Source organism: Hibiscus syriacus, unplaced genomic scaffold, assembly GCF_006381635.1.
Source record: "Hibiscus syriacus cultivar Baekdansim isolate YM2019G1 unplaced genomic scaffold, ASM638163v2 tig00110065_pilon, whole genome shotgun sequence".
NCBI classification, from domain to species: domain Eukaryota; kingdom Viridiplantae; phylum Streptophyta; class Magnoliopsida; order Malvales; family Malvaceae; genus Hibiscus; species Hibiscus syriacus.
In genome coordinates, this window is record NW_024062585.1 from 3,731,235 (window position 1) to 3,803,323 (window position 72,089).

Genomic DNA, 72,089 nt, shown 5'->3' on the forward strand with positions numbered 1-72,089 from the left:
ACACCAGTTCATGCTACAACATTATAGAGAGCGACAAGTTAGCTATCGAAATTGGAAGTATTAAAGGATTCAAGTTTCAAACAAACAATGAATATGATTTTTATGCTACTAGTAATGATTAAAACATGTTAATTACTTTAATCACTTTCATAAATCAAAGATCCAACATTTTAACAAGGCTAATATTAGGTTGCCTACTTTCAGTATGCACAATGCTACTCAACATCCACCATTCTATCAAAGTAGATGGCAAGTAAACAAATATATTTCTAGAAACAATTAAAATAACATTCATTGATTAAAATATTTATACTCATAATCTAATCATCCAAACTCATAGAAACATAATCATAGTGGCATAAAACCATAAATTCAAAATATCATCCAATACATATTTAAGTATATTCAAACACTCTCTTTTCTCAATGAAATGCTCGAACAGTGACCTACTAACGATCTATGCTACTCGATGAGCTCCCTTTCTACTGTAGAATCCCTGGCAAAGGGTTTAGGCTTACATCGGGTGAAGAAAACGGTGGCAGAGGTACTTGTGTATTTTTCTCTCAAAATTTGGTGTGTATTTGGTTAGTCCAAATGAGCAGGCAAGTTCCCTATTTATAGGTGAATAAGAAATCTAATCCTTCAATGGTTTGCTTCCATGTTTTGGATAGGACCTAGCCCTTTGACAACTGCCTAGGAAAGCTGTCTCATTTGAGAGAATTCCAAAGCTGTCATTTGAGTCATCAGATACTCCACAGCATTGGGATGCTCTATAGCATTGGAATGCCATAGTTTCATCAGCAGCTTCAATAAGATGCTACACAACATTTCCTACAAGGCTACAACGTCAGTGCATGTTTTCAGCATTAAAATTAGTTTTAACACTTAGCAAGCCACAAAATATAAACATTAAAAAACATAAAAACTAATTAAAACTAACCCTAAAATGCTCCTAAAAATGCTTAAGATCAAACTAAACTTAGGCTAAAAGTGCTCCTAAAGATAACTCTTTTAGAGAGTTATCATGATGCTAAATGATTATCGAGTTCCCCTTCATCATCTACCTAATTATTTTGTGAGACTAGGAGATCATTCATCGGCTTAGTGGGAATTTTACCAATGCTATGTAATTATCGTGTTCCCTCAGTTAACTTGTATCTGATAGCTATGTAAGACAAGATACTACCAGTGTCGTATTCAAATAATGCACAATAGTGTCAGTGTCATATTCAAATAATGCACAACAATGTCAATGTCACATTCAGATAATGCATAATAGTGTGCCACGCATCGTATTTATAGAATGCGTAACAGTTACAATCATTGTGGTTAGAGAGCCACTAGATGTGTACTCATGACAAGGCCCTTTGCAGAGGATTCAGGGAAGCATTAGACTCATACTTCAGCAGTAAAACAATTAAACCTTAAGTAGGTAGTACTTGATTAAGATCATGCATGTACCTACAACTTAGTACCATGCATTTAGTATGTTTGTCTTTATTATACTCATAATTCTGCTATAGATTAGCAATTATACTGTTGGGATTTGCAAGCTTAGTGTTCATAGGTTATTAGCTTGAGCCTTTTGAGGAGCATCGTCACAGCAGGGCTTCCAACACATCTTCCAGAGTATTGCACTATAGCTTTAGTGGGTATGTGTATTACTAGAACCCTTGTTGTTGTATTCAGATTTATAACTCTAAGATTGTATTATTTTGGTTTTAAACAATGTGTCACGGAGCTCCAATTTTATAAAAGTGTTTTTATAACTTTCGTATATGTTTATTTTGGTAACATTTAGTATGTTTTGAAATCAAAATGTACATGTTTTGAAAATCAAGAGTTGCCTCGGTAACCCAATGTGGCACTTTAGGCCCAATCGAGTCTAGGGTGTTATACATCCATTTATCCATCTTATGGATATTATACACCTTATATAGTGTATCCGATAATACATTTTGGATGTATTTTCAATATAGGAAGTCATATATTTTAAATAATAGTGAATATGGTAACAACGTTTACCTCATCCTCTATAATAATAGGAGGATCATATGATATTTGGCTAAATTTAATATGATCAAATAGAACAACATAATATATTGTCACTTCTTAAAATTTTATCCATAGAAATTTTACAAGTTTCTCATTGTGGATTATGACCACTAACAATCATGATTTTGTTTAACACACGAAATTAGAATTAATAATAATTCCAAAAATAAATTTTGGTTTATTATGCCAATAGAATTTAGTTAGAAATTAAATCCTTAACAAATTCGTTACTTTCAAACGATTTATATTATAAATAGTAATCAAATGTTTTGAAACAAAAATAGTAACCAAAGTTACTTTCACAATAATTTTTGTTAAACAAATTTGTCTACTTTGATATTTTAGTAAACTCGTTAAGACGACAGGATAAATAAAAAAACAAATTTATTTGGTATCTCGATTTTCTCAAAACTTTTGAATCATCTCGAATTAGGAAAGGTAGAAGAATGAGATAATACTCTGTCTTAAGATTGTTATGGAAAATAAAAATCTGAGATGAAATCAGACCTAAGAAAATAAAATAAAAGAAGTTAAAATTCTTAAAGATAAAATAAAAATATATAGAAGTAAAAATACTTCTTTTATTTTTATCTTTTGATCAAAAATAGTTTAGCATGTAGCTTTACAGTTTCTTTACCATTATACATGAAATTATGTGCTCTAGTAATTGTTGCTTGGTAGTCATATTATATACATACTATTGGCACATGTTTCGACCATTCTGGAATATCCTCAAGAAAGTTTCGAAGCCATTATGCTTCTTCTCCAATTTTGTCTAAAACTACAAACTCATATTCCACAGGGATCTAGTTATTAATCGTTTGTCTTAAGGATTTCCATGACACAGCTCCTTCTCTTAAAGTCAATACATATCCACTTGTACTTTGGTATCTTGAATATCAGATTTCAACCAGAATCGATGTATTATTCTAAGATGGCAGGATCTTTGAAATAATACAACCCATAATCTCGAGTATAGCTGAGATTTCTCAGTATCCTTATTATCGTTTTCCAGTGATTTTCACCTAGATTGTTCGTGAATATGCTTAGACAACAACTCATGAGATACATTAGGTTGCCTATGACCCTTGTATATTCCACCTGGTGAACACTTTCACCTTGATTTTTAGAAAAACATGAACAAGAGTCTATTAGAGTTATAACTATACAAGAATCATCCTTGTTAAATTTCTCAAAGATCTTATTCACATAGTGTGATTGTGTTAGTATAAGTCTTCAGATGACCTTTTAATTTGGATGCATAGAATTGTATCGACCAATCCCATATCTTCCAAGTCAAATATTGAATTTAACATGTCTTTGGTATGTTTTATCATCTCATTGTTACTTCCAACAATGAGTATGTCATCAACATACAAGCATAGAATCACACACTTGTCACACTCATTTATCTTGAAGTTTTTTTTTCATCATCACGCTATCAAACTTCTCAGACCATTGTTTTGGTGCTTGTTTAAGTCCATAAAAAGACTTCACCAACCTACCGACTTTTCTTTCTTGACCTAGAACCGCATGACCCTCAGGTTTTTCCATGTATATTTCTTCGTCGAGGACTCTATTTAGGAAATCTATTTTAACATCCATTTGATGTACTTCTAGATTTGTAAAGCTATAATTACGAGTATCATCCTTATGGATGTTATCTTTGTTACAGGAAAGTATGTATCAAAGTATTCAAGGCCTTTCTTTTGTCGGTATCCTTTTATTACAATCTAGTCTTGTACTTATCAATTGTTTCATCTGATTTCATTTTTCATGTGAAATCCATTTATAATTTAGTGGTTTAATCCCCGGAGGAAGATCCACTAATTATCACATATAGTTTTGCATGATGGAATCTATTTTGCTCTTAATGGCTTAATTTCATAAGGTGCTTTCAGAGGATCATATAACTTTACTATATATTTGAGGTTCAGCCCCTAACATAAAGGATGAAAGTTTGGACCAAAGGATTTTTCAACCCTTTCTTGTTAACTCTTTCTTGGCTCTTTTGCAGTTTCAGCCTCTTGTTGATCATCTAGACTATCATCATTGTTAGTCTCTAAAGTTCATTTTATTAAATTTTGATCAACTTCCCCAGATTTATAACGAAAAATATTTTCAAATAATGATGCATTCTTTGATTCTATTATCGTGTTCTTGTGAATCTCAAGATTCTTTGATTCATACACTAGAAATATATACACATTGTTATGTTCTGTATAGCCAATGAAGATACAATCCACATTTTTAGGACCTATTTTCATTTGCTTTAGTAATGGGGCCATTACTTTGGAAAGACACCCCATATTTTCAAATGTTTGTAGGAAGGTTTTCGACATTCTCATAATCTGTATGGTGTCTTTTATTTTTGTTGAGTTAATCAATTGACGAATATGGCAAAGAGGGGGGTGAATTGGCAATTAAAATCTTGATGGAAGCTTTTGCAGAAAATTGAAAGAAATTTGTACAGCGATTTAGAGTGGTTCGACTTTCTCAGCCAAAGTCTACGTCCACTACCTTAGCTATCCACACTAAGGATTTTCCACAAAATCACTAATTTGTCTTTCTTTTGAGGACAAAGAGTAACCTTACAAACCCTCAAGAATTATACCCCAAATTCTTGAAAACACTCTCTCCCAAAGAGAACAATACAAATTTGCAAACTTATAAGGAAATCCTCACAAGGTAGATTGTTTGCACAATTCTAGAACAAAGAAAAGAACACTCAAGAATGAATAAAATTGACCACAATAAGTGTTCTTGAAAGCAAAATGAATATTGAATGAAAAATAGGCTTGAAATGCTCAAACTTGAGGTTTTGATTCTTTCTCTTTGATTCTCTCTTGATTCTAGTTGCTTGATGTTTCTTGTTATTGATCAATGGCTTCTAAGCTTGCTTAAATACACCTTGAATCACTTCTGAACGTTGGGGATAATTAATGAAGTTTTTGGAGCCGTTTAAGTGTGAAAACAATTAATATTTCTGCTTGGAGCATGGGGGGAATCGGTACCCCTAATGGGGAATCGGTTCCCTAGGTGTAAAATTCAAATATTTCGACCGTTTAAAAAGTGGGGGAATCGGTACCCCCTGGGGGGAATCGGTTCCCCCCGAGCATACTGGAATTCTCGGAGCCAAACCATTCAGGGGGAATCGGTTCCCTCTGAGCAATCTGGAATTTTTGGCTTTGAAATGGTTCGAAATATTTTGTAAAATCGTTTTGAAATTATTTTAAGATTAAAAGTTAATTTTACACTTGAGTAAGGATTTAAGATGAACTTTGAAATACTTTGAGTAATATTTTGATATTCGATTTAATATATCGAATATGCTTAGAAAAAATCTTTTTCAAAATTTAAAATTCTTTTAATTTAATTTGTTATATCGAAACATCAAAATGTTTTCAACAATCTCCCCCTTTTTGATATAACAAACCATTTTAAGATTTTCTAATTTCAAAATGAATTTTGATTTTGAAAAATACTACTCCCCCTTACTTTAACACTACTCCTCTTCAAAAACTCCCCTTTTTTAATAACATTTCTCTCCCTTTTGTTAAATCAAAAAGATTTGTAAAAGACTTTAAACAAGGTTTTGAAATCATTTAGCCAATTGATTATATATATAGTTTAAGCTGCTAAGATCACAATCAAGAGTTTAAGCTGCAAAATTGGTCATATATCTAACATGATGTAAATGATGCAATAATGAAGAAATTTAACCACATCAAATATATAAGTTCATACATCTATAATCCATCAAATAAGTTCAAATATCCAACAACAAAAAGAAAACAATCCAAAAACATTCAAAATGTTTAAACAATAAGCTTTAAGTTCAAAGTACTAAAGCAAAACATAGAATCAAGCATCCGTAGGAGGATCGGAGGAGGAAAACGAGCTCGCATAGCGGCCATTTCATGAGTGAGTTCATTAATACGAGCGTTGGTTGCTTCATTGTTTGCACGCATCTCCCGAAGAATTTCCAATTGTTGATCTCCCATTGTGGATAAATGGGGCTCTATAGAAGAAAAGCGCGAATCTATGGTAGCATATCGGAAATCAAATGTCTCCATAAAAGATTGAAAATATGGAGGCATTTGATTAGTTTGTTATGCTTGCTCCTCGGGCTGCTTAGGATCATCTTCGGCTTCATCGATATCTCGAATTAATTGTTCAAGCTTGGGATCGTAGTCATCTGCTGGAGGAGCTTGAGAAGAGCTAGCTCCCGGAGTATTTTCAGAAGATCGAACCCATTCACCGGTGTCCTTATTCTTTATCCATCCCGCTCTCGTTAAGAAAAGAAGATTAATTTGTTTCTTGAGAGGAAAGATGACATCTAGACCTACTCTAAGCCCAACTTTAGAAAATAGATTACTTAGAATGCAACCATAAACTAGAGAGGAACAAAGTTCTTATTTGGCACTAAGTTTACGATTTCAACGATTTCAGCAAAAATAATCTCAGGAAGATTTATTTTAATATTGTTTTGGAAACAATGTAACCACAAAAGATCTAAAGCATGAAGAGTAACGACCTCCAGATGGTCGAAACCACCAAGAAATCATTAGATGAAGAAAACGACCATGAAGATCTAAGACACTCGCACTATCCCTTCTTTTGTACCGAGAACCTAAAAGTTGTTTTTCATTTGATATACCATCATTATCTAATCCTAATTCATTAGCTATGTAAGCCGAGTCAAGATGGATGAATTTTTCTAGGAGATAGGAACGAACTGCTATGGTTTTGGTTTGAGCTCGGTTTTTAACACACACACATTAGAATAGAATATGCGAACAAGTTTATGGTAAACTATAGGTTCAAGGTCATAAAGTTTATCAAATTTCCACTCTTGTAAAAGAGGAAGATATCTAAAATTGATATCTATCATAGCTTGACGAGAAGGGATAGTTCTTCTCTAATTTTGTAAGAGTCAAAATATTGATAATACCAAAAATATGATTTCTAGGACCAGGATGATTGAAGCACTAGTTTTGGATAGTCATATTAGGATCAATGGGATTAGGATTAGGAATTGGAATTTCAGGAATAAGAGAAGGATTTGGAGGTGGATTTGGTTGACGGTTTGAGCGACTAAATGATGACCTAGCACGTTTAGGATTGGACATTGTTTAGGAAATCGGAATAGAATGGATAACTTACAATTTAGAAAACACATGTATGCAATTCAATTAGTCCCAAAACTCAATTGAGTTCTCAATATTTCAAGGTTCTCTAAACCAATCCTAATGAGCAAAGTTTTTTGAAAACTATTGAAAAATAAGGTTTTGAAAATCAGTATATGTATAGTTTTCATAACAACAACATAATTCAATCAAAACACAATAATTTGAAAAACAATTTTTTTTTATGAAATTAGTTATAAAATCAAGTTTCTAATGACTAAACAATCAATGCTCGATCTCTATTTCTATCTAGAACTAATTGAAACTAGTCCTATGTTCAAAATCAATGAAATAGAGAGTTTAGAAAAATTTACCTTGAAAGATGAGATTGAGTGGACTTTGATGTTGTTTGCATGGATTTAATGATGCTAGCAGGTTTAGGATTTGAAATATGATGAAATTTCGACTAAAAATCGATGTTATGAAGCAAAGAGGAGATATGGAGAGAGAGAGAGAAAGAGAACGATGTGAATGAAGAAATATTGAGGGTTTGAGGAAAAATTAGGGTGTTATGCCCGTAAAAACCAGAACCCCAGGGGGTATCGATTCCCTTATGAGGGTATCGATTCCCTCTGCACCAAAATGCTAAAGTTAGATTTTAAACATACAAAATGCTAAATTAACTTTCTCTAGTGGTATTGGCAACTCATATATTGAAAATTAATCATGTTCAAACAATCGAATTAATATTTAAACTATATTTGAACATAAAGTTAATTTTCATCAAGAATCATAAACTCCCCCTAACTAATAGCAATGAATGCAATCAAAAATTACTATTCTAAGCATTTTTCATTTAGTCTTAAAAGTGCTAAAATTATTTTAAACACTAAATGAAGATAGGTTGGTCAAACCTAATTCTCTCCTAAGTGTCCAAAATCTTTCCATGTCTAAAGGTTTTGTAAAGATATCCGCTAATTGGTGCAAAGTATCAACAAATTCTAGAACTACATCTTCCTTAGCGACATGGTCTCTAATGAAGTGATGTCTTATTTCAATGTGCTTAGTTCTATAGTGTTGGATGGGATTTTTAGTGAGACAAATAGCACTAGTATTGTCACACTTGATAGGAATGGTACCTACTTCAATTCCATAATCAAAAAGTTGTTGTTTCATCCATAAAACTTGTGCACAACAACTACCAGCTGAAATGTATTCGGCTTCAGTGGTAGATAATACAACACAATTTTGTTTCTTTGAAAACCAAGAAATCAGCATATTTCCAAGGAATTGACAAGTACCGAAGGTGCTTTTCCTATCTAATTTACATCCTCCATAATCCGCATCAGAAAAGGCATGCAAGCTAAAGCTAGAGTCTCTAGGATACCAAAGTCCTAAACTAGGAGTGTCCTTAAGGTATCTAAAGATTCTCTTAATAGCTAGTAATGTGATTCCTTAGGGCATGATTGAAATCTAGCACATAAGCAAACACTAAACATAATGTCTGGTTTACTTGCAATTAGATAAAGTAGAGATCCAATCATTGAACTTTATAATTTAACATCTACACATTTACCTCTTCATCTAAGTCAAGCTTTGTAGAAGAGCTCATTGGAGTGTCATGAGGTTTCCCATTTTCCAATCCAAACTTCTTGAGAATATCTTTGACGTACTTAGCTTGATTGATGAAGATTCCATCTTTTCTTTGCTTGATTTGGAGTCCCAAGAAAAATGAGAGCTCCCCCATCATGCTCATTTCGAATTCGCTTTGCATTAGCTTAGAAATTCTTGGCAAAGAACATCATTAGTAGAACCAAATATTATATCATCAACATAAATTTGAACTACTAATAATCTTTACCTTTATGCTTTAAAAATAATGTAGTGTCAACCTTTCTTTTGAAAAACCTTTTTCAAAAAACTTGATAGTCTTTCATACCAAGCTCTAGGAGCTTGTTTTAAACCATAAAGTGCTTTTGTCAATTTAAGAACATGATCCGGAAATTTTGAATCTTCAAAACCTGGAGGTTGTTCCACATACACTTCTTCTTTATAAAACATTTAAAAATGCACTTTTAACATCCATTTGATATAGTTTAAATTCATGAAAACATGCAAATGCTAATAACATTCTAATTGCTTCCATCCTAGCTATGGGAGCTTATGTTTCATCATAGTCTATGCCCTCTTCTTAAGTATACCCTTGAGCAACAAGTCTAGCCTTGTTTCTCACTATATTACCACTCTCATCAAGCTTATTCCTAAATACCCATCTAGTACCTACAGTAGATTTATTACTAGGCCTTTCAACTAATGTCCATACTTTACTTCTCTCAAATTGATTTAATTCTTCTTGCATAGCCATAATCCAATGTTCATATTTTAATGCTTCTTTAATATTCTTAGGCTCTATGCATGAAATAAATGCAACATAATTACAAATATTTCTAAGAGAAGATCGAGTTGTTACCCCTTTAGATGGATCACCTATAATCTCACCATCCTTGACGTAATTGTACTCTCTTGGATAAGATACGTCCCTTTCTTCAATGGTTGGATTCTCAAGAGGATCATGAGTTACCTCATCTTTTGTTTCTTCCTTTGATGATGGTTCTTCAACGTCATGTCTAACTTCATTTGTATTTATAATACCTACATCATCATTCACACAATAATCATTCCTCGGAAGGGGATTATCATCGAAAACAACATGTATAGACTCTTCTACAACTAAAGTTATTTTATTAAATACTCGATAAGCTTTAGAATTTAAGGAATAACCCAGAAAAATTCCTTCATCACTTTTAGCATCAAATTTGCCATGGTTTTCTTTACCGTTGTTCAAAACAAAACATTTACATCCAAAAGATGAAAATAGCTAATGTTAGGCTTTTTATTTTGAAAATTTCATATGGAGTTTTCTTTAAAATTGGCCTAATCATTACTCGATTTACAACATAACAAGCGGTATTTGTGGCTTCCGCCCAAAAATAATTTGGCAAATTATTTTCACAAAGCATGGTTCTAGCCATTTCTTCTAAAGTTTGATTTTTCCTCTCAACAACTCCATTTTGTTGAGGGGTTCTAGGTGCTGAAAAATTATGGCTAATACCATTAGAATTACAAAACTCAATAAATCCAAGATTTTCAAATTCAGTGCCATGATCACTCTTAACACTAGTTATAGAGTAACCTTTTTTATTTTGGATTATTTTTGAAAATGTGATGAAATGTTCTAATGCTTCATCTTTAGTGCTTAAAAATAGAGCCCAAGTATATCTAGAATAGTCATCTACCAAGACAAATGCATATTCTAGTTGGCCCAAAAAGATCTATATGGATCAATCGTAATACTCTACTAGTTGATACGTCATTAATGGATTTAAAAGAAACTCGCTTTTGTTTTCCTTTAGCACAAGCATCACATATTTTATCATTATCAAATTTTAGTTTAGGCATCCCTCGAACCAATTCTCCTTGAACTAACCGTTGCAAAACACTCATGCTAGAATGTCCTAGTCTCCTATGCCATAACCAACTATCATGCTCATCCTTTGCAACTAGGCATAAATTAGTCATTTCTATAGAGTCTAAATGCACCATGTATATGTTTCCTATTCTATGACCAACAAGCATAATCCTATTAGATGCAATTTAAATGACTTTACAACCATTAGTTTCAAATATGACATTGAATCTCTTATCACATAATTGACTAATACTCAAGAGATTATGATTTAATCCATTCACATATAAAACATTCTTAATTTGTATGGAAGAGGTATTACCAATAGTACCAATACTTCAATGTGACCTTTTGAATCATCACCAAAAGTCACTTCTCCTCCATTTTTGATGTTAAGCTCAACGAACCGGCTTTTGTCTCCGGTCATGTGTCTTGAGCATCCACTATCAAGGTACCATGAATTTGGATTTATTTCCCGTGCCTTGTAGCAATGCTCCTTTTCCTACAAACATAGATTAATTTCTAATTTTTGGTACCCAAATTCTTTTGGGTCCATATCCATTAGTTTCCAAAATCCTAGTCCCCTTAGGTATCTATTTGTGTAGGATATCCTTATATTTAGTAGTAATGAGCTCTTTAGGAACCCATATACTTCTAATGATTTTTTCATTAGAGGTTCTTTAGGGACCTCTATGATTGTAGTTTCTAAAACTTTTTCTAACAAAGTTGGATTTTGAATTTTCTCCATTTTCAAAATGTTTTGTTCCAACTTTATCAAAAGAAGTTTTAAGATCACCAATTTTCTTTTGATGATCATCATTGACCTTTGAAACTAAATTTTGTAAATCCAAATTTTTCTTTTCAAACTCTTCTAGGTTGATTTGCAAATCTTTGATTTTACTTTCAAGATCGTTGTTGGTTTTGGATATTAGTTTATTTTCATTTTTCAATTTTGAAACATCATTTTTATATTTTAAAAACAATTTCTCATAATACGAAGCCAACCCATTATATTCCTCTAATAGCTCATCATAGGATATATCATCAAAATCAGATGAGTTAGAGGTTACCTTAGAATCTTCCCCGAATGCCATCAAACACAAGTTTGCTACTTCTTGTTCTTCTTCATCTCTCCATGTAGCCACATGAGCCTTGTGCTTATTCTTTGATTGACCCTTTCTCTTTAATTGTGGGAATCATATTTGACATGCCCCGGCTTTTTGCATTCATAGCAAATGATCGAGTCCTTCTCTTTTGGTTCATTTTTGAGGCCTTCATTTTGTTTGAATTTTCTCCCTCAGTAAGGTCTCATCATTTGTCTGAACCGTTTGGCAAACAATGCCATTTCCTCATCATCGTCATCTTCATCCGAATCACTCTCATCTTTTGTGGATTTGAGAGCAACTCCAATGTTTTTCTTCTTCTCCTTCTCCTTTGGTGTCTCTTCAATCTTATCAAGGTCTACCTCATCTTCAAGCAGCATTTCATGAGTGAGGAGTGAACCAATTAGCTCTTCAAGAGTTAAGGACGTTAGGTCCTTAGACTCGATGATTACCGTCTTCTTTGATTGCCATGATTTTGGATGGGAGTAGACTAACTTCCTCACAAGCTTTTCATTTGAAATGATCTCTCCATATGATTTAAGACCATTGACAATCGTTGAAAATCTATCCGTCATAGCTTTGATATCTTCATTTGGTTTCATCCTGAAATTTTCATTGATATGCGTTAGAATACTAATTTTAGATTTCTTTACCTCATCGGTACCTTCATGAGTGACTTGAAGTTTGTCCCATATTTCTTTGGCGGTTGAAGAAGATGAAACCCTTTCGTATTCATCTGGTCCAAGAGCACAAAATATGATATGGATGTCTTTGGAGTTGAGCTGGAACATTTTTGTCTCTCCTTCACTCCACAATCTTGGATGAGTGAGAGGCTTGATGTATCCTTCTTCTACGACATTTCATGCTCCCATTTCACTTGCTTGAATGAAGTACATCATCCTATTTTTACAATAGGCATAGTTAGCCCCATTGAAGAAATAAGGCTTGTTGACGGGCATCGAATCGAGATCGGAGTCGAAGTTTGAAGTAGAGTCCATTGATGACTTTGATTATCGATGTAACTCTTCCTGAATCGACTCAAGAGGCGATTAAACCTTCAAATGAGTTAGGCTCTGATAACAATTGTTGAGTTAATCGATTGACGAATATGGCCAAGAGGGGTGAATTGGCAATTAAAATTTTGATAGAAGCTTTTGCTGAAAATTAAAAGAAATTTGCACAGCGATTTAGAGTAGTTCGACTTTCTCAACCAAAGTCTACATCCACTACCTTAGCTATCCACACTAAGGATTTTCCACAAATTCACTAATTTGTCTTTCTTTTTAGGACAAAGAGTAACCTTACAAACCCTCAAGAATTATACCCCAAATTCTTGAGAACACTCTCTCCCAAAGAGAACAATACAAATTTACAAACTTACAAGGAAATCCTCACAAGGTAGATTGTTTGCACAATTCTATAACAAAGAAAAGAACACTCAAGAATGAATACAATTGAGCATAATAAGTGTTCTTGAAAGCAAAATGAATATTGAATGAAAAATAGGCTTGAAATGCTCAAACTTGATGTTTGATGCTTTCTCTTTGATTCTTTCTTGATTCTAGTTGCTTGATGTTTCTTGTTATTGATCAATGGCTTCTAAGCTTGCTTAAATACACCTTGAATCACTTCTGAACGTTGGGGATCATTAATGAAGTTTTTGGAGCCGTTTAAGTGTGAAAACAATTAATATTTTTGCTTGGAGCGTGGGGGGAATCGGTACCCCTAATGGGGAATCGGTTCCCTAGGTGTAAAATTCAAATATTTCGACCGTTTGAACAGTGGGGGGAATCGGTACCCCCTGGGGGGAATCGGTTCCCTCCGAGCATACTGGAATTCTCAAGCCAAACCATTCAGGGGGGAATCAGTTCCCTCTGAGTAATCTGGAATTTTTGGCTTTGATATGGTTCGAAATATTTTGTAAAATCGTTTTGAAATTATTTTAAGATTAAAACTTAATTTTACACTTGAGTAAGGATTTAAAATGAACTTTGAAATACTTTGAGTAATATTTTGATATTCGATTTAATATATCGAATATGCTTAGAAAAAATCTTTTTCAAAATTTAAAATTCTTTTAATTTAATTTGTTATATCAAAATATCAAAATGTTTTCAATAATTTTTCTATTCGGGGTACCTTATTTAAAAGGTAATTAGTTGAAATGACAGCTTCCCCATACATGTTTTGTGATAATCCATAACTGTCTGACAAGGCATTCATCATTTTTTTATAGTCGATTTTACCGCTCAAGTACTCCATTTTGATTGAGGAGAATATGGTGGTATTAATTCATGAATAATACCATGTTGTGAAAAAAATCTACCGAACGGTTCAACATATTCACCAACACAATCACTTCTTAGCATCTTAATCTTTTTATTAAGTTGGTTTTCAACTTCCTACTTATAGAGTATAAATTTCTCTATAGTTTCATCTTTTCTCTTAAGAAAATATACATAGTAATATTTTGTTCTATCGTCAATGAAGGTAATAAAATTTTATTCCCTCCTTTCGTTTGAACAAATTACAAGTCATATACATCACTATGAATTAAATCAATCGATTCAGTATTTTTTCAACGGTTTGAAAAGAAGACCTTATTAATTTTACCTCAATACATGTTTCACATTTATGATTATAATTAATATGAAACGAAGGAATGTGTTCTAAGTTAATTAATCTCCATAGAGCATCATAATTAACATGTCCAAGCCTACCATATTATCAATTAAATGACTCAAACATATAAATGGAAGAAGAAACTTTATTCGTATTCATGCTTTTGGCTTTTTCTAAGATAGCATTGAGTTTCCACATATCATTCAATACATATCCTTTACCCAAAAACATCACCTTTAGACAAAATCAACTTTTGGGATTCAAACATCATTCTAAAGCCATGAACACTAAGTAGTGTTCCAGAAACAAGGTTTTTCCGTATGTCAGGTACATACAACAAAAATATGTGGCTTGAGTTCATTTAGAGAAGTCATCTTCAGGACTATAGTACCCTTCGCTTAATTTCGAAAGTCACAGCTTTGCCCATGTAGTGTTTTTCCCCTTTGTTGCAAGGTGTCAATTCAAAGAAAGATTCCTTTTTGTAACAAATATGATGTGTAGATTTAGTATTGAGCCACCATTCTCTTATATTAGAGTCAACTATGTTGACTTGAGAAATCACAACACATAAATTTATATCCTTTACATAGTTAGTCATTCTTTCCACAACATTAGCCTCGTGAGCTTTGGCTTTCTTTAGATGTTTTCACTAAGAGGATTTGGGCTCCATCTTTCCATAGTTAAAGTACTTCCCTTATAATTTATTCTTCTTGGAAATTCCACCTTTAGTCTCAGATTTGGCCTATTTTTTGTTGTTTTCCCTTAATAAGTCCCTAACTTCCATCAAGTTTGCCTTAGTGTCTTCTTTGTTGAGCTTTTTGGCATTTACTATGTTGTCTTCTTCTATTCAAAGTCTGACAACAAGTTCTTCCACGGTCATTTCCTTTCTTTTTTTCTTTCTTTTTTGTGCTTCAGATAATTCTTCAAGTCAGTCAATCCAGGAGTTAATTTCTCAATAACGGTGGCTATCTAATTTCTCAATAACGGTGGCTATCTAAAAGAATTTACCTATGACCATTCTTTCGGCAAGAATTTTATTGATCAATAGTTGGAGTTCATTCACTTGTTTTACTACTGGTTTAAAGTCAACCATAGTAAAATTCAAGAAATTGGAAACTAAAAACTTTTTAGCTATAGCATCTTTAGCTTTGTATTTGTGGTCTAGTGCCTCCCATAATTTCTTCGTTGTTTCATAACCAGTATATATCGAATACAATGAATCTTGTAGACATTTCAGTATTTAATTTTGGCATATATAATCAGCATGCTTCTAAGCATCAATAATATTATAAGTGGTAATATTGTCTACCTCCCCTTCTAAAGATATAGGCAACTTCACTCAAGAAGGTATAGAGGTTCATCGTGGTCAGATAGACAAACATCTTTTGTTTCCACATCTTTAAATTCTCTCCGTAGAATTTCAACGAATTCTCGTTGTGATTAATTACCACTGCCGCTTGACTCGTATTCCAAACTGGAATCATCATTACAATCTCCAAGTTGGGTAAACCGATAAAGTCTATTGTCTCCATTTTCTTTAAAAGAAATGAAACAGGAATTAGAAATAATTCCAATAAATAGAAAATTAATTCTCATTTATTTTAGATTTTATTATTGGACAGAATCAATATTTAGAAACAAAAATTAGTAACCAAAGTTACTTTGATGATAATTTATGTTATACAGATTTGCCCACTTTGAGATTTTAGTAAATCTTTAAGACGGTAGGATAAATCCCAAAACAAATTTGTTTGTTATCTTGTTTTCCCATAATTCTGAATTATCTCGGATTAAGAAAGGTAGAAGAAGAAAAAAATGTCCTAAGATTGTTATCTTAAATAACAATCCAAGACGATATTCAAACTTGAGAAAAAAATAAAAAGAATAAATTAGTTTCTTTAAAAATAAAAGAAAATAAATGGAAAATAAAATAATCTTTGATTTTAATCTTAAGCTCGGAAGTAGTTGAGGTGTGTCACTACACGGTTTCCTTAAGACAGATTTTCGGCAACTCCTTGGTGCTTGAGATCTTTTGATCATCTGTATCCTAGGATACAATAACTAGATGATCAGCTGCAGTAGCACAATAGTAGGGATCAAGAATTATCCTTGCCTTCGACTATCACTGGAAAACTAAGAATGAAAGAAAATATAGAGAAAATATTTTTTAAAGAGAAGAAAAGTTCTTGAATTCTGAGATGTGAAAAACCTAATAGGTTTGCTCAGTATTTATAAGGAATTTTTAAGAGAAGTTTACTCCAACCATATATCTTTTAATATCTAAATTTAAATAGATAATAATATCTTTTAAATTTAAAATATTAAAAAGATATACATTCCTTTTATTATTCAAATCTAAATAAATATTATTTTAATTTCAAATATTTAAAGTATATAATTATCTTAAGTATTCAAAGTTAAAAAGTAATAAATACATTTTAAATTCAAATATTCAAAGAGTAATTATCATACTAATATTCAAATTAAATAATATATTTTATTTTACAATATTTAAAAGTACTCAAAATTTAATATAACTATGATGAGTGTTCAGAATCGTTAATATTTGCTCGTTATTTCTTCGATTTTGTGATTTATTGCTGCTGATTTGGTTGTGTTATGTCTATTTTCGTGTAGGTCCTTACTTTCCAGAATTAGTGATAAAACAGCGTATTCTGTATTTCTTTTATTATTTGGTCACGGCTTGAGACATGGGCATGACACTATCTGACGTGGCATTTTCTAAAAGGTCCAGTCAGTGGCGATTTCTAGAAGATTTTCTCAACATGCCTTCTGGAAGATGGAAGAGCATAGTTTCATTAGGAGTCTTGTTTAAAGTTTGAATTTAGAAGAAAAAAAAACAATTATCTTTAGGATTATTTTATTTTAATTTCTTTGTTTATCCTTAGGCTTTGAGAGGCTATAAATACCTTCTTGGGGTAAGCCTAAACACATTACTCAAACTACAATATTCTTTTCTCTCTAGTTTTATAAAATCTTTCTCTTTTTACTTTTCAAGTTTTTTTCATTTTTCTTTTATTTTCAAGTTTTGTTTTTAATATGCCAAGTTTAACTTTAGTCATGCTTAGCTAAATTTTCATAAGCGAGAGCTGACGCGATGATTCAATTCCAACGGGAGAATTGAAACAAACCCTTAATATCTTTGGAATATCTCTCTCAATCTTTGCGCTTATTTTTTCAAAATTAAAACGGTTTTCAAAATCAGAGATGGACTTTGGTCTAGATTGTTGTTGCAATTAAACGTGTGGGAGGAAGATTCGACTTATAGAAAGAACATTTGACTTCCTAGGAACACACTTGGCGAGATAGCTTCGCCAAGAGGGATTTGAGATTGGAATTGACGGTTATAGAAGCAACAATCAGAGTCATGCAACGAACTTAAATGGTAATTGATCTAAGACAATTGATGTTGATAGAATCAATTTCTGAAGCCAGAATCAAAGACTACTTTGATTATTCAGTATACAAAATAGAGTCACGTGGATAGCCCTTGTAGACAAAGTAACCGACATGAATCCCGAAGGGAAAATCTAATTCGATGATCTAAAGGAAATTGAGTCAAAGCAAAGATTGAGGCTATTTTTACCATATCATTTACAAATCCTTATTCTCTTTCTTTTCACTTTAATTAATTTTATTTAATCTCTTTATTACTCAGTCATTTTTCACCAAAACCCCATATTACTACATTCATGCATGGCTTAAACAAACCGAACATAAATTTATAATTTTCCAAGTCCTTGTGGATTCGACCCTTACTTCTCTATATTACAAATTTCCTTTATTTATCAATTAAGAAGAAGGATTTTTATTTGACATCGAAACGACAATTGTCAAATTGGCGTCGTTGCCGGGGACTTCGTCAAAGTTACTAATTTTTTGTTTGCTTTTGATTTATGACCAGGACTAATCCGGGCACATTATGGAGTACGACCCGGAGATCGAAGTCAAAGCTAGGAGACTTCACGCACAAACGCTTCGGGAAAGAAGAGACAACGATCAAATTCAGGTGAATCCGTTAACACAGAACCAATTCAGATGGTCGATCCTACTATCTGGACTTAGTCGTAGCACCTACTGAACAAGAGCCTTTGTGCATTGATTTTCCCCAAGGCAAAACTCCATACCAGTTAAAAACTGGCCTTATTCATCTCCTCCCTACATTCCGCGGATTGCCAAACGAGAGTTCACAAACATCTCACGGAATTTCACATGGTTTGTTCCAGCATGAGACCACGGGGAGTAACCGAGGACCAAATCAAACTTAGAGCTTTTCCATTTTCCTTAGTCGATTCAACTTAGGAGTGGTTATTTTATCTACCCCCTAATTCTATTCTACATGGGCTCAAATGACTCGTCATTTTCTTGACAGGTTTTTCCTTATGGCGAAAGTAAGTGAACTACAAAGAAGAATACTTGGAATAAAGCATCTTGATGGAGAGTCGCTTTATGACTACTAGGAGCGGTTTAGAAAGTTATGTTATAGTTGCCCACAACATGGGTTAACTGAACAAACACTCCTTCAATACTTTTATGAAGGATTGTCTCCCCTGGAAATAAAGAAGATTGTTGGGATTTATGGCAGCTCTAATTGATAATCGGAACGGTTTGCAAAGAGGGGTCGGAACGGTTTTTGTGTTTAAGGAGTAAGGAGATTGAAAGATAAAAACTTTGCACAGCGATTTATAGTGGTTCGACTTCTCAACTAAGTCTACATCCACTACCTTAGCTCCTCACTAAGGATTTTCAACATATTCACTAATTTGTTCTTTTTTTTTCAAGTACAAAGAGATAACCTTTACAACTCCCTAGTTTTTCACGGGATAAACTAGAACCTTTCCCTAGCTTTTATACGGGCTTAGCTAGAACCTTTCCCCTTTATAAAAGGATAAAATAAGTAAACGAATAAACCTCTCAAAGGTAGGTGTTTACAAGAATTAAGCTCACAAGAACAAATATTTACAAGAGAAAGGAAAATAAGAATAAAAAGCTCTTCTCTTGTGTTTGATTGCATGGATAGTTGTTCTCTTACTTCTTCAAGTGTCCTTAGCTTGTATTTATAGCTTGGAATGTGTTTGAAGTCGTATATAGCCGTTGGGGATGTTTTGGACCCGTTTGGGGATGATTTTTCTACTCAAAAAGGCTGCCCATAACAGGGTGCATCGGTACCCCTTCATTAAATTCAAATAAACCGTTGCAGACAGGGTGTATGGATGCACAGCAGGGTGCATTGATGCACTAATTGCATTCAGTGTTTGAGTGCATGGATGCACTACAAGGTGCATCGATGCACAGTACATGGATGCACTGCAGAGTGCATGGATACACTTTGACACCCTTTAGCATTTTTGCTCAAATCCGAATTTAATGGACTTTGAATTATTTTTGAAACATTTTTTAAAAAATCTTTGAATAAATTCAATTCAAGTCCAAAATCATTTTTCCTTTAAATTTGTTATATCGAAACATAATTCAAAAATCTCCCCCTTTTTGATATAACAAAACATTTGAAAATTTGTTTTTGGTAAAACTCCCCCTTAGTAAAATGTTTAATAAAAAAGATACCAATTGTTAACAAAATGATATCAATTGTTACCAATTGTTGGAAAATATATGAAAGTGTTAAGCTCTCCCTTTTTCATTAAGAAATTGAATTTTTCAAACAAAAACGTCTCCCTCTTTTTGTTATATCAAAAATAATTCAACCTTTAAAGTTCAAAATAACTTTAGAGAGTAAGTGATATATTTGACATTTAAAATTTATTTGAAAAATCAAAAGCTCCCCCTCAATAAGTGCATTCCAAACATAATTTAGCTTTAAAACTTGACACTCAAACAAAATTGAATTTTAACAAAGAATAACAACATGTTAGTAGCACATGAAATTCAATATATCAAAGTCTAAAATACTTTATGCAATATCAATTATTGAAATTAAGTGCATATGCATAAAGTCTTCCAAAAATGTTATGCATTTGAAAATTTTGATATCAATTGTTAGAGAGATATCATTTTCATTTAAACCACATGCATAAAAATTCAAATTTAGGTCAAAAATTTAAAATTTGTAAAATCAAAGTATTTGAAAAATTGATATCAATTGTTAGATAGATATCATTTGCATTAGAATCAATTTTGACTAAAATTTTATTATGATGAACTAAAAATTCTGAAAAATCATTAAAACTTTAAAATGTTCATCATAAAACCTTTTTAACATACATGAGATTAAAACAATAATACATAATCATTTAACACAAAAACTCATGCATGATTAAAATCAAATGAGCAACCAAATAAGAAAAATTAAAAGCATTAAGCTTAGAGGTTACCCATTCCTTTTCATGTGTGGCTAGAGCATCTTGAATATCATCACTTTCATCACTATTGCTCCCACACACCTACAAGAGACATTTAAGTGGATTTTAGTATCCAAATTGCTTTGGATCCTTGAACGTTAGTTTCAATGCCCCTTGTTCCTTTCGGAACCCGTACTTGCCTAATTTTAAAATGTTTTACTTTCTTCAAAGCACAAGTATGTTCCATATGACCATGATAATGGCAATGTGAGCATTTTTCCATATTTAAACATAATAGGTTGTTTTTAGAAATTAATTATTTTTCTTTTATTAAGCTTTCAAGCTTACCTCCTAACTCAAAATTTTCTTTTTCTAAATCATTTATTTTGATTTTGAAAGCTCTAAATTATTTTTCAAAATTTCATTTTGATTTTCAAAATCAACTTTTGCTTTCAAAATCAAATTATCTTTAATTTTGAGTTTTGAAATTAATTTCGTATATTTGGAATTTATGGTCTCAAATCCCAAATACAACCTATTATAAGCATCTTGTAATTCATCAAAAGTAAATGAATTAAATTCATTTGAGTTAAAAGATACCTCTAAATCATTATGAGTGGCCATTAGGCATAGGTTGACTACTTCATCATCATTGGAGTCATCTTCATCACTCCAAGCTGCCACTTATGTCTTCTTCTTGGAATATCCCTTCTTTCTTAGAAGGGGACAATCATACTTGACATGTCCCATTCTTTGATAATTAAAGCACACTGGGGGACTCTTCTTCTTGGTTGATTCATGCTTTACTTCCTTGGAAGTCATGAATCTCTTTAACTCTTTTAAGAGCTTGACCATATCATCTTCTTGTTCATCATCGTCTTCATCAACCTCATCACTTGAATCTTGATAGCTTTCATTGGTGGATTTGAAAGCAATACCTACCTCATTCTTATTCTTCTTTTTCTTGTTTTCATTCTCTTCCCTTTCTTCATCTTCCTTCACCATCATCTCATGAGTGAGAAGGGAACCAATTAGCTCGTCGAGAGTGAGAGACTTTAGGTTTCTTTTTTCGATAATGGTGTCTTCTTCGATTGCCACTCCTTTGGAAGAGATAGATAATCTTCCTCACAAGTTTCTCATTAGGGATTACTTCACCATATCCCTTGAGACCGTTGACAATCCCGGAAAATCTATCCGTCATAGCTTTAATGTCTTCATCGGGTTTCATCTTGAAGTTCTCGTAGCTATAGTTGAGAAGAATTTTCTTTGATTCCCTCACTTTTACGGTTCCTTCATGAGTGACTTTGAGCTTATCCCAAATCTCTTTGGCACTGGAACAAGATGAGATTCTTCCATATTCATTTGGGCCTAAAGCACATAAGAGAATATGTATAACCTTAGAATTAAGCTGAAACTTTTTCTGCTATTCTTTATTCCAATCATTGTACTTGCCGGGTGGAGAGGAGTAACCGTTCATGATTGAGTTCCAAGCTCCTATATCATAGGTTTGAATAAAGTACATCATCTTATTCTTCCAATGAGCATAATTTTCTCCATAGAAGAAGGGTGGCTTGTTGAGCGGTAGCGACTCCATAATAGGTATATCTTAAGGTAATAAACATCGGAGGTTGAAGCCATTTCTTTGTCGGTTGCGTCGAAATTGGTAGAGATTTGTCTAGGATCGTCTCAAGGTGTTAAACCTTCTAATGAGTTAGGCTCTAATACCAATTGTTTGGGATTTACGAAATCTCTAATAGATAATCGAAACGGTTTGCAAAGAGGGGTCGAAACGGTTTTTGTGTTTAGGGAGTAAGGAGATTGAAAGATAGAAAATTTGCACAACGATTTATAGTGGTTCGACTTCTCAACCAAGTCTACATCCACAACCTTAGCTCCTCACCAAGGATTTTCAACAAATTCAGTAATTTGTTCTTTTTTTTTCAAGGACAAAGAGATAACCTTTACAACTCCCTAGTTTTTCACGGGATAAACTAGAACCTTTTCCCTAGATTTTACATGGGCTTAGCTAGTACCTTTCCTCTTTACAAAAGGATAAAAACAAGTAAACAAATAAACCTCTTAAAGGTAGGTGTTTGCAAAGCTCACAAGAACAAATATTTACAAGAGAAAGGAAAATAAGAATAAAAAACTCTTATCTTGTGTTTGATTGCTTGGATAGTTGTTCTCTTACTTCTTCAAGTGCCCTTAGCTTGTATTTATAGCTTGGAATGTGTTTGAATTCGTATATAGCCGTTGGGGATGTTTTGAAGCCGTTTGGGGATGATTTTTCTACTAAAAAAGTCTACCCATAATAGGGTGCATCGGTACACCATTAAGTTGCATCGATACCCCTTCATTAAATTCAAATAAACTAGCCGTTGCAGCCATGGTGCATCGACGCACTAATTGCATTCGGTGTTTGAGTGCATGGATGCACTACAGGGTGCATCGATGCACAGTGCATGGATGCACTGGAGAGTGCATGGATACACTTTTCACCCTTTAGCATTTTTGCTCAAATCCAAATTTAATGGACTTTGAATTATTTTTGAAACCTTTTTTAAAAAAAACTTTGAATAAATTCAATTCATGTCCAAAAACATTTTGCCTTTAAATTTGTTATATCGAAACATAATTCAACAAAGATCGATGCTGCAAGCGGTGGAGCCTTGGTGAATATGACGCCTACTGAGGCTAGGGACCTAATTTCCACAATGGCCACAAATTCCCAACAGTTCCACACAAATAATGAACCTCCTCGAAGGGTTCATGAGATAAGTTCATCTTCTTTAGAAAATAAGATAGATAAGTTAACTAAAGTCGTCAACTCTCTTATTGCAGGAAATACAGGATCAAATAGATCATGTGGAATATGTGCATTACCTGATCATCCGACAGACGGTTTTCGACTGATTCAAGATGACGCAATAACTCAAGTCAATATAGTTGGAAACTTTCCAGGACCTCCCCAAAGAGCTTAAAATCCCTACGGCAATACTTACAACCCAGGATGGAGAAATCATTCGAATTTTAGTTCTGCTCAAAACTGAAGGCCGAATCAAGATTATCAAGCAAGATGCCTCCACCACCACAATAGCCGCAAAAAACATTATAGTCGATTGTCGAGAGGTTAGCACTTTCCCAGTTAAAATTCTTGACTCGTACTGAAGCCCACTTTCAAGAGACGGACAAACAGATAAGCCAACTGGCTCAAACCATAGGCTGCTTGGAATCACAAGGTAAACTTCCCTCTCAAACTGAGCCAAATCTAATAGAGAATGTTAGCGCCATCACCCTTCGAAGCGGTACAATTGTTGAACAACCAGACCCAAAGAACGTAAGTGCAAGATCCTAGAAGAAAGAAGAAAATTCGAACTCCCAGTGGGAAGAAGAAGCGGTTGACGTAGAATCCCGAGAAAATAATAAAGATGAATCAAAAACTAATTATGCGCCATCTCCCTATGCCATTCCACCTCTGTTTCCTGAAAGATTCATTAAAAGAGACAAACAATCAGAGAAGAAAGAAATCTTGAATGTATTACAGAAAGTGAAAATAAATATTCCGCTTCTTGAGGTAATCCGAAAAGTACTGAGGTATGCCATATACCTTAAAGATCTCTGCACTTATAAAAGAAGACTTACCGGAAACGAGAAGGTGAATTTAGGTGACAACATCTCAGCATTTTTTCAACGACTACTTCCACCGAAGTATAAGGACCAAGGTATGTTTTCGATACCTTGTAAAATTGGTGAGGTTAAAATCAAGCGATCTAGGTGCCTCTATCTATGTAATGCATCTCTCTGTCTATAATTTAATTTCCACCGAGCCTTTGACGGCCATTCTTTTCGACAAGATTTTTAATTTGGGAAATATCCGAAGAAATCTTTATGAGAATTTTTTAATTTCTCATAAGAAATTTCTTAGTTGGAAAAAGAAAATGAAGTGGAAGTGTTTTCCACGGAACCTGTAGTCTAAATCAGGTCATCGAGCTAACGACGTTAAACAAAAACACTTCATGGGAGGTAACCCATTATTTTTTATTCTGTTACATTTTTATTTTTTTTTTATTTTTTTTTCGATTAAGCATGTTTTATTTAATTTTGCAGGAATTTCAAACTTAAACGACGAGAAATTGCGAAATTATCTTTCAAACAGTGTCGAATTCGGACCGCAAGAGTAGTAGAAATAACGCATGGAAGTGGAACAAATTGCCCCAGCCCGTATGCACCGTTTCATTAAACGGAGCACGTTACCAAAACCCTTTGGAGGAGGCTGGCGCACGTTAGCAAAACCAAAAAAAAATTCCCCCCTTTTTTGTTATCTTTCTGCCGCCCCACTCCCAATCCTCTCTTCTCTTTTCTTTCCCTTTAATCGTGGACCCCACTATCCCTATCTCTCTCACCCTTTTTAATTTTTAAACTTCCTTTTACCCTAATAAAAAAAAGGAAAAAAGCAAAACCCAATTTACCTCCAACTCTAACACTTCCCATGGCAAAAAACAAAATCCCCAACCCTCTTTATCTTCTTCAAAACACTTCTTTCCTCCCCCAAACACACAATCGTTCCTTCTTCTTCTTACCGTCACCAACTTTATCGAACCCTTACGCCCTCGCTAACATGCTCAGTCCACGATGGTACGCACGAGGAACCAATAAAACAATAATGAATTCAGATCACATCATACTGTTCGGTGTTCACACCCACCGTCTTTCTCTATCTTGGATCTAGCACTATTCGTCATCATCTCCACCGTGCTCCCCATCACTATCCTTCTAGTCCATGCCAACCGTGGTCACTACTTTCTCTCGTCCACAACAGTCGACTTTTCCATCGCGTTCGATGCATTCGGCGACATCGGAAAAAACTCCGGAGGTAAATTCTGATCCTATTTCCATTCAACTATTACTAATGTACATCTGGTTTATGGTTTTACAGATGATTTCAAATTCAATTTTCCACCACGACACAACCTGACCATGCTTCTAGTTCACGGCATCAAACCTGAGCCCCCACTTCTTCGCCTCTCACCATGGTTGTGGTCAACACTAAATCCGGGGAGTACTCTATTCCTTTTCTTGCACTTTAATTTTACGTTTTGAGGCAAAACGCTTTAAGTGAGGGGGAGTAGAGTGTAAGTTGAATTTCCCTTTTTCTTATCTTTATGTTTTGATGCTAGTATGTGTTGGTTGAATTTGCGAAAATTTCATTGAATTTCTTTGTCTAGTTAAAAATCATTGGAATGTTATGCTTGTTTGGGAACACATGATTGTTTAGGTTAGGATGTTCTTGATAGCAAATAGCATGAATTGTGATCAAGTTAGTATTTTTGTGATATTACATGATTTTATCGGTTAAAATGTGATTAGCTCAATGCATGAAACAATTTGGTGAGATTTGAGCCTTTACGAGCATATCATTTTCGCTCTCATTTTGTTGGATCGAGTTTATCGAATTTGGCATTGGTATTCTAGAACCTACATGTTAAATACTATCGAGATTACACATGAACATGACACCTTAGGATTAACCATTCCGTTTCCCACTAAATTGCCTACCCATACATTTTACCCCTAGTTAACCACTTTTGAGCGTATTCCTGCTTCCTTGTTTTCACCATATTTATAAATTGAGCCTTTTATTTTATCTCTTTTCTACCATTTTCAGGGCAAGTGAATAGTTATCCGATATATGCTCCATGAAAAAAAGAAAAAAGAAGAAGAAACGACAGCAGTTCAAAAGAAAGAAGGAAAAAATAAAATAAAAAAGATGTTGTTCGAAGAAAAAGAGAGATAAAAGACATGAAAAAAATGGAAAACAAAACAACAAAAGTGTGAAAAAGAAAAAAATCAAATGCATTTTGAAAAGAATTTTTTTGTTTGACAATTTGTTTTGCTTAATGTTTTGATAAGTTGAACTTGTTATTTGTTAGTTCCTTGCCTTGAATATTTAGCCATATATTTAGCCTTTTCCCCACCTTTACCTAAGCCCCGTTACAACCAATAAAAGACCCTTTGATTTATGCATCTTGTTCTTATTAGTAGTGGAGATTTGATATACTTGCATGCATATGGTAATATCATGTCGATTCTGACATTGAGTGTTTCTTCACCCCAAACACATTGAGTGATTTGAGTGAATCCCGGTAAGGTGTTGAGTTATAAGCATTGAGATTAATGAATGAATTTATATTATAATTTCACTAGACTTGTTCCAATTGGTGATATTCAATTGATTGATGTCTTGACTTGAATATTTCTTGTGGTCTCTACCTTGCTTTCCTTGAATGTGAAACTTGACAAAGAACAATAAATGGAATTTTTGACAAATTTGATTTTATCATACTTGAGGACAAGCATGAGATAAGTGAGGGGGAATTTGATGAGTGTTCAGAATCTTAATAATTGCTCGTTATTTCTGTTATTTTGGATTTATTGCTGTGATTTGGTTGTGTTATGTATATTTTCTGCAGGTCCTTACTTTCTAAAATTAGTGATAAAAACGGGTGCATTTTGCATTTTTATTATTTCGACACGGCTGGAGACATGGGCACGACTCTGGACATGACGCGGTTTGACATGGTAATTTCTAAAAGGTCCAGTCAGCGGCAGTTTCTAGAAGATTTGCTCAGCACGCCTTCTGGAAGATGGACGAGTAGAGTTGCATTAGGAGTCTTGTTTAAAGTTTGAATTTAGAAAAAAATAATTATCTTTAGGATTATTTTATTTTAATTTCTTTGTTTATCCTTAGGCTTTGAGAGGCTATAAATACCCTCTTGGGGTAAACTTAAACACATCACTCAAACTACAATCTTCTTTTCTCTCTAGTTTTATAAAAGCTTTATTTTTTTAGTTTTCAAGTTTTTTCATTTTTCTTTTATTTTCAAGTTTTGTTTTTAATATGCTAAGTATGACTTTTTCATGCTTAGCTAAATTTTTCATAATTCAAGAGCTGACGCGCTGATTTAATTCTAACGGAAGAATTGAAATAGACCCTTAATATCTTCGGAATATCTCTCTCAATCTCTGCGCTTATTTTTCAAAATCAAAACGGTTTTCAAAATCAAAGATGGACTTTGGTCTAGATTATAGTTTCGATTAAATGTGTATGAGGAAGATTCGGCTTATAGAAAGCACATTCAACTTCCTGGGAACACACTTGACAAGATAGCTTCGCCAAGAGGGATTTGAGATCGAAATTGACGGTTATAGAAGCAACAATCCGAGACGATCGCCACGAACTTAAACGGTAATTGATCTACGACAATTGATGTTGATAGAATCAATTTCCAAAACCGGAATCAAAGATTGCCTTGGGTATTCGATATACAAAATGGAGTCACGAGTATAGCCCTTGTAGACAAAGTAACCGACGTGAAACCTGAAGGAAAAATCTAATTCGATGATCTAAAGGAAATTGAGTCAAAGCAAAGCTTGAGGCTATTTTTACCACAGCATTTACAAATCCTTATTCTCTTTCTTTTCACTTTAATTAATTTTTATTTAATCTCTTTATTACTCAGTCGTTTTTCATCAAAACCGCCCTATTACTACATTCACGCCTGGCTTAAACAAACAGAACATAAATTTATAATTTTTCAAGTCCCTGTGGATTCGACCCTTACTTCTCTATATTACGAATTTCCTTTATTTATCAATTAAGAAAAAGGATTTTTATTTGACATCGAAACGACAGTTGTCAAACTATTAAATCCATCAATGTAATTTACCCTTTTTTTCCCAACATTTTTTGCTTATCTGGTGCAATCTTCACATATTTGAATGACATCTAAGCAAATTTGATATATGAGCTGACACATGAATTCGAGAAACATAGAAACCTGATGGTTAATTGTTCAAAGCCAGGAATATTAATATCAAACTGCTGGAAGACTTGCCGTTGAAGGAAGCCCACGCTATATGGGTATCACTGCAGATAAAGATCGAAGAACTACAAGAAGTAGAAAGAGACTATGTTCATCGAATGTGAGCACAAACCTGAGCACTCCATTCTCATTAGACTCCCAAGCACTCAGCCATTTCATTTTTCTCCCTAAACTGTCATCTTCCATTGTAACATGAACTAACTTGATGAACAAGTAAACCTAACTCCAATAATTTACAAAAATGTGCTGACGAATGTATAAATATCTGAATGGAAACATGAAAGAGCTCTAGCTTTTGCAAATGAATCAAACTTTTTTAAACCAATAGTAGCGTCTGGAATTCAATGGCATATCCCATAAATATACGAGATATTAAGGGTCAAACTACTTCAGTGAAATTATTAAGGATGTATTCATCTCACAGAAAATATTAATAGATATATTTACCTTCTATAAAAAAATTTATGTATCTTTTAATAGCATCTTAGGTAAGAATCCTCTTTTTAGAACTATCCTTACGAACTAGTTGCTCAATAATCCAAGCTCGAGTCACCTTCACAATCCAAATTCAACTAGCTTGCGAGCACATATTTCTCAATTCTGATTCAGACCCAGTTCTTCATTTCTGTTTTAAGAACTTCTTATAAGTTAGTTTGAAAAGCAATTTTTATTTTAAAAAACTGTATTTTTTATAAAAATAAATAAATACATTTATTCTAAGGGGTTAAACTTCTAAAATTTTAAGAGAGGTTGATACTATAAAATTCTAGGAAAATAAATTATAAATAGAAAATATCTAAAATTTATGGTAATTTAAAATTTTTAAGGGTGACTGCTCGGTCCATCCCAGTCCAAAATCACTGCAACAACCAAGAAATTCTTCCGTCTAGCATCACATTGACAGGTCCGGGATAAACAAAGTGTAGAATTATGTACTAAAAGTCGATCTGTACCTTGTTCAAAATCAATTTACATTCTGAGTAGGGCTGTTGTTTAATACACTTTTCTTCCAATAAGAAGTTCAGCAAGAAGTGAAATTAAAAGTCACATCCACAGGCTTCAAATATGTTCAATTGCTTGTTGCTCAAGAAGTCAAATAAAATAAAATCAAGGGAAATATACTTAATATTCAATCTGAAGCAAACCATTCAAGAAATTGAAATGAAATGACTAATGAATGCCAATATAACAAAATCTCAAACCAGAAAAGCTTCATTAACCCAAGGGAAAAAAACACAAAAGCGCTCAAAACATCATAATGACACTCTCCCAACCTTTTTCTTTTCTTTCTCTACATTCAATTTCAAAAACAATGACACAAATTGGTTAAACAATATACTAAGAACCAATAAGCTAACTTGGATTTTAGATTATCGTACGCCCAGTTTTAAAGTACTCTCAAATATCCTGGGAAAGAAGGTAGGGACTGAACTGCCAAAACCTACACCCAGCCACTATATCAGAAGAAGGAAAACCTTATCCCATTACTTGCCGCAAACAACTTGTACTGTTCAACAGTAGACTCCTTTTTATTGCAACCATGACCATTTTCAACATGATCTGCTTTAAACTGGGAAGAAAGTTCTTCCACAATCTCATCTTTCAGAGGTACAGGATTAGATTTGCATCCCATTGAAAGAGCCACGGGTCCACCGAAATGGAACAAGGAAAAGCTAGTGTCGTCCTTGTGTGATTTGGAAGAGACATCACTTTGCTTTCCTTCTCCATTTGCTGCTTGTTCTGTTGCATGCAGCCTGCCATGAACAACCGTCTCCGCATTAAATTCAGTGAAAGCTTCGTTTGCTGTACCAGACTTGGAAATCTGATTTCGCTCCTCTACATACAAGCCATTGGCCTCCAAAACTGGCTGATAAACCGGGACATGACCAGGGTTAAACGGTGGAGCGGCTAAATGCTGCATAGCACCATATTGCATGCATAAATGTGAGTATCTGTTTAGACCATAGCCAAGAGGGCCAGTATAAAGATACGGATTTCGAGGAGGGAAAGGCACTAAACCATTAGATGGAGTTGCTGGCCAAGAAACAGGATTCTGATGGTAGAAACTCATGGCTGAAGGAGCTTGGTACACGGGAAATTGTGTATGTTGGTTATACACCGATGAAAACATGCCTTGATGCTGAGAACCCATAAAGGCAGTTGGTTTTCCGTTATCAGAATTTTCAGAAGTTTTTGTTGGTGGATTTGCTGGATCTTGTTCTCTGTACCATCTGGTGGATGTCCAAACAATGCCTGGCTTTCCAGAGTGACCCCTCTATTGACTTCCTGCTTTTTATCCATTCCTTTCACCTGGAACTCAGAGAAGCCGCTTTGAATGAAGATTGAAGTCTCTCCCCTATCTGATTGTTGACATGCATCTTCAGAATCTGATGTTGTTGAAGATTCCAAATTTCCGTGATGTGAAGTGGAGGTATTGCCATCTCCTTCACTAAGGCATGAAGAGCAGTTATCAGAATTAGAAGTGCTACAAATCGTAGAATGATAAACTCCATTCAGGGTAGTGTTTCTATCAGGAAAAATTCCAACTTCCTCATATCCAGCATTCGGTGAAGAACATTGATCCTGTGTCTCCTCATGACGGTCATTATTTCTTGCAAGGTTGGAGTTTCTTGATCTGTTAACCTTGCTACGCTCATGGTCAATTTCAACCAAACTTACACTAGCTTCACTCGAACACGCCTTACCGGATGAATTAACAAAGTTATCATAAGGCTTATCTCCTCCATTGTAAGTAGATGACCTCAAAGTAATATCTGTATCAGAGTTGCTCCGGGGGTACATTTTACGCGACTCTATGGGCTCCCAAACTTTCTTGGAGGGAAGTGAATCTCGACTAGTAGGATTGTTTCCAGAAACAATTTTATGTTTCAGATTTTCACAATCTTCACGCCTGTGAACTTGCTGATTATACTTGTTACCATTATTGACTTGCTTAGACATAGCCAATTTAGATTCTGTCTTGCTGACAGAATTGGGCTCTCGACCAACTCTGGTTTCAGAAACATGTGCCTCAGTCTTGGCTCTGTATTCACTGTGTTGGACGCAGCTGCAGGAGTAGAAGTCATATCTATCACTCCAACCATTGGAACACCGAAACTTGTCAGAATATTTCCGACCATTGGACTTTGCATTGCTTATCCTTGATTGCCTATTTAATCCACTGAAGTTCCTCGAAGAAGCCTCAAAGTTCTCACCTTTATTTCGTGGCTCAGATCTATTAACAGGAGGACTTTCTGAAACAACAGCAAACCGGCGACGATCAGACCATTTCATGGATGAATCAAGCTGACTGTCCTTGTAAAATTTCAATCTCCGATGAGAAAATTTTGATTGTTCCATTATAAAAGAGCCATTTCCATCTTTTACCTTTGTACCATCTCCACCAGGACTATCAAAAGAGTGATTCTGCAAACTTGAAGTGGAATTCCCATCTAGAAACCGGTCTCCTTGAACATCTGGAGAAGCAGGTCTAGACACTATAATATCACCTATGTCACTCACAGAGTCTCTGCAAGTAACAGCAATATTTTCTTCAACCTCAACAGTCAGTGAAGAATCTTCCTTTGCAATATCAGGAGAAACAGGGGTTATACTTTCAGCACATTTTTTTTCTCTCTCTCTTTCTTTTCCTTTCAGTCTCTCCTTTCTCCTAATCTTTTTCTCCCTTTCTTTTGTTCTTTTCCTCTCCTTGCGTTCTTCTTCTTCACGCTTTTCCCTCTCTTCTTCCTCAAGAAGTTTCATCTGTAGAAACCATTTGGTGACAATAATATTATCAAAAAATAATACAGAGAATCCTATATTTACTGATAAGAACAAAGGAATGTGCATCTCGAAGAATCATCAATTGCTCAGACCTGCTTTTCTAAAGTAATAATTTCCTTGCATGCAACATAAACACGTTCTTCCAACAGCTTAACAGCAAGGCTAACAAAGATACTATGTGCATTCTGGCGTGCTGTTCCTTCCCTAAAAGCCTTTTCAACCTGAATATCAAAAGGGATCACTTATTTTTAAGTTTGTAACAAGAACTTCAGCAATAATGAGAACACAAACAACTGACACAGATTTGGCGTGTATGTTTGCCACGCCACAATTCCATAGACACAATCCACAAGAACCACTAACCAAAGTCCAAGTTTATTCTTACCAAGGAAATAGTTTGACAGTTTTTAAATAAAAAAATCACAGGGTGGCCCTTGTCTCCAACAAGCATAACTTGATGGGGCAAGTTTGGAAGGTTGGCCGGATACTTATCTCAAGATATCATTGTTCACAGAGCAAATGCATTGCATTTCCTCTAGCCAAGTAGTTATAGTATTATGAACTATTGGCAATCTTTCTCAAAGTTCAACCAAAGACAATTTTTTTCATTTACTATTGGTCTTGCTTCTCTAAGCCACCGAGTTCAACAATAAACCATTTTAAACAGAGATTTCGCTAGAAACAATGGAATGAAATTCTGGTTAATAAATTGCACATATCGAATTCATTAATATAAACTGATATCTGTTATCATTCTAACTATCACATTCTTCTACACACACAGGTTCTAATTATCAATGGAAATGATAGAATCCCACAGATCTTTTAAAGTTTTAATTATCAATACAAATGGTAGAATACCACGGCTTTTCTTGATACGTGAATAGTTGAGAAGATTGACGGGTACATTAGATGAATTTAAAGCAAAATAAAGGTAAAAAGTTATGAACATGCCTGTTCCTTAAATATAACAGTTGCTGCATCAAGAAGAAACTCTCGAGCAAGTTCAGGACTCTTCGCATGCTTTTGTGGACGTGAGCATTCCCCATCAAGCTCATTTCCATCATTGTCCATGGAATCTTCATCCTGAAAAGATGATTTAAAAGTTCAACGACACAATAATCCAGAAACCTTATTTATAATCCTCACGAAGTTTGAATTACCTCTTCTTCCTCTGCCTCTTCAGCATGCTCAAAAAAACTTCTAATACTTTCACCCCTAGTTATTGTAACATAACCATCTCCAACTACGAGCCTGCAATGCACGCATTGATGGCCCTTTAATGCATGGGCTTTTACAGAAAACTCAGAGCAGCGACCATCCAATTTCCAGGCCCTCAGAGAGATATAACATATGGTCAAGTCATCAAGATTCAAGCCATTGACTTGCACGCTCCCATTTATGCCAACATTTTCAAATTCCAAAATATCCGATTTTCCTTCCCCAGTTCCAACTGCCCATTCAAAGTGGTGGTAAGTTCCAATTGAGTCGGCAAAAGTTTGACGCCAATCAGCCTGAATAGTGTCATCAGATACCTGGGCAAGTAGTAAAGAAAAATATTGCATAAGTCACAGACTTAGAAAATTCTCACAACAAGCTCAATAAATATGACTATAGTGGTCAAAGTTGAAATATGAGTCGTAAATTCTTTATGAAGAGTAGATCAAAAGATCTCATGGTATGTCAACAGTAGTCGGTGCACCAAAAGTTTAAATATGAGGATACCTCATATAGAAATGCTGTATCTGCAACACAAAACCAACTAGTGCATCTAGGTTCTCTACGCATGCGTTTTAGTTCCTTCAGCTCCTTGAACTCACGGATAACATTTCTCCTGCAATCTCTGCAAAATCTCTTGCTGTCAAACCTGTTCCAAAGATGCAAAAGTGAGATTTGAGATCTATACAAAATTATGGGTAGCAGAAGTCTACAGGCATGTTCTAAGGATGGAGCTAATGAAAAATATGTGATATCTGAATACAGTTTCAGCCTTGGCCCGATATTTATGAAAAACTCTCAGAAGTGCAAAAGAAAGAGAATTTTGCAAAATAACTTGGACAACAGAAAATGAACTCCACGTTAATGAATATTACCCCCCACCCCTTTTTCTGAAAATTGTCTTGTGGTTTTGAAAATCGTAAAACATTTTCTAGAACATGAAATGAGAAAAAATGACCACCTCAGCAATCCATTCCTTATAGTATTGAAGCTGAAGCAAAGCAAAGATCAATTCCTTGATTGTAGAGATCAATCTTTTTCTATCAATGTACATTTTTTCAAGAAAAGTACGACACAAGATATTTTATGCAGCATCATCAAAACAACATAAAATATCACTTTTTCCAGCAAATAAGTCCATTCTCCACAAAACAAAATATGTAGGCAGCCTTAACGTATTATAATACTGAATCCTTTCTCCTTATCACTAAATAAAACCAAAGGTAATGGGCAGAAGATGTGAAATGAAGATTCAGGCATTCAGCCATTCCTGTGCTTTAAATGTCTAATTTTCACTGTTCAAAAGATATTGTATCACATTAATTTTTCTTAAAGGATGATACAACTCTCAATATCCCTCTAAGCATATGCACCCCTCCAAACATTTTTACAGACTCAATTTGTATCCACTTTTCAACAAAGACACATTTTCAACACTATTCTTTGTGATGAGTTTCCTAATGCTTATATTTCTACCCTACAAACACCAGTAATGACGATCGTTGGTCAAAAAGACCTCTAATGAAAATGAAATGTCTTAGCAACATTTGATTACATCATAAACAACACATACTAACTGAAGAGTACGCATAAAAGTAAGGATCACAAGTATGATAGAAATCAAGTAGAGAAAGCAACATTAAAGAGAGTCCATGATTGCACAAATTTAGAGGCCTTTTTTTTCTTGGGAACAGAACTGATGCAAGCTAGTCATTATCCGTTTATAAATCCAGGTTGTAAGATCTTATTGTTTTCATTCTCTAAAAGAATCATAACTCCTCTTTTGATCTCCCTGAATATAGAAAAAATTAGGCCAAAATCACTCATCCTCATTATCCACTAATTAGTTTCTTGATAAAAAATTTATAATGGTCATTTTTTAGGTTTTACTGTCTTCCAAAGGAAGCAGTACTCATGAGTTTCAGGTGTCTTACTATTTCAAAGCTGATACAAGGGAAAATTCTTAAAGACCGGTCTTTCTGGACCATTGGTTTCATGTAATGCTTGAAAGCCAGAAATAAATCATTATTCCCAACTGCAACAGGTCAAAACATGCTTCCAGGAGTACTAGTCATTATCAATATATATTCAAATTGCTAAACTCTGGAGACTGCATCAGGATGTTTAAATATGCTCACAAAATGGCCCTAGTATTACACCACTGTATGAAGAACAAGCTCATTCAGATAGCTGCTTCAATAAAGCTTAGGTCATAGGTAAGCCAACTGACAAGAAAGAAAAATCAATACCTAGCTGTTAACCTGCTCAATTATATAAAATACAGAATTAAAATAAGGACACTCAATCTAGCTAATATCAGGAAATGTCATTTTCCAGTCTGCGGTATTTATTTCCTCAATTCATGGGCCATCACAAGTTTTATTTCAGAATTTTCCAATTAAAAAATTTAACTCTGATAGCTAGGAAATCAAATAATCCAATTTTTAATTTATTTTGCAGGTCCAGTCAAGTGTCACCTAGGAGAAGAACACAAGATAACTGAACTTTTCAAAAGCACACAAATAAAACTCTCATCTTTAATATCACCAACTACCGTTTTCTTAATCATCATGAAATTCCACCACCACTAGCCTTATATTTCTAGCTCCAAACATAACTTCTTGATCAATGATTTTCAGATCAAATTGTTCAGCGACTAAGCAATATGGAAAATGAAACACATCCAAAGATAAAGGAGCTACAAACACACCTGTACATGAGCCTCTCAATGAAATCCTCTTCCTTCATTCTTAAAAGAGATTGCCGAGTTTCTTCTCCAAGAACTGACCAGAAATCCACCAAGGCGTCACAAGAAAGCCTGGCAGTGTGCAAGGCACATGTTTCTCTTGTTCCATGACCTCTTCCATAATTAGCAATGCCTTGGCTAATCCAACCCCTACCTCCACCACCACAAGCATCAGGGTAAAGCAGTTCACGCTCCCGTTCTCTTGCACGTGCACTGTCAAACACCTGATTCAATTGAAGCATTAATAAGTAGAAGAAAAACAACGGATAACCATAGAATGCAATTTCATAAACAAATACATTTTGGAGACTCTTGAGCGACTTTGAACACAAATAACAGTCAAGAAGTGTCAGCGACCCATCACGACTTGTGGTCAAACCTCCCCAAGGATGGACAGGTGGATTTTGAATTTCATCTTTTGACCCATTTGTTATACTCAATCCACCATCACTATCGTTTTTTGTGACTACTGGCCTGTTGTAATGAAGGCTACCAGCTACTCCCTCCTGCTGCAAGGATTTTCCATACATGGCAATCTGTAAAAACCCTTCGAGCAGTAGCCCATTACATCTGGAGCAGTACAAACTCTTGCGAGCTTGCTCAAAAAGGGTTTGTTTATCAATTCTAAGAAGCTCCTGCCGAGCTTGTAATGGAAGCTCACTCCAGAACTGCAGTACAAAAACAAGCTCTTTCCGGTGACTAATAAGAAAATTATATCAACAAATTGATACTAATGAATCACATCTATCATTAAACTGCATAATCACTGACATCTAGGTTTTTTGGTACATATGGGAAGTGGAGACAGAATGTGTAGATCCAGTAGGCCCCAAGCTACACAAGGGAGGTAGCTCTACCCTATCCCATAAACCCTGCTTCCCCCCATCCCAAGGACTTAAACATGAATTCTCATACTTGGAGTTTAACCATTTGGATTCCCCCTTGGGTAAAGATAGCACTACCTTATTTGCTGATTGCAAATAAGAATCAATGCTTGAATTTCCAGTTCCTCCTCAATCACCTACCAGTACTTGTGATAGCCAGAAAATAGAAACAAGAATGAAAAAAAAAACATAGACCTCGACTGAAAGACACAAAGCTCAACAAAAATTAGGAATATAAATCTTAAAGAACCGACAGTGACGAAGTTAATTATCAAACTTGTGATTTTTGTTTCCTCCATTACTCAATCCAAAACCAGGAATGGCACTAAAAGATCGTATTGGCTCTAAACAAAATTAGGCAACTAATTTCTATCGTCTCTAAGGAAAGGAAGATGCCATACAACAACAAATACAACATTAAAATCAAATTTGGCACAGAATCAAAATTAACGGGATCTGGTAAAGACTGAAAATAATCCAATTAAATTAAGATCCTATCCAAACTTAAACTACGCATTAGATAAACAAAAAGTCAAAAAGAAACACTGATCCAATCCACTTAAAACAACCAAATCACCGAAAATTTCAACAAAATAATCAAAGTGAAGAAAAATGAAAATCGAATACCTTCTGAAGTTGATTGTAGCTAACATCATCGCGATGCTTAGACCAAAACCCGAATGAGGCACTACCATATTGCTCGTTCCTTTGCGCTAATCCTGGCATCCCTTTGATTTGTTAAACTCTCTTTGATTTACAATTATCTACCAATCTTTCCATCCCCGCCCTTCAATTCCGTGTTGTTTTTGCACAGCCGATTCAATCAAATTTAACAAATATATATAATAAAATAAAATTCAATGATTATTGGGTGGTTTTCTCTTTCTTTGGTATCCAAATCCAATTGAAATTGAGAAAGAGATCGAAGAGACAATGGAAAAATTCAAGAGGTGGGTTTTGAGGCTTGATGAGAATAATCAGATTTGATGCTGCATTATTTATTTATTTATTTGAATTTATAAAAAAATAAAAATAAAATAAATAAAATAAATAAAATGAAATGAAATGAAAATCAGTGAGAGAGAAAGTATCTTGAGGCTACTTTGTTTGGCCAAGGGGATGACGGTTAAATTGGAAACATACACTGTTACATTAAGTTACAATTTATTATTACTTCCAATGTTGAAAGATAATCACTCCTTATTGTTTAAATTTTTTAAAAAAAATTATACGTTATTTATTTTAATTGGAATTCTTTTGAATAAATTTTCTAATAATTAACAAAAAAATTATATTTTCTGTCTTTCTTTCATTGAAAAAAAAAGAAATTGCGATTAGTCTAATATGTATATATATAAAATATATGTATATTTATATTTATTTTTATAAAAAAATTATCTTTTCTAATATGTATATTTATTTCTTAAAATATAAAAATAATATTATTCTTGATGACAATAATGATAATATCATTCTCAATAATAATAATCATCAAATAATTTTCAACGTCCTACAACGGTTGTGTTTATTGTGCTAAGTTATATATTACTATAATATAAATTATTGACATAAAGATGATTTTTTTAAAATTAAATTAAATTTTAATTGATTAAAAAATCAAAGTTTAGGACCAATATTTTTTAATCTAAATTGTTAGAATCTATTAAAATATTATAAATCTCCCATAAATGTATGCATATAATCATAATATAGAACGCGTTGCAAATAATTATATCAATGTTCTAAAAATATATAATTTTAAATTTAATAATTTTTTATACAATTTTTAAAAAAATTAAAATTAAATTTTATTATTTAAAAATTAAAAATAGTAAATTAATATATAAATATCTTATATTACTATCTATAATCATTTATTAAAATAATATTTACAAATATATTTAGATAAAATATTTTCATTTACATATGACAAAATAAAATCATATATAATGACGATACAGAGGTATAATGACAGTGTGACGACATAAATTTTACAACACATTTAAAATTCTATTTTACCAAAACTGTCCTCAAGCGGCGAGGGTTTTCAAGTTTCAACTTTAAATTCAGTTGCAGTCTGTATGGAGCTACGTCGTTTTGTGACGCCTAACAGTGGCTGGATTTTGAGCTAACGAGCAAATACAAGTGTCTTTTTTATTTAAGGGTAAAGTACACAAATGGTCACTGAACTTTTTGAATACTTGCATTTAGGTTCCTCAACTTTTAAAACTTGTAATACAGTCACCAAACATTTTGTTCATTTGCAATATAGTCCCGACGTAACGGCCGTTTCACTGTCGTTAGGGTAAATTATATAAATGGCCACTGAACTTTTCAGGGGCTTGTATCTAGGTCCCCCAACTCTTAAAACTTACAACACAATCATCAATTACATTCTAAACCTCAAATTCCAAAAAGCTACAATTACATTCTAAACCTCTAATTCCAAAATATTTCAATTGCATGCCCAACCCCAAATTCATGATCCATTCTCAAAATATGTCATAACAAATTGAACTTGAAGCAACAACCCTAAACCATCAAAACATAAGCCTAAATGCTAAATTTCCCCACCAATTAACTCAACATAATCAAAAACATTTAGTTCATTTTGGGTCCATAACAATAAGTGATTATGTTGGGTTTAGGATTTAAAAGTTAGATTTAAGCAACTATAAGTGAACAATACTCAATTCGATTCGAAAAAATTATTTTTGACTTGAATTGATTCAAAAAAATTGATACAAATTGACTTTGAGTTGTAATTTCATAAACTAAACTTAAAAAAATAGTTGACTCGAAATTTTTTCGATTTGAGTTTATAAAATTTAAATCAAGTCGAATTGAATTGAATTTTCGAGTTTATGTTTAAATTTAATTATAAATATTTATAATGCTATAATATTATTTGATTCTAATTTAAATATTTTTTAACCATATACAATACATATATTTCTTCATATTTTTTCCATATGTGATATACATATATCATACAGAGTCAAGGGACTTGACTCAAACTTAAAAAATAATCCACTAATTACTAAAAAATTTGAGATATTCGAGTTGTATTTTACAACTCGATTTTAACTTGAAATTTTTTTAAGTTGAGTTTATAAAATTTATAAACTTCATATTTTAGAAATTTCATAAACTCAATTAAAAAAATTCAAGTTAAAATCGAGTTGTAAAACGCAACTCGAAAATCTCAAAATTTTTAGTAATTAGTGGATTAATTTTTAAGTTTGAGTCAAGTCCCTTGACTCTATATGATATATGTATATCACATATGGAAAAAAATATGAAGAAATATATGTATTGTATATGGTTAAAAAACTATTTAAATTAGAATCAAATAATATTATAATATTATAAATATTTATAATAAATTTAAAAAGAAACTTGAAAATTCAATTCGACTTGATTTAAATTTTATAAACTCAAATCGAAAAAATTTCGAGTCAAATATTTTTTAAGTTGAGTTTATGAAATTACAACTCAAAGTCAATTTGTATCAATTTTTTTGAATCAATTCAAGTCGAAAAAGATTTTTTTCGAATCGAATTGAGTGTGTTCACTTATAGTTGGTTAAATCTAACTTTTAAATCCTAAACCCAACATAATCACTTATTGTTATGGACCCAAAATGAACTAAATGTTGTTGATTATGTTGGGTTAATTGGTGGGGAAATGTAGCATTTAGGGTTATGTTTGTAGGTTTTAGGATTGTTGCTTTAAGTTCAGTTTGTTATGGAAGATTTTGAAATGGATTATGAATTTGGGGTTGGGTATATAATTGAAGTATTTTGGAATTTTAGGTTTAGAATGTAATTAAAGCATTTTGGAATTTGGGGTTTAGAATGTAATTGATGACTGTGTTGCAAGTTTTAAAAGTTGGGGGACCTAAATACAAGCACCTGAAAAGTTCAGTGACCATTTATATAATTTACCTAACTGCAATGAAACGGTCGTTATGTCGGGGACCTTATTGCAAACGAACTAAATGTTTGGTGACTGTATTGCAAGTTTTAAAAGTTAGGGGACTAAATGTAAATATTTGAAAAGTTTAGTGACCATTTTTATACTTTACCCTTTATTTAATTTTGTCGGCTACTTTGAGAATTTTGTAAGCTAGGGATCTAAAAAATGTTCTCTTTCTTTATTTTTATGAATATAAAATAAAAGGGTAAATTACACTAATCATTACTGAATTTACTTTCTCTCTTTTATTTATTGTACTTTAAATCCGTTCAATTTCTCACTGAACTTAACATAATGAGCATTTTTGGTTACTCGATCGTTAAATATTTAACGGCATTAAAATGGGGTCATTTTAGAAAAACAAAATTTTCATCAAAACGACATCATTTTGTATCTATATAACATCTCATTTATAACATGTTTAGTGAGAAAACGGATGAGTAACAAAAAATACTAATTATGTTAAGTTCAGTGAGAAAATTGAACAAATTTAAAGTACAACGAGTGAAATAGAAGTGAGAGTAAAATTCAATGATGATTGGTGTAATTTACCCAAAATAAAATTGTAAATACCAAGCTCTAATTCTATAGATTTATAAATTAATCAAGAGTGTTGGTTTTGGTTTTAAAGCAATGCATTTTATAATCAAGTTCATTTTAATGTTTTAATAAAAAAATAAAAAATTAAGTTAACTTTTTAATAAATAGAGGGCTTACCGTCTTCTCTAAAAAAAACTTAGGTTTCTCTCATAGGTGTGTCGTTCATCTATTTTCTTTTTAGATTTTGTTAATCAATGGTTACACCAACTTTAATGTTGATTGATGACCGTTGGTATTCTCTATTGTCTTTTTTATATTATATTTTTATTTTATTTTGTTTTTTTATTATTTTCAATATGTCTTTTTGTGTTGTACATTTTCATCTACTTTTGTGGCACATTTTCTTATATTTTTTGGGTATTTTTCATTTCTTTGGTCATTTTTTCATTTATCTTTTTTTCTAAGGGTTGATTTGACATTGTCATGACTGATCAAGATAGTGTTTATTCTGATATCTTGTTGATATTCCCTGCTTTAGACCCACATATTGGATTTGGATACCGATTTGTGTTCGTGGATAGCTTTTCACATCACTCGAGTATGTTTGTTGTAACATCCTTAATACCGGGTTAGTGACTAAATTGTAAAATTTTAGAATTTGGTGATAAAAGTACAATAGTTGAATAGTTCAATGATTTATTTGAAAATATTACCTGAAAGTTATTAGTAATTTTCAAATGAATTAAAGGGCAAATAGGTCTTTGGACAAGGGAATAATTAAATAAGAATTTATGGGTATTATAATAACCCATGTGGAGCATGTTTGGAAACAAAGTTTCTAGACAATTCTCATCTTCTTCCATTCTCCAACGTGAAGACCCAAGCCAAGGTAAGTTTAATTTCTTTTGGTTAATTCTCAAAATTCAAGAGTGGGTTTTGATCCTTAGGTGATACTTAAGCTTAAGGAAAGCTTAAGTTGTCTTATAATCAAAAGATGAAGAAGTTATCAAAGATTAAAGAGAATGAGTTTCAAAGTGAAATTTTGAATAAGAGGGTTTAAATGAATTTAGAGGTTGAATTTGACTTGTCATCAATCTAGTTAAGACATATGAAGTGTTAGAATTGAATTTACAACATGTTGAAATTTGAGTATGATTATTGAATTTCATAAAGAGGAGATGATATTAAGGTTAAAGATGGGATAAATCAATATTAGTGAGGGCAAATGAATATTGGGTTAAAGATGGGATAAATGAATATTAGTAATTTTCAAATGAATTAAAGGGCAAATGGGTCTTTGGACAAGGGAATAATTAAATAAGAATTTATGGGTATTATAATAACCCATGTGGAGCATGTTTGGAAACAAAGTTTCCAGACAATTCTCAGTTCTTCATCTTCTTCCCTTCTCCAACGTGAAGACCCAAGCCAAGGTAAGTTTAATTTCTTTTCATTAATTCTCAAAATTCAAGAGTGGGTTTTGATCCTTAGGTGATACTTAAGCTTAAGTTATCTTATAATCAAAAGATGAAGAAGTTATCAAAGATTAAAGAAAATGGGTTTCAAAGTGAAATTTTGAATAAGAGGGTTTAAATGAATTTATTGGTTGAATTTGACTTGTCATCAATCTAGTTAAGACATATGAAGTGTTAGAATTGAATTTAGAACATGTTGAAATTTGAGTATGATTATTGAATTTCATAAAGAGGAGAGGATATTGAGGTTAAAGATGGGATAAATCAATATTAGTGAGGCTAAGCATGTTTATGTATGTTGGGATTATTAAAGGAGGTGAAAGATGAAGATTTGAGATGAAAAGAGAGTGAATTTTGTGCTTAAAATGGAATTTTTAGGTTGGGTGCATTGGTACATCTTCAATGTGTACTGATGCACTCTCAAATAAATGAACATCGAATGCAATTAGTGCATCGATGCATAAGGAGTGCATCGATACACCCCCTTAAAATACAAACATCGAATGGGATTTGTGTACCGATGCATAGATAGTGCATCGATGCACATGTTAAGGGATGCATCGATACACTGTAGAGTGCATCGATACATACCTTCATTAAGAGATGAAATTAGCCTTTCTTTTAGCCAAAGAAGTGATAGTTTAGAATATATCAATTAGTTTACTGATATGTATCAATGTATTACTATATAGATATAGAACGTAATCCTGTTCTGAAACAATCGAAGGATTAGAATCGAGTCAAAGTAAGCAAGGCTAAGGTGAGTGCACATACTAGATAGAATCGTATGGAGATAAGACTTGTGATAAGTCTATCTCTTATAGTTGAATTTATGATTTTATATTCATGTACATGCATCCATATATATATATATATTGGATACGATGATTTCATGCATAATTCATTTATGCTTTCATATGATATTATATGAAAGAATGCAATTGTCAGAGAATCAATCCATGTATGTGAAATAATGAAAGTGGTTATAAATGTGCATGTGAAGTGAATTATGTATTAGATGAAATGCGATGACAAAGATATGAAAATGAGAAATGTATTCATATTTAAGCCCATGTTATTTAATATGAGAGCTGTTGGTATAATTGGCATGCCAAGAGTCGAGGGTTATACAGTTGTCCTTCGGGACTTAGTGGTCATTCGAGACATATACAGTGGTCCTTCGGGACATAGTGGTCATTCGGGACAAATATTCAGTGCCCCTAGTGGGAATTTATTCGAGCTGTGGCGAAAGCATTCGTGCACAACCTCAGTGTACTCATTTACCTCTTGTTCTCAATAATGTACATGGGCAATACAAAGATAAAGTGAAATGAAACTCGCATAAGACGATAAATTTCATATATGCATGATATGATCATATATGTTGTAGTGTAATGGATACATGCAGGTTATAATGTTACAATTGAACGGTAAGAGTGCATGTTTCATGAATTCATTGTTATATATTTTATTATGCCTCACTAAGTCTATGACTTAGCGTGTAAGTGATTTATATGTAGGTACCAAGAAACAAGAAGAGAAGAAATAGAAGTGGCAAAGACAGTACCATTACTAGAAGATCATATCAGAAGTAAACAACAAAGTATGTATTTTGAGTGTATATAGTATGTTGGCATGTAAGAAATGTTTTAGTACTAACGCTCTGATCGACTTTTCTAATGTTTTAAACGTATTGTTGAGTTAATCGATTGACTGAATCGGCCAAGAGGGGGGTGAATTGGCAATAAAAATTTTGGTGGAAGCTTTTGCAGAAAATTGAAAGCAATTGCACAGCAATTTAGAGTGGTTCGACTTTATCAACCAAAGTCTACGTCCACTACCTTAGCTATCCACACTAAGGATTTTCCAACAAATTCACTAATTTGTTCTTTCTTTTGAGGCCAAAGAGATAACCTTACAACTCCCTCAAGAATATACCCCAATTCTTGAGAACACTCTTTTCTCAAAGAGAAATACAAATTTGCAAACTTACAAGAAAAACCTCACAAGGCAAATATGTTTGCACAATTCTAGAACAAAGAAAGAACACTCAAGAATAAATAAAATTGAGAACAATAAGTGTTCTTGAAAGCAAAATGAATATTGAATGAAAAATAGGCTTGAAATGCTCAAACTTGAGGTTTGATGCTTTCTCTTTGATTCTCTCTTGATTCTAATTGCTTGATGCTTCTTGTTGTTGATCAATGGCTTCTAAGCTTGGTTAAATACACCTTCAATCACTTCTGAACGTTGGGATAATTAGAGAAAATAATATAGCCGTTTTAGTGTGAAAACAATTAATAAAACAGTTTGGAGCGTGGGGGGAATCGGTTCCCTAAGTGTAAAATTCAAATATTTCGACCGTTATACAAGGGGAGAATCGGTACCCCCTGGGGGGGAATCGGTTCCCTCCGAGCATACTGGAATTCTCAGAGCCAAACCATTCAGGGGGGAATCGGTACCCCCTTAGGGGGAATCGATTCCCTCTGAGCAATCTGGAATTTTTGGCTTTGAAATGGTTCGAAATACTTTGTAAAATTATTTTGAAATTGTTTTAAGATTAAAACTTAATTTTACACTTTGAGTAAGGATTAAAAATGATCTTTGAAAGATTTGGAGTAATGTTTTGATATTCGAATAATTCTATCGAATATACTTAGAAAATCATTTGGAAAATCTTAAAATTCATTTAACTTAATTTGTTATATTGAAATATCAAAATGTTTTCAACAATCTCCCCCTTTTTGATATAACAAAACATTTTAGTAATTTTAAGATTTTGAAATCAAGTTTTTTTTTGAAATTACTCCCCCTTACTTTAACACTTCTCCCATTTATCATTTAAAAACACTTTAACACTTCTCCCCCTTTTTGTTAAATCAAAAAGACATTTTAAAGAATTTAAACAAGGTTTTGAAATCATTTAGCCAATTGATTATATATAATATAAGCTGCTAATATCACAAGCAAGAGAAACGTTAGCCATTAGTTTCATAATCAATATTCATAATTAATGTTAAATGGCAAAATTGGTCATATATCTAATCATGAAGTAAATGATGCAATAATGAATAAATTTAATCACACCAAATAGATAATTTCTAACCATTCATAAATCCAAACAAATTCAAAGTCAATCAATCCACAAATTCAAACATTCCAAAATATTCAAAATGTTAAAACAATAAGTTTGGAGTTCAAAGCAAAACATAGAATCACATATCCGGATCAGGAGGAGGAAAACGAGCTCGCATAGCGGCCATTTCGTTAGTGAGGTCATTAATACTTGCGTTGGTTGCTTCATTATTTGCACGTATTTCCTGAAGAATTTCTAATTGTTGAGCTCCCATTGTGGATAAATAGGACTCTATAGAAGTAAAGCGCGAATCCATAGTAGCGTATCGAAAATCGAATGTCTCCATAAAGGATTGGAAATATAGAGGCATTGGATGCGTTTGTTGTGCTTGCTCTTCGGGCTGCTCCTCGGGATGCTCAGGCTCATCTTCGGCTTCATCGATGTCTCGCATTAATTGCTCAAGCTCGAGATCTTCGTCAGCTTCGAGTGGAGCTTGTGAAGAACTATCTCCTGGAGTATTTATAGAAGATCGAACCCATTCACCGGTTTCCTTATCCTTAATCCATCCCGCTCTCGTTAAGGAAAGAAGGTTAATTTGTTTCTTAAGGGGAAAACGGCATCTAGACCGACTCTAAGCCCAGCTTTGGAAAACAGATTACTCAAAATGCAACCGTAAACAAGAGATGAACAGAGTTTTTTGTTAGGAACAAGATTTACGGTTTCAACAATTTCAGTAAAAATAATCTGAGGTAGGTTGATTTTAATATTGTTTTTGAAACAATATAAACACCAAAGATCTAAGGCTCTAAGAGTATAATAATGACCTCCGGATGGTCGAAACCACCAAGAAATCATTAGATGAAGAAAACGTTCATGAAGGTCTAGGACACTTGCACTATCCCTTCTTTTATAACGAGATCCTAAAACCTGTTTTTCATTTAAAATACCATCATTATCTAATCCGAATGTATTGTCAATATATAAGAATTGTCCTAAAAGGTAGGAACGAATTCCTATGGTTTCGGTTTCAGTTTGGTTTTTAACACAAACGGTATTAGAATAGAAAATACGAACAAGTTGATGGTAAACGATGGGTTCAAGGTCAAAGAGTTTATCAAATTTCCACTCTTGTAAAAGAGGAAGATATTTAAAATTGATAGCTAACATAGCTTGACGAGAAGGAATATGTTCTTCCCGGATTTTGTAAGAGTCAAAATATTGATAATACCAAAAACGATGATTTCTAGGACCATGATGATTGAAACACGAATTTTGGATGGTCAAGTTAGGATCAATGGGATTAGGATTAGAAATTGGAATAGGAGGAGGATTTTGAGGTGGATTTGGTTGACGGTGTTAACGACTAGATGATTACCTAGCACGTTTAGGATTGGACATGGTTTCGGAATAGAATTGATAACCTGCAATTTAGAAAACACATATATGCAATTCAATCAATCCCAAAACTCAATTGAGTCCTCAATATTTCAAGGTTCTCTAAATCAATCCTAATGGGCAAAGTTTTTGAAAAACTTTTGAAAAATATGGTTTTGAGAAACAATATATGTATAGTTTTCATAATAACAACATAATTTAATCAAAACACAATAATTTGAAAATTAATTTTTTTTTTCTCGAAAATTTAGAAAATTTTGAAAAAATCTTATGTTTTTGATGAAATTAGTTGTAATATCTAGTTTTTAATAACTAAATAATCAATGCCCGATCAAAAATTCAACCTAGAACTAATTAAAACTAGTTCTATGTTCATAAATTGATAAAAAGAAGTTTTGGAAAAATACCTTGAATGATTTCATATTTGAGTGAGATTAGATGAAGTTTGCATGTTTTTTATGATTCCAACAGGTTTAGAGGATGATATTTGAAGTGAATTCCGATTAAAAATGTTGATTTAAGGCAAGAATGGAGATTTGAGAGAGTAGAGGGAAGAAACGACGTGAAGGAATAAGAGAGTGTTTGAGAAAATATTGGGTTCTGCCCGTGTTAAAACCAGAACCCTAGGGGGGTATCGATTCCCCTGTGGGGGGAATCGGTTCCCTCAAGGGGGGATCGATTCCCTCTGCACCAAAATGCTAAAATCCGATTTTAAACATCCAAAATGCTAAATTAATTTCCTCTAGTGGTATTGGCAACTCATATATTGAAAATTAATCATGTTCAAACAATTCAATTAATCTTTAAACGATATTTGAACATAAAATTAATTTTTCATCAAGAATCATAAACTCCCCCTAACTAATAGCAATGAATGCAATCAAAAAATTACTATTATAAGCATTTTTCATTTATTATTAAAAGTACTAAAATTATTTTAAACACTCAGTGAAGATAGATTGGTCAAACCTAATTCTCTCCCAAGTGTCCAAAATCGTTCCTTGTCTAAAGGTTTTGTAAAGATATCCGCTAATTGGTGTAAAGTATCAACAAATTCTAGAACTACATCTTCCTTAGTGACATGGTCTCTAATAAAGTGATGTCTTATTTCAATGTGCTTAGTTCTAGAGTGTTGGATGGGATTTTTAGTGAGACAAATAGCACTAGTATTGTCACACTTGATAGGAATGGTACCTACTTCAATTCCATAATCAAAAAGTTGTTGTTTCATCCATAAAACTTGTGCACAGCAACTACCAGCTGAAATGTATTCGGCTTCAGTGGTAGATAATGCAACACAAATTTGTTTCTTTGAAAACCAAGAAATTAGCATATTTCCAAGGAATTGGCAAGTACCGGAGGTGCTTTTCCTATCTAATTTGCATCCTCCATAATCCGCATCAGAAAAAGCATGCAAGCTAAAGCTAGAGTCTCTAGGATACCAAAGTCCTAAACTAGGAGTGTCTTTAAGGTATCTAAAGATTCTCTTAACAACTAGTAAATGTGATTCCTTAGGACATGATTGAAATCTAGCACATAAGCAAACACTAAACATAATATCCGGTCTACTTGCAGTTAGATAAAGTAGAGATCCAATCATTGACCTATATAATTTAACATCTACATATTTACCTCCTTCATCTAAGTCAAGCTTTGTTGAAGAGCTCATTGGAGTGTCATGAGGTTTCCCATTTTCCAGTCCAAACTTGTTGAGCATATCTTTGACGTACTTAGCTTGATTGATGAAGATGCCATCTTTTATTTGCTTGATTTGGAGTCCCAAGAAAAATGAGAGCTCCCCCATCATGCTCATCTCAAACTCACTTTGCATTAGCTTAGAAAATTCTTGGCAAAGAACATCATTAGTAGAACCAAATATTTTATCATCAACATAAATTTGAACTACTAATAAATCTTTACCTTTATGCTTCAAAAACAATGTAGTGTCAACCTTCCTTTTTGAAAAACCTTTTTCAATTAAAAATTTTGACAATCTTTCATACCAAGCTCTAGGAGCTTGCTTTAAACCATAAAGAGCTTTTGTCAATTTTAAAACATGATCCAGAAAATTTGAATCTTCAAAACCTGGAGGTTGTTCCACATACACTTCTTCTTTTATAAAACCATTTAAAAATGCACTTTTAACATCCATTTGATATAATTTAAATTCATTGAAACATGCAAATGCTAATAACATTCTAATTGCGTATGTTTCATCATAGTCTATGCCCTCTTCTTGAGTATACCCTTGAGCAACAAGTCTAGCCTTGTTTCTCACTATATTACCACTCTCATCAAGCTTATTCCTAAATACCCATCTAGTACCTATAGTAGATTTATTACTAGGCCTTTCAACTAATGTCCATACTTTACTTCTCTCAAATTGATTTAACTCTTATTGCATAGCCATAATCCAATGTTCATCATTTAATGCTTCTTTAATATTCTTAGGCTCTATGCATGAGATAAATGCAACATAATTACAAATATTTCTAAGAGAAGATTGAGTTGTTACCCCTTTTGATGGATCACCTATAATTTCACCATCCTTGACATAGTTGTACTCTCTTGGATAAGATATTTCCCTTTCTTCAATGGTTGGATTCTCAAGAGGATCATGAGTTTCCTCATTTTTCGTTTCTTCCTTTGATGATGGTTCTCCAACGTCATGTCTAACGTCATTTGTATTTATAACACCTACATCATCATTCACACAAGAATCCTTCCTCGGAAAGGGATTATCATCGAAAACAACATGTATAGACTCTTCTACAACTAAAGTTCTTTTATTAAATACATGATAGGCTTTAGAATTTAAGGAATAACCTAGAAAAATTCCTTAATCACTTTTAGCATCAAATTTGCCAAGGTTTTCTTTACCGTTGTTTAAAACAAAACATTTACATCCAAAAGGATGAAAATAACTAATGTTAGGCTTTTTATTTTTGAAAATTTCATATGGAGTTTTCTTTAAAATTGGCCTAATCATTACTCGATTTATAATATAACAAGCGGTATTTGTGGCTTCCGCCCAAAAATATTTTGGCAAATTATTTTCACAAAGCATGGTTCTAGCCATTTCTTCTAAAGTTCGATTTTTCCTCTTAACAACTCCATTTTGTTGAGGGGTTCTAGGTGCTGAAAAATTATGGCTAATACCGTTAGAGTTACAAAATTCAGTAAATCCAAGATTTTCAAATTCAGTTCCATGATCACTCCTAACACTAGTTATAGAGTAACATTTTTCATTTTGGATTACTTTTGAAAACGTGATGAATTGTTCTAATGCTTCATCTTTAGTATTTAAAAATAGAACCCAAGTATATCTAGAATAGTCATCTACCAAGACAAATGCATATTGTTTTCCACCCAAGCTAGCAGTTCTAGTTGGCCCAAAAAGATCTAAATGGATCAATTGTAAAACTCTACTAGTTGATACATCATTAATGGATTTAAAAGAAACTCGTTTTTGTTTTCCTTTAGCACAAGATCACAGATTTTATCATTATCAAATTTAAGCTTAGGCAACCCACTTACTAGGTCTCCTTGAATTAACCGTTGCAAAACTCATACTAGCATGTCCTAGTCAACTATGCCATAACCAACTATCATGTTCATCCTTAGCAACTAGGCATAAATTAGTCATATCAAAAGAATCTAAATACACCATGTATATGTTTCCTATTCTATGACCAACAAGCATAATCCGATTAGATGCAATGTCAATGACTTTACAACCATTCATTTCAAATAAGACATTGAATCCTTTATCGCATAATTGACTAATACTCAATAGATTATGCTTTAATCCATTCACATATAAAACATTTTTAATTTGTATGGAAGAGGTATTACCTATTGTACCAATACCTTCAATGTGACCTTTTGAATTGTCTCCAAAAGTCACTTCTCCTCTATTTTTGGCGTTAAGCTCAATGAATCGGCTTTTGTCTCCGGTCATGTGTCTTGAGCATCCACTATCAAGGTACCATGAATTTGAATTTGTTTCCCGTGCCTTGTAGCAATGCTCCTTTCCCTACAAACATAGATTAATTTTTGATATTTGGTACCCAAATTCTTTTGGGTCCATATTCATTAGTTTCCAAAATCCTAGTCCCCTTAGGTATCCATTTGTGTAGGATATTTTTATCTTTAGTAGTAATGAGTTCTTTAGGAACCCACATACTTCTAACGATTTTTCCAGAGGTTCTTTGGGGACCTCTATGATTGTAGTTTCTAAAACTTTTTCTAACAAAGTTGGATTTTGAATTTCCACATTTTTCAAAATGTTTTGTTCCAACTTTATCAAAAGAAGTTTTAAGATCATCAATTTTCTTTTGATGATCATCATTGATCTTTGAAAGTAAATTTTGCAAATCTAAATTTTTCTTTTCAAACTCTTCTAATTTGATTTGCAAATCTTTGATTTTACTTTCAAGATCGTTGTTGGTTTTGGATATGAGTTTGTTTTCATTTTTCAATTTTGAAACATCATTTTTATATTTTAAAAATAATTTCTCATAATCCGAAGCCAACCCATTATATTCCTATAATAACTCATCATAGGATAAATCATCAAAATCGGATGAGTTAGAGGTTACCTTAGAATCTTCCCCAAATGCCATCAAGCACAAGTTAGCTACTTCTTGTTCCTCTTCATCGAAACTTTCTTCATCGCTCCATGTAGCCACATGAGCCTTGTGCTTATTCTTTGATTGACCCTTTTTCTTCAATTGTGGGCAATCATATTTGACATGCCCTGGCTTTTTGCATTCATAGCAAATGATTGGGTCCTTCTCTTTCGGTTCATTTTTGAGGCCTTCATTTCGTTTGAATTTTCTTCCTCGATAAGGTCTCATCATTTTCTGAACCGTTTGGCAAACAATGCCATTTCCTCGTCATCGTCATCGTTATTCGAATCACTCTCATCTTTTGTGGATTTGAGAGAAACTCCAATATTTTTGTTCTTCTACTTCTCCTTTGGTGTCTCGTCAATCTTGTCGAGGTCCACCTCATCTTCGAGCATCATTTCATGAGTGAGGAGTGACCCAATTAGCTCTTCAAGAGTTAAGGACGTTAAGTCCTTAGACTCGATGATTGCCGTCTTCTTTGATTGCCACGATTTTGGGAGGGAGTAGACTAACTTCCTCACAAGCTTTTCATTTGAAATGATCTCTCCATATGATTTGAGACCATTGACAATCGTTGAAAATCTATCCGTCATAGCTTTGATATCTTCATTTGGTTTCATCCTGAAATTTTCATAGCTATGCGTTAGAATACTAATTTTAGATTTCTTTACCTCATCGGTACCTTCATTAGTGACTTGAAGTTTGTCCCATATTTCTTTGGCGGTTGTACACGATGAAACTCTTCCGTATTCATCTGGTCCAAGAGCACAAAAAATGATATGGATGGCTTTGGAGTTGAGCTGGAACATTCTTGTCTCTCCTTCACTCCACAACCTTGGATGAGTGAGAGGTTTGATGTATCCTTCTTCTACAGCATTCCATGCTCCCATGTCACTTGCTTGAATGAAGTACATCATTCTATTCTTCCAATAGGCATAATTAGCTCCATTGAAGAAAGGAGGCTTGTTGACGAGCATCGAGTCGAGACCGGAGTCGAATTGATGACTTTGATTATCGATATAACTCTTCCCGAATCGACTCAAGAGGCGATTAAACCTTCAAATGAGTTAGGCTCTGATAACAATTGTTGAGTTAATCGATTGACTGAATCGGCCAAGAGGGGGGTGAATTGACAATAAAAATTTTGGTGGAAGCTTTTGTAGAAAATTGAAAGAAATTGCACAGCGATTTAGAGTGGTTCGACTTTATCAACCAAAGTCTACGTTCACTACCTTAGCTATCCACACTAAGGATTTTCCAACAAATTCACTAATTTGTTCTTTCTTTTGAGGCCAAAGAGATAACCTTACAACTCCCTCAAGAATATACCCCAATTCTTGAGAACACTCTTTTCTCAAAGAGAAATACAAATTAGCAAACTTACAAGAAACACCTCACAAGGCAAATATGTTTGCACAATTCTAGAACAAAGAAAGAACACTCAAGAATAAATACAATTGAGCACAATAAGTGTTCTTGAAAGTAAAATGAATATTGAATGAAAAATAGGCTTGAAATACTCAAACTTGAGGTTTGATGCTTTCTCTTTGATTCTCTCTTGATTCTAATTGCTTGATGTTTCTTGTTGTTGATCAATGGCTTCTAAGCTTGCTTAAATACACCTTGAATCACTTCTGAACGTTGGGGATAATTAGAGAAAATAATATAGCCGTTTTAGTGTGAAAACAATTAATAAAACAGTTTGGAGCGTGGGGGGAATCGGTTCCTTAAGTGTAAAATTCAAATATTTCGACCGTTATAAAAGGGGGGAATCGGTACCCCCTGGGGGGAATCGGTTCCCTCCGAGCATACTGGAATTCTCGGAGCCAAACCATTCAGGGGGGAGTCGGTTCCCTCTGAGCAATATGGAATTTTTAGCTTTGAAATGGTTCGAAATACTTTGTAAAATTATTTTGAAATTGTTTTAAGATTAAAACTTAATTTTACACTTTGAGTAAGGATTAAAAATGATCTTTGAAAGATTTGGAGTAATGTTTTGATATTCGAATAATTCTATCGAATATACTTAGAAAATCATTTGGAAAATCTTAAAATTCATTTAACTTAATTTGTTATACCGAAATATCAAAATGTTTTCAACACGTATTTATATAAATATAAATGTATAGTAATGAACAATTAAATTTTTACGAGTTTTATGTACGTTTTACGAAAGTACTGTAGCAGTGTATCAATGCATAATTTTGCTTCGATATTTTAGTGCATCGGTGCACTGTAGCACTGTTCAGTACTGTTCACGGTAGTGTTAATATCATATTTTACTGTTCATAAAATGTATAGTTTCTTAATTTAGTTATAACAAACATAATTCAATAATATATCATCGTATTTTCTCAAAATAAGTTCAAATACTCTGTTATTTGGTAAGAATTTTGTTTTAAAAAGTCAATGTGACATCTCAGACTCGTATTCGGGTCGGGTACGGGTTAGGGGTGTTACATTTGCGGTTTGTCGGTGATCTTTCAATAGATTTATCCCTTTTATGGTTCGTTTGTCGATGCGATCAGATCTGTTTGTATTTATCTTTGTTCGGATTTCTTGGTTAGATTTAATATTTCCTTGTATGGTCCTTATGTGATCTTAAGTTGCTAGTTTTGTTTCAATGATTGTGATTGTAAATCTTTATTATAATTTGAGATCTTTTTTTTTGAATAAAATTAATTTCTTCTTTAAAAAATATAAAAGTTACATGAGATTGTAATAAATAAAGAAATATTTTTTATGGCTCAATATTCCAAAAAATATTTTTTTTTCAAAAGCTTAATAAAATAAATGTTGCAGTGAGTTTCTTTAACTATTACAAGTCATGAAGTTAATTTTTCATTTAATGTTTTTGTAGTCCTATTTGATTTTTTTTTTTCATTGTGATTTACATCGAGAGAGGGTGATGAAATATGAGGAAAGAAGACAAATAAATTTTACATTCATCCAAGTTGTTTGCTTCCAAAGAAAATGTTGTCATTATCCTCTCTATGTGTTGCCATTTTGTTGACCAAATGTTGATTTGGTAATTTTAGCACAAATATCTTTAGAAAATTAACACGAAATCTCTTTATACTTGTCCAATTTTTTTTATTATTTATAAGATTTTAAACATGGAGGTATTTAGAAATATTTATTTGGGAGTGAATACATATATATTAATAATAATACAAATTTTGTATAGAATAGACACAAATAAAATTTCATGATTGATATCATCAATAAAATGGACCACTATTACATATAAACTCGAATTCCATGATGGACAATGACCCACCTTGAACTCCATTTAGATATGCTAATACTTCTAAACCTAATGTTAAATTTCTTAATAGTATAATGTTATATTTAATTTTTACAACTTTTTAGTTTATTCTTTATTTTCTAAAATATGAAAATATTGTCTTAAACATTAAATTATTAACGGTGTTGACAGGGACGAAACTTTAATACTAACTTCACATGGTTAAAGACTAAACAGTTTAGCAGTATTGGCAGCAATCAAATGAATTTACTAAGCAATCTCAGTGAAATGGTTAATCTTTATATATATTGAAATTACCAGTAAATTTATCATCAATATAAGAAAAATCTAATAATAAAAAAAAATTCAAAATAAAAATAAGAGATTAAAAAACTAACCCTCGGTGGTTGATTTTCCATTTCTGACCGTGAATGGTTGTGAGGGTTGCTCTAAGAGATGGAGATAGACGGATTTCGCCGGAGATGGGGACAGATGTCGCCGTAGAGAGTGAGAGATAGATATGAGATTGAGTTGTGATTTAGGGTTTTAAGTTATGATTTGCGATAATACTGTTTACATTTGTGTTGCGAAATTAATATTGTGTTTCGCGTTTCGAATTTGACTTTTGTGTTGCGAATTTGAAATTCAGTGTTGCGAATTTGACTATTGCGTTGCGAATTTGACTTTTGTGTTGCGAATTTGGCTATCGCGTTGCGAATTTGACTTTTGTGTTGCGATTTAAAAATTCGCGTTGCGAATTTGACTATTGCTTTGTGAATTTGACTTTTGTGTTGCGGATTTGACTATCGCGTTGCGAATTTGACTTCTGTGTTGCGATTTACATATTCGCGTTGCGAATTTGGAAACTGGGTTGCGAAATTGGAGTTCGCGTTGCGAATTTGTTGGTCATTTTGGCAAATCCAAAAAAAGTTGGTTAAAATTGTATATTATAAGGCATTTTCGGTCACTGAGGTTATTTTCTCTTACAATAATTGTACTCACCTGATAATCCCCACTAATAAGGTGTAGAGATGTCTGGCTAATCAACAACTTTATCCTTCCCATTTTTGTTGCTAGATTCAGGAGCTTGATTACGATCTACACAAGCATCCATTATGTACACATACATACCTATGTTAGTATACTCCTTAACATTATACTTTAATAATATTCAAAAGTGTCATTATTTCAATTTCTATAACAATTTCAAACTATCTTGTAGTTCCAAACTCAATATTATCGGTACTACTACCCTGGTATTAATACTTCTACACTATGGTACCGATACCCTCTTTCATTATCGATATCATTTCTACATTCTATGTTTGCATGGTATCGATACCTTTCTCACAATATTGATACTATTATACTATGGTATTGATACCCCCTTTCAGTATCGATACTATTTTGACATTTTGGATCCATGGTATCGATACTTCCCTTTGTTAGTATCGATACCCCATCAGTATCGATACCACTTACATCGGTATCGATACGGTTCATCACATTTCTACCTATTTACACCTATAGTATCGGAATTGTTCTATCAGTACCGATACCCTTACCTAGATTTACCATTTTTCAGCCCGATTTTTACTAAATTTTCCCCTCTAATCTCTTCCTTTTACCTCCAACAATACTATTAATGTTTTCTTCACTTAACCTCACAAACATTCTTTCATTTAACCTCTTATAACATTTAGAATATTCAAAGAACACTTCAACTCAAGAATCATATCATTTTTCTAAACATGTTTATAATCATATCTCATGCTTCTAATCTCTTATTCAATCATTTGACAAGTCAAATCTACTAATAAACCTCAATAAAAACTCATATATCAACATATCATTCAAAAACCCATTTCCTTAAATCTCATATAAAACATCAACCACTTAGTTTTAATATTCTTTAATCATTCCTTAAGCTTACATATCACTTAATGTTACAATAGCAACCCAAAATTTAAAGGAAAAACTAACTAATGGAAGTTTACCTTATGCTATAGAGGAGATGACTACCCACGTGAGTAAAGGAGAAGAAGAATAGAAAGAGCTTACTTTCATCTTTTCCCCCTTTACAATCCCTAATAAGATATATTTTAAATTCATTTTACCTCTTAAAAGATCAAAGTGTCCTCTTAATTTATCTATTGTTACAATTTAGTCTAAACACTATTTCAAATCATTTCCTCATCTTTTACCACTTATTCAAATAAATTTTAAATTTTTAAATCTTTTCAATAAAGTCTCTGACCTGATATTTGGGGTATTACAATACCCAACTACTCTTGAAGATATGTTGCAGTATATGTTGTAAGATATAATCTAATTATTAGTCGTAGTTTGATGGTACGAGTATACTCAACTACTCTCGAAGACCCTTGTTTAATCCCCTTTGAATACTTTTTTCTCTTTTAATTTGTTTTTCTTTCATCAGATGGTCTTCAACCGAAAACCTTAGATATATAATGTTATAAAATATTACAAAGTGGAGGGCTTACCTCAGTGTTTCAATCGCATCTAAGAATAACTTTATGCTGTTGATAAGATACTCGCCAATTGCATATTATTTCTTCACATTATTTTGTATCAAATAAGGTAGTGATATGTATTATCATTTGATTTAATATAAAATAAAATAAATAAATAAGTAAAATATCTCCTAATCTGATAATGACACGTGTCACAATTTAATTAGAAGTTAAATTTATTAAATCAAAATAAAATTATGACTAAATTAAAAGAAGATATAAATATTAAGAATCTAATTATATCAATTTTGTTAATTATTATGTCAATACTTTCGTTAAATGATAACGATAAGTTATCAGATTAAAGACATTTAAATAATTAGATTATTTTATTGTAAAATTTTAAAAATTATGATCAAATTAAAAAGGAAAAAAAAATGGTTGCTCTATGAAATTTCGCTCAAACTCTTGTTCTAGATCCTTCCAAAACGAAATGACCTTACTTCATCAAATCCCACATTCTAGACTCCCCGATCCGAACCCCCGAGAGCAAACCTTCCCATTTTATCTTCCTTTCAAATTTGGCCTTTGGATCAGCGGCCTCCCTATAACCCAGCAGCCGCCCTTATCCCTCTATCCCTAATTCACCACCCTCTTCTTATTTCACGTCAATGGCGAAGTACGGCGAAGGCGACAAACGGTGGATTGTGAAGGAAAGAGCCGACGGTGCCAACGTCCATAACTTGCACTGGGCAGAAACCGATTGCCTCCCATGGTCAAAAACCTTCTTTACCAAAACCCTTTCCGATCTCCCCATCCTTACCGGCGATTCCAATCTCTACATCACGACCAAAAAGGTCGAAAAGGTCGACGGTGAAGCTTATGTCAATATCCGGAAGGGTAAGATTATTCCCGGATACGAGATCAGTTTGAATTTATCTTGGGAAGGCGAAGCCAAAGACGAGGAAGGTAAGACTTTGTTGAAAACTGAAGGTAATGTCGAGATTCCGTATATTGCCGACGAGAATGCCGACGAAGATCCCGAGGTTAAGGTGACGGTTAAAGACGAAGGACCCATTGGTAAAACGTTGAAGGAAGCGATGTTGGCTAAAGGGAAGCCTTTGGTTTTAGAGAAAGTGAGGGATTATGTTAAAGCTATGGCGAATGGAGGTCCCGTTAAAGATGAATTGGAAGCTAAGAAATTGGCACCCAAAAGTAATAGTACTGGCAATAGCAATAGAAGTTCGGCTGTGGTGTCTAAGGGTAAAGCTGCGGTGGAGAAGGAAGCGAAGAAGGAAGGGAAGAAAGGGTGTAAAACGATTACGATGTCGGAGAAGTTTAATTGTAGAGCTAAGGATATGTTTGAGATTTTGATGGACGAGAATAGGTGGAAAGGGTTTACTCAGAGTAATGCTAGGATAAGTAAAGAAGTTGACGGCCAATTTAGTATTTTTGATGGATCCGTTACTGGTATTAACTTGGAGTTGCAAGAAGGGAAGTTGATTGCTCAGAGATGGAGATTTGGGAGTTGGCCTGACGGGGTTGATTCTACGGTAAGCTCAATGAATATCTCTTTTGACTGTTCCTTAAGCTTTTGGAAATACATTGGGGCTCAATTATTGTCGATATTGGCTAGAGTCTTGGCCGATGAGTTTTTATCATGATGGTGTAGAAGGTTTCTGAAATGAGGTTAATTGTCAAAGTCATATCACGTCGTAATTTCTGCAACATTCGCAACCGCAATTTAGTACTATGTATAACACTGTCCGTTTTCATTAATGGGTTGTTGTTGCAGGTAAGACTTGTTTTCGATGAGCCTGAGCCTGGGGTTACTATAATCAAACTCACTCATTCAGATGTTCCTGAGGAAGACAGGTTGGTTTTTATTTGTTTTATAATCTGATATGGCTAATTTGTTATGTTCGAATCAGGTTATTGATCTTGTTTTTGTGTTGATTTGTGATGCAGATATGGGAATGCTACTGTGGTGGAGAACACAGAGAGAGGATGGAGGAACCTTATTTTCAATAAGATACGAGCAGTATTTGGTTTTGGGATATGATTTATTTTATTCTCAAAGGAGGAAGTGCTCTTTTTTTTTTCTTCTTGCTTTTGAATTGTTAGAGCTTTGTGAAGTCTTTCTTTTAGCTATTATTATGACCGTGCAAGTCTGATCTTGGTGTACTGGTTCATGTTTTTTGAAGTTGAAAGTTGTACCGAGTGTCGTTGCTGTCTTGTTTTCCAATATCCAAACTATTTCTTCAGACTTGTGATAATGACAGTGACGAAAATGTTGCCTTGATGATGTTTATTCTCTGGGTACATGTTAGTGTTATGTTGTTACATTTGAGTTGATCATGTTGAGTTTTTGGTTTAATTCTTTGCTACTTCTATGTATTTATCTTTGATGATTCTGTAGAAAAGGTTAAATTGAAATACTGTTCTTTCTTCAGTAAGAAGCGTGTGGTTTTTTGCATTGGGTCGTTGCATTTAGAATGATTGAACCCTCACGGGTGAAGTTAAGTTTGTGGGTTGATTTACTATCTTGTAGGGTGAAGGGATATGATGCAATTTTATCTGCATAGTTAGTGAGCATGTTGATGTAGTTTTAATTGTGGTTGATTTACTCCTACTTATTGCAAGTTGGTTTAAGCTAATTAATAATCCATTTATGTATGTTTTGGATTTCAATTGGTTTACATAATACCTGGTGCTTGGACAATGGTTAACTTGGCTACAAATTCTCTAAGGTTGATTACTTTGAGAATGCCAGCGGAAGCATGATCTTGTCTCTGTCATGATAATCTAGCATCTTCATATGGCAGTTGTGGTTTTAATTAAATTCCTAGTTCACTTACTGGAATGTGTATTGTTCAGAGTGAAACATTTGTTTTTCTGCCAACGATGTTAGCCCTCTAAATAACATGTGGAAGCATTTTTGGACGCGAAATGCGGAATGTTCAATTATGAGGTTAAAAGATGAATAAGGATTGCTTTAAAAGGGGTTTGGTTTGGATGTGCCAGTGTTGATCCTTAATTTATGGCATATAGTTTAACTTTAATGGAGGTTGTTGTTTGGACATATGTGTACACCCCCTTTTTAGTTAAAGAGAACTTTAGTATATTGTGATTAAGATTTTTTTAGTGGTACAAGGACTTGAGCCTTAAGGTCATCGACTACATGCGTTGTGATCATTCCAAATGATGTAATTTGTGAGGTGTGTCAGATGTTTGCGCCATTGCTGTTTAAGGTTAAATAAATCCAATGTCATTGCATGTTTCGATACAGTATGTAAAAGCCACTGAAATCAAATGAATTTTATCTCGACTCTGATGTGTTAATCTAACGACTTGGTTTTTACTGTACAGATAAAGATATAGGTGGCATTGAGAGAGTAGCAGTATCAATATCCCATGACAATCTCATATAGTAATGCACATAAAAGAGAAAAAAAAGTGATAATTAATCCCTGTATTTTCTTCAGATAAATTTTTGGATCATTTGTCTCACTTCTTCGGTGACAAGCCATGCTTTGTGCCCTCCAATTACTTCCTCTTTCATCTCCCCGTCCTTCCATAACTGCACTCAATTCTCATCTTTTCAGATAATCCAATTCTCAGATATTTGTATTTCTATATTGAAGGCAGAGTGAACATACCTGAATTGTAGGCATTTTCTGCTAGGAGAAACACATGAAACGGTGAGGTATTTTTTTTTTGGTAATTATAATTGAATTAGAGAAAGCATGTAGTACGTACAGAGATGTTTCCACGTTTGACTAAAGTTTGAGGTACTTTGTTGACGTCCACGTAATAGAATTTGATTCTTCCAACATAACACATTAGTCAATTTATAACATAACATGTAATTAAATTGTCACCAACATTTCGTAGCTGTTAAAAATTTTATAGGTTTTGCATACATTAATGGATTCCAGGTATCATAATTCATAACATTGGTTTTCTTTCTTTCTTTCTTTTTTAATTCGTGTGTAAGATTCAGAGCAATTTATATTGGTTTTGAACATATTAATGGAAAAGAAAGAAGGGAAATAAATATACTTGGTATGGAACTCAGCTGCCAATTTCTCCAACTTTGGCTTCAAATAGATGCATTTCCGGCACCAAGCAGCCATCCTATCAACAATCAAACAAAACCCATCCTTTTCACTTTGAAAAAAATAACACTCAAGGAAAGAGTTAGAAGAAGATAGAACGAACCAGTCAATGAGAACAGGTTGGGAAAGCTGTTGAGCAGCAGCTAGAATCTGATCAAGCTGATCACAGTCGTTGATGGGTTCCATTTCAATCGCCCTGGGTTTCGACAAATCAGGCCAAGCAGCTTCTACTCTCCAGGTTCTCCTCTTCATCTTCTGCTTCTTCTTCCATTTTCCATCACTCCAAACAGTCCCGGAAAACCCAGAATTCTTGGGCCAAAACAAACAGCTCCCACTGTTCCAAAGCTGCTGCCGTTGGTATCTTTGATAGATTTCTGGGAACATAACTTGAGAATTCGCTGCCAAAACTGACATCTTGTCCTTTTTCCTTCCTATGTGCTGCAGTTTCCAAGATACTCAGACAAAAGGGTGTGTGAGAAAGTTGAAGAAATGCATGATTGATTAGATTGGGTTCGAAGAAGAAATTCAAGATATTTGTTTGCTCGAGACTGAAGCTGCGTTTTGGATAATATTATTTTGCGTTTCGGCGTTGAAGATGGGGAGAAAATTGCTCCAAAAAAAAACAAAAGCTTATCTGAAAGGTAAGGGCACAATGGCATGTGTGGGACCACTAGTAACTTTCCCCCCCTAACTCTAGAATTACGTAAAATAAGTTTTCATTTTCTAAAATATTATAACCATGTAAAAAATTTAAAATATTATAATATGAAAAATATTACAGCTATGTGAAGATTCTAAAAAGTATAATAATTATATGAAAAATTTTAAAATATTAAAACGTTCAATCACCTTATGCAGACGTTGATATTGAAAAAATTATTATAACTATGTGAAACTCAAAACTTTTATAATCGTGTGAAAAATTCTAAAACAATATTATAATTATGTAAAAAATTATAAAATATTACAATTATGTGAAAATTCTGAAAATATAGTTATATAAAAAAATTTAAAATTATTATAGTTATATGATTTTTTTTAAAAATAAAATTTTATTTCTAAAAAATTCATTTTAAATAATAATAAGGTAAACATCCAGATCTGGATATATATAGGTGCTGCTTTAACAATCAATTGAGTTTAGAAAATTAGGTTAAGAAGTGGGCTTGTACAGTTACACAGGGTCTTTCGATAAGATAAAAAAACAACTATATTCTTAAAAGGTAAATCTCACTAAACAAAACTTGTACTCTTGACATGTACGCTTGACATGAAAATGATTAAATAAATTAAAATATTTTAAAAAACATAACATTTTTTTAAAAAACTGAATATTGGGCTAATAGTTTCATGTTAACCTGAGAATTTATTAGGTTCACCGATTCGAATTTAGGATAAATGGGGTAAGAAATTGATCTTATTAGAGATAAAAAGAGGATTTTTAAATTTGAGATGAAAGAAGAGGGACCTAGAATGCAATTTTACCATTAAGCATGATGATTTGGAAGGATTTTCAGCTTATTTTCACGTGGGTCTTTGGGGGATTTTGGCATGGAACTTTTATAGAGGATTTAAGCTCCAAGAACTTCCTCTAATATTTTCATCTGATTTCCTTGTGTTATAGTTGTCTAACAACTAGTTTCATTCATTTTTATGTTGGAATCAAATTGTGGCTTTTGGTAGAGGAAGAGTGGTGCAAGAAACCCCCAAAGAGCAAGGTTAAGAAAATATTGGTTCTTAGGTAAGCTAGAGAGGTTTTGGGTTGCTAAGTGTTGAGTAACATACTTTAACTCTTAAACTACTTGTATGACATTTGCATGAGTTTGCTTGCTTGTATGTGATGGTGAAGCATGTTGGGGGTTTGAGTGCTTGATGATTGTGTTGGGCATTTTAGATGTCACTTTAGTGTAAAAATGATGTATGATGACCCTTAATGACTTTCAAAAGCATTAACCATCAGTTTAGGCCTTAAAATAAGTATTTGGGTTGAGTTTGAGGGTGTTTCTTGTGTGAAACAGGGTATTTCTAAGTTGTAGTATTGATATGTATTATCAATACTATTCATATTATGAGTAAAATTAGAATATTTTATAAGGGTAGTATTGATACTACAAAGGGGAATACCGATACTACTCATTTGAAAAACACAAAGAGTGATTTTTGGGCCATTTCGAAGCTAATTTTGGAACCAATACTCAAGGAGTATCGATACTACATGCATCTATACTAAGGGTATTTTAGGGGACTTTTAGGCTATTTTCGGTATCGATACTTAAGAAGAGTATCGATACCCTAGCCTAGGTATCGATACCCATATAAAAGTATCGATACCATCAGTGATGATTGTTTAATAGACTTTAACATATTGAATAAACTCAAGAGTGAGGATTTTAATAACATTGAGATCGAGCATTTAGCTTAGGAAGGTGGGAAATTACTAAAATGCCCTTAGAAGGTTGAAATTAAGAAAATTACCCCTAGTTTTGAATAAACCTTAAGGATATGATAATACCTTTGAAAGAATAAGACTAAGAAATGATGTAAGCCATGAAAGATCGCTTGTTAGACTTAAAAGGAAGCTTGAAATACCCTTGAACGGGTAAAATAATCATAATACCATTGGTCATAATAAGTGACACGAAAAGCTTGAGAGCACATGGAAAAAGATGTTAAGACTAATAATTAATTAAGTACCTTTTATGTAAGTCTTAAACATCTGATATACTTGTGAGTGAGGTGAATTACTAGAATGCACTTAGGGGCTAAAATTATTAAATTGTCTTAGTGGGCCTAAGTGAATGAAACAACCTCTGCTAGTAAGAGTTGAGTTACTAAATGAATGGGTAATGAATTGAGACTCGAGGGAAGAGTCTATAAATGTTGTAATTGATAATAATAATGAGATAACAATGTGATAATAATGATAGAAAACGTTTAGCTTTATAATAAGAGCTTGTTAATGAATACTCGATAAGAATTTTAAAAATGATTAATATCGAGGTTATTGGGTTGGGTAGTATCGGTACTGTAGACACCCGTTTTAGTTCGGTTCTACAAAAATATTTTATTATATTATACATTCATTTATTTATTATTATTATTATTATATTTTTATTTTATTATTTTTGTAGGCCCCACACTCAACAACCTCGATTTAGTGAGATTCAGAAAATAAACCAATGTATTTGAGTCCTATTAAAACACTAAAATCAACGTATTTGAGTCCTATTAAAACACTAAAACCGAAGCATTTTGAGTCCAAGTAGGACTCTAAATCTGAGCTAAAAATAGGTTTCTTTAGACTATAAATAGACTCATGCATCAAGAGGAAAGACACAGAGAAAAACGTGGAACCAAAATCAGAGGAAGGGGCAACGATTTGGAAAAACTGAGGAAAGAAAATGACAAAAAATAAGCGTGGAGGATCCAAAGCCAGTATCTAAAAGCACGAGGAGTGGCAGAGCTTTTTCATTGCAAATCCAGTTTCTCTACACGTAAAACATGGGAGATGTAACAACTTTTGACTTATTCTTTTTATTTCATTTTTTATTTATTTACTTTATATATATTTTTCATTTTATCCTAATATTAATATTTTTTATTATTATTTTCTCATGTTTATTTTCATTTTCACAATCCAACACTTTTGAATTTTTAAGGATACTTTCAATCGATCAAAGATAATTAATTCGAATTGAATTTTTAAATTTCAATTTTGATTTCCACGATTAAGATAACTAATGAATTAATTGGTATCGAAAGGGCAGTTCAAGGGTGCTAATCCTTCTTTGACCGTAACCGACTCCCGAACCCGACACGTTTCTGGTACAACGTAGATCAAGTAAGCTGGTGTCTGACCTACCTAAATTCGTTTTAAATGGTCAGTGGCAACTTCAATTCATTTAATCCAAGTTGAAGCCTAATTTGGGGTCCAACTGAAAGCCGGTCGCGACAACTTGGCAACTCCACTGGGGACAGGTAAGTGAGTCAGGCCGAAATTAATTTCCAGTTGTCTTTTTTAGCGAAATTACAAGTTTAAATTTTAATTTATTTATTCGATTCTTATTATTTATCTTTGATTATTTTTCAAATAAATAGTTGTATTGATGTTTTTTCAATGATTTCATATCTTTGACTTTTTTCATCTCAGGCTCTATACCTGAGATCCGAACCCTATTTAAGTGGGGGTGAAAGCGACGCTTTCGTGTGAATTTATTCACCGTGCGGGCCTAGCAAGTAGCCTTCGGGATTCATATACCTTATGTCTTCGTGTGAATTTATTCACCGCATAGGCATAAGGGAATGTATCCTCTCGAGTTTAACTTAGTCAACATAAGCTTGTAATGGGCTTAAGACTAAGGGTCTGGCAAGCCCAAGGGGGAACCAGCAAGGAGAACTCGAGTACCTTTTTAGAATCTAAACCGGGAGAATAGGGAATTAGAGCCCTCCCAAAAACCTCATTCCAAACCCTATGATGCTTTGTTTCCTACTTTACTTTCTGTTCAAAGCATGCGAACTAGACAAATATGCGGTTAGGATTTGTTTGAAATTAACATGCGGGATAGATCATGTCCGGGTAGGAATTAAGGCATGTGGGGTAGATATCATGTGGGGTAGGATTTTTCATTATTATTATTGTTTTGATTTACCTCTCTAACTCTTTTTATTTTTTCTCTTTTATTTTGTTTTCATCATTTGCATCATTTAAAAGAGGTGTTGTCCACCAAAAACGTGTTAGTTAAACTTGAATAATTGTATTAATAGATAAAGGGGTTGTAATACAAGAGATGAAAATGCAGAGGACAGTCTACAAGGTGACTATGTATCATATTCAATCCAGAAGACGTGGTGTCCACAATTGAAGAGTATATCACTCTGCTGCATTATAAAGGACTCAGAATGAATCGGGTCTACATCAAGCATAATGAAAGTCTATCTTTGAAAAACTGACTGGCAGAGGTTGCAGGGACAAGATGAAGGTTACTGATCTTGGGAGTCCCTTCAAAGACAACAATGGAAAAACGATAGCTGAAATTGGAGACCAATGCTGACGAATTCAAGAAACAACAAATTACTTCACATAGTTCTTATCAATTGAGGGCTCCAATGACGTATTCGTTGGGAATAGGTTCAACAAAAGATAAATGTCAGAGATGCAGTCATTCGAGACTTCTTGGGCCAGTACAAAAAGTAACTTAACATTTGCACGGTTCATCCAGAGAATCCAGAGCAGTTCGACAGATTATTCAATTGGTGAAAGATGAAGGCAGAAGACTAGTCAACATGTCAAAAGTTGTCAAGATATTTTTGTCTCTTAAAAGATAAAACACTTTTGTCCCCAATGAGGATTATTTATAATAACAGACACATTTTTGGATCAATGCCTCGAACATTGTATGCATCATGCATTCCTGCATATTTCGCATTATTTTTCTTTTTTTATTACATTCACATGTCTCATAAAAAATAGGAACATTTTGATTCTATTCCCAGAACCTACAAAGAGCTTTACCAGCAACTTCTTGACACCCATATAGTTTCACCATACTTGGTGGAAACCATGAAGTCTCCATACCCCAAGTGGTATAACGAGAATGCTAATTGTGAATATCACGCTAGTGTCCCAGGGCACACAATTGAGAATTGGTACTCATTCAAGAGAGTCATGCAGAAGATGCGTAACCAGAACTGGATCGATTTCAATAACTTGGGGCATCCAAGTGAGGAAGATCATTTCATCATTTGAGGCATTCTGTTTGAATCTATTTTTCATTTTTTTCTCAAGTTTTGTAAGGACTTTTAAATAAATGTATCTTACTTTAAAGACGTTAAGCAATGAGTCACATTTGCAAACTTGCAATTCTTTGAATATCATCTGAATTAAGAAACTCTATAAATGGTTCAAAGTTACAATCTTTGACTAAGTAACATGATTTAAAACAAGGAATTTGACTTTACCCAGAATATGCACTCAAACACCGTACCCTGCTCTTGCAATAAACCAATATAACATTTTCCTTTCATAAGGTGCGGACAACATGGGGCATCATTTTGCATATGACATTAGTATACTTTTTATTTAAGATGTTCAATGATGATCATTATCTTTACAGATGGAATAGTCGAGTAGGTAAATATAGTTTAGGTCAGTTGCTTGGAAATTAAACTCTAAAAATGAGGTTCCTTGACTTTCAACAACACCTAGACTATAACAGGTTCTTCTTGACAAACTTAAGAAATTAAATCCGTAAAGCTGAGCTATTCCACTAAGGCAATTGGTTATAGAGGAAACTTGAAAGCCCTGGCCTTATGAGTATATTACGTTTAAACCATGATATTGCTCAAACACTTGGCAATTCGGTGTTTGCTCCACTGCTATTGTCCGATCGAAGACTTTGTGATGAGATAAACCCTTCAGTTAACTTGATAAAACTGATTATGTTAAGTTGTCTCTCTAAAGCAATTGGTTAAACGCCTCGGCTTTATGGATTAAGCTAGCCAGATAACAGCAAATTAAATCAAATTTATCTAAGCAAGAAATTTTCGGTAATGATGGACTAAGGGAGTTAAGGAACACCTGTTATAGTCAACTTCACACGAGCACTCAGGAATTTCATTTTTAGACCGATATTTCTGCACTACCTTTATTAGAGGAGCTTACGAGGCTTGAACAAATGAAAGATTTCAGAGGACCGAAATTAAAGGTCTAGTAATTGATCATGCTAGTTATGTTATTTTTTTCGCACCCAATTAAAATGCCAAACCAAAAAAACACATTGCAATAACAAAAAATGACCTTTTTATGGCTGAAACCTTAGGTCAACCTACAACCAACTCATCCATTTGAACATTTGTCAAAGAGCTGTAACTCTGAAAGCATTAAAAGAGCTATTGATTCCTTTGATATAATTTGAACTCATGTTTATAATTTAATTCAATTGCGAACAATATTTTACAGAATTTTTATCCTTTTCCCTTCTAAAACAAGAAAAAGGAGAAGAACATTTTCAAACAGGACCGTCTTAAATATGAAAGGTCTGTAAAGACAAAGCTTGAAATAAGGCATGGTCGATTCCAACGACAAGATCAACAGACAAAAATGAGGCTCCATCCAAGAGATAAAACATAATTAATTCATGTTGCATACATCTTAGACACACTTAAGAGCATCACATTTATCATTTTTAGCACACATTTTTTTTTTACATCTTTTAGAGTCAATTTTCAACTTCAAGATGAAAGATAATCGATTAAAAAAGTGCATTCGAAAATTGATATGGTAGCTCAACTTCACAGTGAAGGGGCGACTGACTGTCAACAAACAACTTTTCAGTTTTATTCAGAGTCAATTTCAACTTCACAGCGAAGGATATTGGACTCGAGACAACACAAGCTTAACTTCATAGCGAAGGGGCGGCTGACTGTCAACAAACAACTTTTCAGTTTCATTCAGAGTCAATTTCAACTTTACAGCGAAGGATATTAGACTCGAGACAACACAAGCTCAACTTCACAGCGAAGGGGTGACTGACTGTCAACAAACAACTTTTCAGTGTCATTTAGAGTCAATTTTAACTTCTCAGCGAAGGATATTGGACTCTAGATAACACAAGCTCAACTTCACAGTGAATGGGCGACTGACTGTCAACAAACAACTTTTCAGTTTCATTAAAAGTCAATTTCAATTTCACAGAGAAGGATATTGGACTCGAGACAACACAAGCTCAACTTCACAGCGAAGGGGGGGACTGACTATCAACAAACAACTTTTCAGTTTCATTTAGAGTCAATTTCAACTTCACAGCGAAAGATATTGGACTCAAGACAACACAAGCTCAACTTCACAACGAAGGGGTGACTGACTGTCAACAAATAACTTTTCAGTTTTATTTAGAGTCAATTTCAACTTCACAGCGAAGGATATTGGACTCAAGACAACACAAGCTCAACTTCACAATGAAGGGACGTCTGGCTGTTAATAAACAACTTTCCAGTTTTAGAGTCAATTTCAACTTCACGGTGAAGGATATTGACTTTGAAATAGCACAAATATATAGATTTCAACTTCACGACGAAGGATATCCAATTCGAGGCTCAACTTCACAACAAAGGGGATATCCACGATTTTAACTTCACGACGAAGGGAATTATGCCCACCAAAGGCCTTTGAGTTTGACTACGCTCAGCTCCAAGGTACATCATTTGTAGCATAACTTAAGTCAAGAAGGGTTATCTGCCAACCGAAGACCCTCGAGTTCGATTACACTCAGCTTTTAGGGCACATCATTTACAGCATAACTCAAGGCTAGAAGGGTTATTTGTGACCAAAAGACCTTTGAGTTCGACTACGCTCAGCTCCAAGGTATATCATTTGCAGCATAACTTAAGGCGAGAAGGGTTATCTGCCAACCAAAGACCTTCGAGTTCGACTACGCTCAGTTCCAAGGCACATCATTTGCAGCATAGCTTAAGTCGAGAAGGGCTATCTGCCAAAGTCCCTCGAGTTCGATTACACTTAGCTTCGAGCGCACATCGTTTATAGCATAACTCAAGGCTAGAAGGGTTATCTGTGACCAAAAGACCTTCGAGTTCGACTACGCTCAGCTCCAAGGCATATCATTTGCAACATAACTTAAGTCGAGAAGGGTTATCTGCCAACCAAAGACCTTTGAGTTCGACTCCACTAAGCTCAAAGACACCATCATTTGTAGCATAGCTCAAGGCAAGAATGGTTATCTGCCAAAGACCTTCGAGTTCGATTTCATTCAGCTCGAGGGCGTATCAACCGCGTTGCATCAGCAAGGAACTACTTTCGATCAAATTTTTACACCCAGGTCTCTAAATCAAGAAGAAGACCAAGGTCGACCAAGATTGGCAAAAAGAGTCACTTTCCGATTCCCCACGATTTCAACTTCAAGAATAAGGATATCATGCCCAATGAATAGACTTAGTGTCACAAAAAACACTATCAAGTCTCAAATCAAAGAGAACCAGACAAAAACTGGTTGTCTTTTTCATCTTTGCCTATTCTTGTTAACACAATAAGTGCAAAGAGGGGCAGCTGTAGACACCCATTTTTATCCAGATCTACAAAAACATTTTATTATATTATTTATTATTATTATTATTATTATATTATTATTTATTATTTTTGCAGGCCCCACACTCAACAACCTCGATTTAGTGAGATTCAGAAAATAAACTAACGTATTTGAGTCCTATTGAAACACTAAAACCGAAGCATTTTGAGTCCAAGTAGGACTCTAAATCTGATCTAAAAATAGGTTTCTTTAGACTATAAATAGACTCATGCATCAAGAAGAAGGACACAGAGAAAAACGTGGAACCAAAATCATAGGAAGGGGCAACGATTTGAAAAAACTGAGGGAAGAAAATGACAAAAAGTAAACGTGGAGGATCCAAAGCCAGTATCTAAAAGCACGAGGAGTGGCAGAGCATTTTCATTGCAAATCCAGTTTCTCTACATGCAAAACATGGGAGATGTAACAACTTTTGACTTATTCTTTTTATTTCATTTATTTATTTATTTACTTTATATATATTTTTCATTTTCTCCTAAATTTAATATTTTTATTTCTTTTTACATTGTTTTATATATATATTATTTATTTATTTTTTCATTTTTTATTAATATTATTATATTAATATTTTTTATTATTATTTTCTCATGTTTATTTTCATTTTCACAATCCAACACTTTTGAATTTTTAAGGATACTTTCAATCGATCAAAGATAATTAATTCGAATTGAATTTTTAAATTTCAATTTAAATTTTGATTTTCGCGATTAAGACAATCGATGAATTAATTGGTACCAAAAGGGCGGTTCAAGGGTGAAAATCCTTCCTTGACCATAACCAACTCCCAAACCCGACACGTTTCTAGTACAACGCAGATCATGTAAGATGGTGTCCGACCTACCTAA

At 33.5% G+C, this 72,089-nt stretch overlaps 4 protein-coding genes across 5 annotated transcripts; 1 reads left to right on the forward strand and 3 right to left on the reverse strand.

Annotated features, from left to right (window-relative positions):
• Positions 1-29,677: 29,677 nt before the first annotated feature.
• Positions 29,678-30,684, reverse strand: LOC120214539. Its single transcript, XM_039212422.1, has 2 exons — positions 30,598-30,684; positions 29,678-30,493 (listed from the first exon to the last, which is right to left on the reverse strand). Exons 1-2 carry the CDS (start codon positions 30,598-30,600, stop codon positions 30,038-30,040), a joined length of 459 nt encoding a protein of 152 aa, XP_039068353.1. The 5' UTR covers positions 30,601-30,684; the 3' UTR covers positions 29,678-30,037.
• Positions 30,515-38,163, reverse strand: LOC120214538. The gene is made up of 8 exons (XM_039212421.1): positions 37,837-38,163; positions 36,625-36,993; positions 36,290-36,549; positions 34,087-34,228; positions 33,525-33,896; positions 33,316-33,447; positions 32,454-32,582; positions 30,515-32,340 (listed from the first exon to the last, which is right to left on the reverse strand). The coding sequence occupies exons 1-8, from the start codon at positions 37,933-37,935 to the stop codon at positions 30,646-30,648; spliced, it is 3,198 nt and encodes a 1,065-aa protein (XP_039068352.1). The 5' UTR covers positions 37,936-38,163; the 3' UTR covers positions 30,515-30,645.
• Positions 38,164-58,548: 20,385 nt separating this feature from the next.
• LOC120214540 (activator of 90 kDa heat shock protein ATPase homolog) lies at positions 58,549-60,402 on the forward strand. The gene is made up of 3 exons (XM_039212423.1): positions 58,549-59,578; positions 59,821-59,900; positions 59,994-60,402. Exons 1-3 carry the CDS (start codon positions 58,697-58,699, stop codon positions 60,085-60,087), a joined length of 1,056 nt encoding a protein of 351 aa, XP_039068354.1. The 5' UTR covers positions 58,549-58,696; the 3' UTR covers positions 60,088-60,402.
• A 989-nt stretch (positions 60,403-61,391) lies between these two features.
• Positions 61,392-62,688, reverse strand: LOC120214542 (thioredoxin-like 3-1, chloroplastic). 2 transcript variants are annotated; one of them, XM_039212425.1, is made up of 5 exons: positions 62,247-62,688; positions 62,088-62,162; positions 61,785-61,851; positions 61,685-61,702; positions 61,392-61,605 (listed from the first exon to the last, which is right to left on the reverse strand). In XM_039212425.1, the coding sequence occupies exons 1-5, from the start codon at positions 62,555-62,557 to the stop codon at positions 61,507-61,509; spliced, it is 570 nt and encodes a 189-aa protein (XP_039068356.1). In that variant the 5' UTR covers positions 62,558-62,688; the 3' UTR covers positions 61,392-61,506. The 2 variants fall into 2 exon arrangements, with proteins under 2 accessions (XP_039068356.1, XP_039068355.1); XM_039212424.1 differs by having other exon boundaries at positions 61,785-61,854; positions 62,247-62,679.
• Between the last annotated feature and the right edge of the window lie 9,401 nt (positions 62,689-72,089).

Bases quoted from the DNA above. Each gene is read 5' to 3' on its own strand.
- LOC120214538 (XM_039212421.1), bottom strand. From the start codon at position 37,935: ATGCCAGGATTAGCGCAAAGGAACGAGCAATATGGTAGTGCCTCATTC. The intron at 36,994-37,836 runs GTATTCGATTTT...TTTGTACTGCAG, and splicing joins GCTACAATCAACTTCAGAAG to TTCTGGAGTGAGCTTCCATT. The intron at 32,341-32,453 runs GTCTGAGCAATT...TGGTTTCTACAG, and splicing joins TTATTACTTTAGAAAAGCAG to ATGAAACTTCTTGAGGAAGA.
- LOC120214540 (XM_039212423.1), top strand. From the start codon at position 58,697: ATGGCGAAGTACGGCGAAGGCGACAAACGGTGGATTGTGAAGGAAAGA. The intron at 59,579-59,820 runs GTAAGCTCAATG...TTGTTGTTGCAG, and splicing joins CTGACGGGGTTGATTCTACG to GTAAGACTTGTTTTCGATGA. The intron at 59,901-59,993 runs GTTGGTTTTTAT...TTTGTGATGCAG, and splicing joins GATGTTCCTGAGGAAGACAG to ATATGGGAATGCTACTGTGG.
- LOC120214542 (XM_039212424.1), bottom strand. From the start codon at position 62,557: ATGTCAGTTTTGGCAGCGAATTCTCAAGTTATGTTCCCAGAAATCTAT. The intron at 62,163-62,246 runs GTTCGTTCTATC...GATTGTTGATAG, and splicing joins CAACCTGTTCTCATTGACTG to GATGGCTGCTTGGTGCCGGA. The intron at 61,855-62,087 runs GTATATTTATTT...GTGTTATGTTGG, and splicing joins GCAGCTGAGTTCCATACCAA to AAGAATCAAATTCTATTACG.